The 72,089-nt window shown below is 36.6% G+C and overlaps 3 protein-coding genes across 5 annotated transcripts; 1 reads left to right on the forward strand and 2 right to left on the reverse strand.

The window, feature by feature from the left end:
• Positions 1-1,828: 1,828 nt before the first annotated feature.
• On the reverse strand, positions 1,829-6,003 carry LOC133877532 (alpha,alpha-trehalose-phosphate synthase [UDP-forming] 6-like). Of its 2 annotated transcripts, XM_062315874.1 has the most exons (4): positions 5,730-6,003; positions 3,238-5,251; positions 2,874-3,147; positions 1,829-2,357 (listed from the first exon to the last, which is right to left on the reverse strand). In XM_062315874.1, the coding sequence occupies exons 2-4, from the start codon at positions 5,238-5,240 to the stop codon at positions 2,064-2,066; spliced, it is 2,571 nt and encodes an 856-aa protein (XP_062171858.1). In that variant the 5' UTR covers positions 5,241-5,251; positions 5,730-6,003; the 3' UTR covers positions 1,829-2,063. The 2 variants fall into 2 exon arrangements, with proteins under 2 accessions (XP_062171858.1, XP_062171866.1); XM_062315882.1 differs by lacking the exon at positions 5,730-6,003 and having other exon boundaries at positions 3,238-5,448.
• A 22,350-nt stretch (positions 6,004-28,353) lies between these two features.
• Positions 28,354-39,313, forward strand: LOC133877546 (heat stress transcription factor A-8). The gene is made up of 2 exons (XM_062315893.1): positions 28,354-28,810; positions 38,157-39,313. The coding sequence occupies exons 1-2, from the start codon at positions 28,586-28,588 to the stop codon at positions 39,009-39,011; spliced, it is 1,080 nt and encodes a 359-aa protein (XP_062171877.1). The 5' UTR covers positions 28,354-28,585; the 3' UTR covers positions 39,012-39,313.
• Positions 39,314-64,725: 25,412 nt separating this feature from the next.
• LOC133858711 (vacuolar iron transporter 1) lies at positions 64,726-67,683 on the reverse strand. 2 transcript variants are annotated; one of them, XM_062294180.1, is made up of 5 exons: positions 67,606-67,683; positions 67,226-67,511; positions 66,673-66,758; positions 66,426-66,540; positions 64,726-65,180 (listed from the first exon to the last, which is right to left on the reverse strand). In XM_062294180.1, the coding sequence occupies exons 2-5, from the start codon at positions 67,468-67,470 to the stop codon at positions 64,883-64,885; spliced, it is 744 nt and encodes a 247-aa protein (XP_062150164.1). In that variant the 5' UTR covers positions 67,471-67,511; positions 67,606-67,683; the 3' UTR covers positions 64,726-64,882. The 2 variants fall into 2 exon arrangements, with proteins under 2 accessions (XP_062150164.1, XP_062150163.1); XM_062294179.1 differs by lacking the exon at positions 67,606-67,683 and having other exon boundaries at positions 67,226-67,596.
• Between the last annotated feature and the right edge of the window lie 4,406 nt (positions 67,684-72,089).

Genomic DNA, 72,089 nt, shown 5'->3' on the forward strand with positions numbered 1-72,089 from the left:
GCCGAATTCTTCAATTAAGTTTTTTGGCTTTGCAATTTATTTTAAAATAACATCGTTTTTCACCTGTTCTTCATAAACTTTAATCTTGGCTTGGGAATTTTATTTTTCGCTGTGCAAACATGGTTTTGGAAACCAATTCCCAACAACGCCTCCTGCTCTCACGAAGGTAACGCCTTCACGACCGCTTGTGGAGGCGCGACCTCCACAAAGGGTCGCAAAGTTCCATGATCCTTTTTGTGAGGGATGGGTCATAGAGCTCTGCAACCCCTTGCGAATATTGCACCTCCACGACCAACCCCTCACATAGGGGGTCATGGCCCCGCAAGAGGGGTTGCAAAGGCCCCATGACCCACCCCTTGCAGAGGTTGTAGAGCCTCCACAACATGAGGAGTGGATCTTGATGCTGACGATGTCCCCTTGGTTGGCCGTGGTAGGAGGGATCGCTTGATTTTTTTTACATTTTTTTTTTTAAACGTAAGGATATAATTTTAATTTATTATATTTCATTGATATGTTAAATACTAATTTGACAAGTAATGTTAACATGTCATGAGATGGTGTGGTGTACACGTGGTGTGACTTTGCACGCGGTGACATGGCCATGTGTAGATCTTACAAAATAGCCGTTACTATTTTTTTAAGAATATTAACGGAAGTAGTAAACACAAAAAAAATGTAAAACCAAATAGTATAATTGACACTTTTGAAAACTCCAATAACCATTTCATAAACTTGCAAAACACAACTACCAAAATAGTTTTTAGCCCTAATATCAAAATTCACACAAATGCATTTTTACCTTCAAAATTTCAGGAGTACCTCCTCATTTGGGCTTCTTTTAAACAGAAATTTAAATACCCTTACTTGAAAATCCAAACAAAATTCTGCTGCTTAGAAGTCATCCCCAACTCATACCTTAACCTCACAAACACAAGTTTGATATGTAATTCAAAAGGATTCACAAATTTGGGGATCATAGATTTGTATTCTCTCACTTTGACAGACTTGTCTTTCTGTATGACAGCCATGCCTCTCTTAAATCTATCTGAACATGCATGTTCCTATGACACGGAATTATGTGCATGCCTGGCATTATGATGTGGATGGCTGGCATTGGTGAACACGGCTTATCTACTATGACCTTGGCAGTTGGCACACATGAAAGTCCATTATTGGACACATGATATAACTCTCAAAAAGATGACGAAAATCTAGACAAAATGACCTATTTCTCTTGCAAACAAAACTGAAAAATTAGAAACTCAAAAACCATGAGACTCTACGTAAACTATTCATCATTTTTCAATATAAAACTAGAGTGTTACAAACTCTCTTAAACCCTTGACGTCTTCGTCAAAACCACATCATGCGATACTACAGTACCACATGACTTGACGTTACTAAGTAGTTTTGATACTATTTGTAATGAACAAGAGAAAAACGCTAATTACATTTGCACTATCACCTTAAAAGAACTAATCAATTTGAAGCTTTTCTATAATTCCTTATAAAGTTCAGTTTCACATAATAATTAGGCAATGTAAAACTTAAACACCGTTGAGTTTCTTTATAAACTACTCACTCTATGTAAATTATTCAACTCTTCCTAATATGAGACCAAAATGTATCATCATTTGGGAAACTGACAAAACTCAAAAAGTAAATAACTAGATATTTTCTAATGATTCAATTTACTGTTTCTAATTTATCATGTGCTCGATTTTAGCTGTATTACTCTTATGTCTTAAAAAAACAAATAATAAAAAATAAAAAATAAAAATACCATGTTCTACATTATGCTTCCTAGTGTACAGGGCATATTACCAAGTGCACGCTAAAAAGTGAGCTCATATTTCATGGCAGAAACATATTTACAGCTGACTACGTGGAGAAGAAACAGAGTATCTGGTGGCACAGCTGCTCTGTGTAATGCTTAAGATAATATACAAAGATTGAGAAAGAAAAGCAACACAAAAAATAAAGAGAAGATAATGTGGAGTACCCCACTCAGCCCACATTGTTACAAATTACAAACAAAAACGCAGATATTTCCATCATCTTTGCTAAGCGTACCCAGAAACAGTTTGTGCAGAGACAGAAGCCAAACCCTGCATCAACCTAACAATTTCCACCGTGTCATCAAGATAATACTTGGCCTTACTGGGTTTTCTTCCAACCGTACATGCAAACACTTCAGCCCTGGGAGCAATGGATGGGCCTGCCATGGAACTAGTGATTACCTCAAACATGTCTTCATCAGATCGGTCATCTCCTATACACACAACAAAATCTGGTGACATTCCCTTCTCTTGCATCGTGGAAAGTAGACGCTTCGCCACGAGTCCCTTGCTTACACCCTGCATATGCATATGCATATATTTGAACCCAGTCAAGTTTTGAAGTTCTAAACAAAGCTCATCTCCTTTTAAGCAAAACATAGGAATAGATTCACAAGAAAGATGTGTGAATTTCACAATTCTCAACATAAAAAACGCCTGGTAGTTTTTTCAAGATTACAGTTTATGCATTAGTTTCAAAATTAATCCTCCACTGATACAGCTGTTTCAAGATTACATCCATTAAAAATCTCGTTCTCTAATATAGATGATACTGTGAAAAATATATTGGCCAAGGCAAAAAGTTCGCAGGGTACAACAAAAAAATAAGCCTCCCCCCCCCCCCCCCCCCCCCCCCACCCTTTCTCCTCAAAATCAATACCAAACTAACGCAAACCAGCTGGAACTCCATGAATGATATCTAAATTTAGATTTGGCTGACACAAAATGCAAATTTCAATGAGAGCTCTCATATTCCAACTTGGATTGAAGCATGACTATAAAACTATGACTTGATAAGGTAAATATGATTCAGACCTGTGGCTTAACCTCCACAGTATTCTGCCCACTCTTGACTGTAACTGGTTCATTGGCAAGCACACTTTCAAGATGATCAAGAAGTTCCTTAGCTTGGCACGACCCAAAATCTGGATCTGCATCCTCATAACACCAAACAAGAGAAGTTTCCTTGTCTTCAATGGTGGACCCATCAGTTGTTTCAGTGTACAGTTTCATCACTGGCTCAGCAATCTGCTTCCAACTACAGTCTGCAACGGGTACGCATGTTTCCCATTCTGCATCTCGCTTCAGCCTGAAACCATAAAATTATAAATTACTGATTAATCCCATACAATTTCAATGTACTCAAAACATGAATCATGTTCAAATTTAATTAGCTTACCTTAGGAAGTAGCCATGCTCAGCTGCAATTCCCAGCTTTTCACAGGGAGAAAACCATTCACCAAGAGTCTTTCGGCTTCTAGCACTTACAATGAAAACCATGTTGTTCGTATCTCTACACAGACTATTTAGAATATCAATTGACTTCAAGGTTGGGCTCTTATCAATGGAAGCCTGAGGCATTAGTGTACCGTCATAGTCTAGAAGAATTGCCCTTGTTGTAGTCCTTTTGTAAGCAGAAACTATGTGTTCCATCGAGAGTTTCCTGAAGTTTGGATCAAGTGCCACAACTCTAAAACTCAATCCAAATCCTATACCCCAGCACCTCCGCCTCAAGTGGTCCCGGCATGTCCTCTCCAAATCTTGAAGGAAACTACGAGCCCAATACCCAACATCATGGGTACTGACATATCTATAATGTTTCTCATGCCGGAGCTGTTTTTCTGCCTCAGCCATTTCAATGGCAGAGTCCATTGCATCTGCAACAGCATCAATATTCCAGGGGTTCACTCGAATTGCTCCGCTCAAAGATGGTGAGCACCCAATGAACTCAGAGACAACTAACATACTCTTCTTGGGAGTGGATAGCTCCAAACCCAGTAACTTATCTAATTTCACATTCCCTTGGCGACTGATTATGTATTCGTACGGTATGAGATTCATCCCATCCCTCACTGCTGTGACCAAACAACAGTCAGCAACCACATAGTATGCAATTCTCTCATAAAACGTAAGCGGCTCATCGATCAAGACAACAGGGTCATATCCAGGTCTTCCAAAGGTTTCATTAATCCGCTTAACAGTCGATGAAGTCTCAGCCTGAACTTCTTTCACATCTTTTCCTCTGCCCCTAGCTGGAAGGGCTATCTGTACAAGCACAACTTTCCCCTGCCACTCTGGGTGCTGCATAAGAAGCTGCTCCATTGCCAAAAGCTTCAAACTTATACCTTTAAATATATCCATGTCATCCACCCCAAGTAACATTATCCTACCCTGATCACAATACTGCTTGAGAAGCTCAGCAACCTTCACTTCAGTCTCTGGGAGGCTCAAAACAGACTGCAGCTGGCCCATATGTATACCAACGGGAAGAATTTTGATGCTAACTGTCCGACCATAATACTCAAGGCCTATATATCCACGCTTGGACTCGTATGTAAGACCAAGCATCCGACTACAACAGGATAGGAAATGCCGGGCATAATCAAAAGTATGGAACCCAATCAAATCCGAATTCAGAAGGGCCCGAAGAAGCTCTTCCCTAATAGGCAGTGTCTTATAAATTTCTGACGAAGGGAATGGACTGTGGAGGAAAAACCCAAGTTTTACTCTATTGAACCTTTTCCTCAAGAAAGTTGGTAACACCATCAGGTGATAATCGTGTACCCACACAAAATCATCTTCGGGATTGATCACTTCCATAATCCTATCTGCGAAAATCTTATTAACCGACACATATGCTTGCCACAACGACCGGTTAAACCTACCACCAAGGTCCGGCGAGAGTGGCAACATGTAATGAAACAATGGCCACAATTGCTGCTTGCAAAACCCATGATAGTACCGGCTAAAAAGTTCCGGTGGGAGAAAGGTTGCGACACATTTAAAGGTCTCAAGGAGTATCTGGGAAACCTCATCTTGATCGTTTGGGTGAATTTCTTCCTTTAGACAGCCCACATAAATAACCTCAATATCTTCATCCCCTATACCATCTTTCAATTGGAGGAGAAGGGAATTATCATCCCAACTGAAAATCCAACCCTTACTGCCATCTGTTTTCCTCTGAGCTCTTATAGGGAGCTGATTAGCCACTATTATGATACGTTCTCGCTGGACCGAAGACGAAGAAGGATCAGAGCAGACACTCTCCGCCGGGTCATCATCTAAATCGGAGATCAAGCCGGCGACCGTCATAATACGCGGAATTCGCCGATTCATGCGGCCAAACGATGGAGACTCGCCAGAGGCAAGCTCCAAAAGATTTGAATACGATCTGGACACCATGTTTTCTAGTCCTGCAACAACCGTCGCTAATCAAAGCTCTGTATCTTTCACTATACCCACATAAAAGAAAAACCCATTAAAGTGAAATCCTCTCTTTGATAAAACAACCCAATAAAAATTGAATCAAAACAACAGGTTTGAGCTTTGGGTCGGGTACCACGTTCACACGGTGTGTAGTGGGTAAGAGAGATTCCACAGAAACAAATAGGGAAAAGCACAACTTACTTGGCGAGAAGTAAAGGGATACAAGATTTCTTCAAAGATAAGCTTGAAGAAGTGAATCGAAACAAAGAAAGAGATAAACCTTCAAGTTTCTTGCTATCCAGATAAAAAGGAATGAATGGAATAGATTCAGATCATATTCAGCTAAGAAATACTTTTATTTGCTACCAAACTTCCCACTAGAGATTGTCACACTTGCACTGCTCAGAAATAGCAAATTGAAAAAGAAAGCAAACAAATAATTCGACAACAGTTGAAGAAAATTACCAGCTGTTGAAAATGCAAATCCATTTCTGTGGGTGTTGGTTGGAAAATTGGAAAATTGGAAAATTCTTTCCTCCTTGGATCTAGATACTTAGCAAAGAGAAAGAGCCAAAAATCTCGTCCAAGTTGGCGGGGGCAAAGGAAACCATAAATATGGAAAGCTTTATTTATGAAGCTTCGCTCAGCGTTCACAATTCACAATCTTCCGCTCAAACACTCTTTCAGTCCCAGCCTTCCAAACACATTTATGACAAGAAAACAGATTTTCAAGAACTCTTTTTTCTTTTTTTTCTTTTTTCAACAAGACCAAACAGGTCCTACAAGTGCAAAAGTAGAAAAAGATTGAAAATCGCAAAAAAAAAAATAAACCACAACTGTCCGCTTGGTTTCTAAGAGAATGGCGATTGATCGGACGGCGAGGAGTTAAGGAAAACTTACACTTGAAGAGCAGAGAATAAAACCCTACGGCCTTATCCCTTGTCCTTTGGCGAGTTCGCCACAAGGCATCATGCTTTGTTTGGGACCCACTAACGGGCTTGTCTGAAATTAGCTGTCCTACTCTTTGCCCCCGGGACACGTGGCCTATATATATTCGCTTTTGAAGGTTTTAATAGGCTACGTGGCGCAGTGGCCCCGCTTCCTTGACAGAACGGAACCACGCCTCGGGTGACGTGTTTCGGTTTGACCGATTAGAGGATATTTGCAACAACCCCACAGATTATTAAATATCAAGGGCTTGTTTGATAAATTGTTGTTATTATAAGATATTTATTTAAATAATAATAAATAGTGGTTGATACGATATAAAATATAAAAAAGTTTAAAATTATTTTATAGAGGAGTATAAAAATTTTGTTTTATAATGAATTTTTTTATTTGAATAATAATAAAAAATTATTGATGTAATATAAAAAATTAAAAAAAAAAATTATTTAATTTTTTTTAAAAAAAAAAGGCGAAAAAAAATAGATGATGAATAATAACAAACAAATCTTGTCCACCTCACAAAAAAACTGTCGTTTAATGCCTCCCAAGTTGTGCCAATAATTTACTTCATGCTTCTGTTATTTCTTAAATAAATAAATCAAAATATTATGTCGTCATAAATTTGGTATGTACCGTAAAAATGTCACTACTCACTGCATAGATTTTATCTTTAGATTTTTGTGAAAAATAATACATAAGGATAATGATGCACGAAAGGCGGGCCCCTAAGTGCATTTTGTAATTTTTATTTTTATTTTTATTTTTTAATAAGTGTATTTTCTAATGTTTAATTGATGGTTAGGTTTTGATTAAAGCATATTATTTATTAATTAAAAATAAGTTCAGTCATCAACATCAAAAATCTCAAGGTATCATCAATTATCTGATCTATGTCATCTTTACCATCACAGCACGTTCTTAACTTGCCTCAAACAACTTCGGGTTCAAACAACTTCGGGTGTGCATTTTTTTAAGCCCTGTATTCTTCCACAGCATCATCCTCATCATCTTCATAGATATTAAACTGACCCAAAAATAGATCATTCTTCTTTGAAACATTTTGGCAACGCTGTTAAGATTATCTTTAGTGTATCCCTTTGTTGATGTAGTATTTTTGCGCGGCCAAATTGGACAATTTAGCTCTTGCAAAACAAGAAAAATTGTTACCAAAAAATTGTCGTGGAGGCACTCTGATGCTTAAATCAAGAAAAAAAAAAATTTGAATGGTGAGATTTCGGGAGAAAGTGATAATGATGATACCTGATGTTGGGGTGGTCTCCCCGTTTAAAGTGAATAGCTCCTTAGAAATTGTCCTCGATAGAGTGCTAGATGATTGCCACATGGAAGGCTGCAATTGTCTAATATTGTTCATGTGGTAGGGTGTGTTACACAAATATCAACCTAAATAATAAACTTCTAAATGTATGTTTTAACTTGCAAGTGCACAAGATCAAACAAATAGTATAGCCAGCAAATACGAGATCTTTCCCACAAGCATTGGATTAATTGTATTTAAAGATAATTTCCTAAAACTTCTATCTAAATGAAACAAAACAAATAACAGATTTAAATAAACACTCAAGATTGCATTAGTGAAAGAAAATCATAAAACATATTTGAAACTAGACTTGAAATAATGAGAAAATAAGTTAAGGCTTCGATATTCACCACTAATCATCTTCTTTCAAGCAAATAACTTGCACAATGCTACAAATTAGGTTTAGATGCTTAATGCTTGACAACTTAAAGGGCATGGTATCTACTCCTTAAGGTATTGATTTCCCTAAACTACAAGTTAGACATGGGAGTCTACTCTAACTATTTTCATTCTCAAAGTATTTAGCATGGTATATGTAACACTCCTGTCCATATTGGGAAGAGATGAATAGCTCATATAAAGTAAGTAGTTTATAAAGATACTTATGGGTGCTAAGTCCCACATTGTCTAGTTACTAGGTGAAACTGAGCTTTATAAGGGATTTTAATAAAGCTCCAAATTGACTAGTCATTTTGGGGTGATAGCGCAGATGTGGCTAAAGTTTTTTCCTAAGTCAGTACAAATGGTATCAGAGTCACCTAATAACGCCAGTTCATGTGGTACTAAAGCACCGCATGACGTGGCCCTAACTGGGACGTCATAGGTTTAAGGGGGGAATTTGTAATACCCTAGTCCTATATTAGAAAGAGATGAATAGCTTTCATAGAATAAGTGGTTTATAAAGATACTTATGGGTGTTAAGTCCCACATTGCCTAGTTATTAGGTGAAACGACCAAGGGAAAAGTGCTAACCACATCTGTACTATCATCCCAAAAGGACTGGTCAATTTGAAGCTTTCATAGAATCTCTTATAAAGTTTAGTTTTACCTAGTATCTAGGCAATGTGAGATTTAGCACCCATGAGTATCTTTATAAACTATTCACTCTATGTACACTATTCATCTCTTCTTAATATGGGATCGGGGTGTTACAAACTTCTGACATCCTCATCAAGATAGCGTCATGCAGTGCTCCAGTACCACATGACATGGCGTTACTAGGTGGCTTTTATACCATTTGTAACGATCCAGGGAAAAGCGCTAGCCACGTCTGTGCTATCACCCCGAAAGGATTAGTCAATTTGAAGCTTCCCCTAGAATCTCTTATAAAGTCCAGTTTCACCTAATAATTAGGCAATGTGGGACTTAGCACTCATGACTATCTCTTATAAACCACTCATTGTATGTGAGCTATTCATCTCTTCTCAATATGGGACCGGGTGTTACAAACTCCCAGCTTTAAACCCTTGACGTCCTCGTCAATGTTACGCCATGTGGTGCTGGAGCACCACATGTTACTAAGTGGCTTTAAAACCATTTGTAACAACCCAGTGAAAAACACTAGCCACATCTGCGCTATCACCTCAAAATGACTAGTCAATTTGAAACCTTCTTTGAATCCCTTATAAAGTCTAGTTTCACCTAGTAACTAGGCAATGTGTGACTTAGCACTGATGAGTATCTTTATAAACCACTCACTCTATGTGAGCTATTCATTTCTTCTCAATATGGGACCAGAGTGTTACAGTATATACTAAGTTGCACTTCAAGAAATCATAAAACAATGGAAACAAGCACACGAAACCTTGAACATGGTATTTATTCTAGTTTTTCATGTTGATTAATCCCAAAAACTCATAATTGGTCCCTTCGTCACTTAATGTAGGCACAAGACCCGGTCATCTAAATTTACTTAGATGACAATCTCCATGTAACACATGTATATGATGATCAAGCATAACACATAAGTCATATGAAGAATGAAATAAAACTTGGAAGTAATCAATTAAGTATCACAAAAATAATTTGTAACAAAGCAAATCGAAATCCTTAAGAAAACATGACTAGGGCTTCAATCGAGCCCTAAATAAGTTACGCATGATTTTAATGAAAAATATCATCGTCACAAAACAATAGATAAAAAAAGAAAAGACAAATCCTCTATAATGATAATCCTCAAAGAACAAGAGCTCCCATGAGTGAAGACAGCCACCTCAGAATAAAATCTAGTAGAAAAAACATGTGCCTCCTTTAGGTCTCTTAAACATGTATTTATAGAGCCCTCAACAAAACTCTAGCAATTGAGCATGTGCCTCTTTTTTTTTTTCTTTTTTCTTTTTTTAATTTTTTTTATTTTGCCCTAGACCTATTTAGGCACTCAACTTCTTTTTCCAGATGTGTAAATCCCAAAAACAAATTGGAATTTAATGAAAAATAAAGATGACTTCTAATTTAACCGTGTACGTGTGCAACATGCAACAAAATAATGTAAAAGCGGAATTTAAATAACACAATTATTTTGTTAACGAAGTGGAAACTCAGTTAAAAGAAAAATTACTTTGGGGCAACCAAACCCAAGAAATCCACTATCAGAAGACAAAGCTAATACATGGACAGTAACACTCACATATTTGATGCAGCGATCGTATCTAGCACTCTAACACGTAACCCAACATGAACACCTCTCAATCAAGTCTCCTACTTGAAGGGGTCTTCTATAGATTCCTTTACCTTAGGGCTTCTCCCTAAGATAAACTTCAATTGTAGCACAGTAATAGCACACAACGGCAACGTCTCAAGAGCAAGTGGATCAGCACAATAACTCCTAAAATAAACTCTCTAAGCTCTAAAGAATTCAATACCGAATTCCATATATAATATACGCCTAGAGGCCTCTATATATAGGCTACAGAAGACTTAAATCGACTCTAATTTGGTTTGCTCTAGGCAGCGTTCAGACGCAAACCGAGGCCGTTCAGACGGACAACTGTGCAACCGGCTTTCCAAAAATCGCTGATTTTCTTTCCTGAATAAGGCCGCGTCTGGACGGTGTTGCCTTAGCGTCGGAACGGTTGCACTTCTGTTGCACGCAATTTTCATAATAAGGACTGGCGTCCGGACGGTGTTGCCCTAACGTCTGGACGGTTGCAATTATTCTCCATGTCTTGCCTTATCAAGGATAGTGTTCGGACAGTTGTAGTTGTCTTCCCATATCTATGTCTGCGAAGAAAATCATTTTACTTGTTGAACACTGTCTGGCATCAGGATGGTATTGCCACGTCGTTTGGATGGATGCACTTGAACATAGGATTTTTCTCGAACTCTGAAGAGCATCCAGACTTGTTGCTGAGACGTCCAGACGGAAGCAAGCTTGAACATTAGACACTGATGGGCATCTGGACGCATGTATGGGCCGTCCGAACGAAAGCTTGGAATCCGATTTCTCTGACTTGGAATCTGCACAGAATCTTTTTTGAACTTCTTGAAACATATTTCTGAAAGGGAGAATCTGAAATAATCGGCATCCCTGATAAAATAGCAACATTACATAAAATTGATTTTGTCAAACAGAATGTAGCCAATCACAAACTAAACATTTAATACTTCATTCAATTCTGCCACGTTGACATCACGCACAATCTGACATTTTTCTACTAAAACTACCATAAATTTCTCTAGAAAAATTATTTTTACAAGCTGTAAACTTCACCAGAAAATAGACATGTGGATATTTCCAAGCATATATGACTCATTTCTTGGTTATTTCTGAATCCATACAGTTTAATCCGCAAAGATGACTAATTTGTACGGGCAATTCTGATAATTTAGGGAGGCTTATTTTCATCATTTGCTAGTGACAACATGACTTAGCAAAATGTTCAATTTATCTTTAACGGTCCAAAAATGATGGGTTTTGTTACACTTCTCCTGGGAAACTTGAAAGCATGTAAAACACTACAAAAGATCAAATTGTAACAAGGCTAAAGAATTAACATATGCAAATTAAAGGGCTTGAATGTGTAAAATTCAGCACTTATCAATGTGCTCGAGTGGGCCTTAGTCATATTTATTCTACCAATAGTTACCCCACATTCCCATGGACAACCTATCTAGTTGGTTGGGTGTTAGGAATCTTGTGTTTACTCGTAATCGGAGATGCCTTTAACCTTTAATATTGAGGGAAAAGTGTCGATCGTCAAGTGCCTAGTCCAGACAACAGGTATAGGGATACTCAATGTGTGGCATAGGTCTTAAGCTCCCAAACTCGTGGCTCAGTACTTGTTGAATCATTATTCCTTAATACCCTAATGTTATGTGAAAAGTTATGTGAAAGTTATGATAAAAGTTATGTGAAAGTATATGAAAGCCCGGCAGTTAAATGAGGTTATACACTTAATAACCCAATGTTAGAAAGGAAAATAAAGTTGCCTAATAATCTGGCGATTAAGTAGGGCTATACACTTTTTCTTTTCAACTCATTTTCCTTTGAAAATCCATTTCTTTTTAAATCTAATTTTCATTTAAAACTCCTTCCTGTTTAAAACCATTTAAAACATAGTTGTAACATACATTGCATATATGAACATACTTCAAATAACATGGCTCATTATCACAATTAAACGTGGTCATAATATAATGCAAGATATAAAACATTTAAGTGCTAGGTTAGTATGTTTGTACTTACCAATTTGTCTTGATCTCATAAAATTAGTCTTTCCCGTTTGAGTTCAGTTCGTCTCTGCATTTATAATGTCCCTTAGCCATTAATCTTACTTTACAAGAATAAATGCATTTTTAGTCTACGTGGTTTGAGGTTTTGACAAATAACTCCCTAAGTTTTAAAAAGTGCGTATTCACTTCCTAGAGTAAGCAAAAACAAAAAATAGGTCCCTACCGTTAAAAAAGTTGACAGAAATCCGTTAATATGCCACACAAACCCCATTCATAATGTGACACGAGTCACTTATAATAAATAAAAAAAAAAAAATTAAAATTTTTAAAATCAAATATAAAAAAAATTATTGCACAGTTCCAATTAATTCTTTAAAAAAAGAAAGAGAAAATAAAAATCAAATTTGCTATTCCAAAATGGACAATTGTTGCACAGTTCCAATTATCGAAGAAAGCTTTGAAAAATAAAAAGAAAAAGAAAAAAGAAAAAAAGAAAAAGAAAAAGAAGGCAAATAAAATTGAAAAACTTTATGATCAACAACCAATCAATTCGATGGAGGAGAACACATTAGACAAAATAAGATACCAGAAACTCAACCTGCACCTCACATTAGTTCCTAGATCAAAGAACCAAACCGAAAATGAAAAATGCAGGCCCTGCAACGTCCAATAATGGAGGTTTTGTTTGGTCCGTCAAAGAGAGTATTTGATGTGAAATTAGATGAATTTCTTTTGTTTATATATATATATATATATATATATATATATATATATACACACACACACATATATATTTTATATTTGATTTTTACTTTTATAATATTTTTATTATTATTATTATAAATGATACGTGTCACACAATGATTGATGATAATGTGGAACATTAACAAATTTTATCAATTTTTCTAATGGTAGGGACCATTTTGTTTTTCTTGCTTACCCTAAGAATTGATTAATTACTTTTTAAAATTCAAGGAGCTAGATTTTTTAAGACCCAAACCATTGGGAGCAAAAATACATTTATCCCTTCTTTTTAATTCTAGGGCTTATTAAATTGACTCTAAAATAGTTTGTTACAATCCTGTTACTAAGCAGCTAGTTTGGATAGACCACCGAACGAGGCATTCTGCCTTCTTCATCAAACATCTCGGCCAGACGGTCCAGAAAAATTTCTGGACATCCTAGAATTTTTATACTTCAAGAGAAAAACCTAGTTTCGCGCAAAAACTCCATTCTCTTATACTTTTTACTTTAGTTAGACTTAGGTAGTATAATGATGTGTTTACTTGTGTAGCCAAAACGCATTCGTGTTCCCTTTGCATAGTTTTATAAAAATAACATCTAAAATATATTCTATCACAACTCTTAATAATAGTACTACCACCTTCATCACAATATTACTATCATATATATATAATCCTACCCGAGCATTATACCAACAATGTATTTTCTAACAGAAGTTTTCTATCTTGGATCTTTTGGTTAGCAGGAACCAATCTACATTCATTCCTAGTAGAAGCATTTTTGAAAATGTGTTGCTGGTTCAGGAATTAGTTAGAAACTAGTACCGAAAGGATGGACAGCCCAGGTGCACCATAAAGTTTGACTTGATGAAGGCCTATGACTCGGTTAATTGGAATTTTATCATCCATTGCTTGTCTTGCTTTAGTTTCCCTATGAGGTTCATCAACTGGGTTAAAGAGTGTGTCTCCTCTCCTTGTTTCTCTATTTCCATAAATGAAACTTTGGTTGGATATTTTAAGGGGGCTAAAGGGTAGAGGCAAGAGGACCCTCTCTCCCCTTATTTGTTTGTCATTGCTATGGAGGTTTTTTCTAAACTCAAGTTTCATCCTAGATGCTCTAAACTGAAACTCACACATTTGTGTTTTGTAGACGATTTGCTTCTGTTTTCTGATGCTAGTATACCATCTATTAATATTGTGAAGGCTGTTTTGTTAGAGTTTGAAAAGCTTTTTGGTTTGAGAGCTAACCCCTCAAAAAGTTTTTTTTGTTTTTTTTTTTTGTGGTTCTGGTTTATCTTCCGGGATGAAGTCTCTTCAGCTGGATGACCTACAGATGAATGAAGGGAAACTTAATGTCTGATACCTTGGGGTTCCCTTAATTTCTTCCAAACTCTTTGCTGCGGATTGCAGAATGCTGGTTGAGAGGATTACTAGTCGTGTTGATTCTTGGACTTCAAAGAAGCTGTCATTTGCAAGGAGATTGTAATTGCTTACCTCTGTTCTCTACGGCCTGCAAATCTATTGGACTGGTATATTCATTCTACTTAAGAGAATTATAAAGGAAATTTCCTAAAAATTTAACTGTTTTTTGTGGAATGGTAAGGATGGTGAGTTTGCAAAGGCCAAAGTTGCTTGGGGAGATATTTGCTTTCCAAAGACAGAAGATGGTTTGGAGTTGAAATGTTTGGAAACTTGGAATATTTCTTACATGATGAGGCACATCTGGCCCTTATTTGCTCGATTTGGATCTATTCAGGTTACATGGGTACAAGACTATCTATTGAAAGGGAGAAGCTTTTGGAATGTAAGTATCCTCAAAACTGCTTTTGGAGTTGGAGGAAACTCTTGAGATTACGTGGTCTTCCCCGAAGTTTTCTCAAATTTGAAGTGGGTGATGGGACTAACATTCACATGTGGTTGGATAATTGGCACCCTTGTGGCCCTTTACTTGAGAAATACGGTTTCAGAATCATTTATGATTCTCAAACCAGAATTGATGCTAAACTAGCTTCTGTTCTCAGGAATAGGGATTGGCATTGGAAACCTGCTCGGTCTGAAGCTTTAGTGGACATTCAAAGTAGACTCTCGGAAGTTCATTTAGGTGCCTTTGATAAATCGATTTGGACTATTGTTCGCAAGGGCATTTATGTGAGTGCAAATACATGGAATTTCCTGTGGAAGAAGAGGCCGGTGGTAGAGTGGTGGTCTCTCATTTGGTTTCCTTATGCTATTCCAAAAACAAGCTTTCTTATAATTTTTATAATGAAAGTCAATCAAGCTTGAGTGCTCAAGCAATTGGAAATTCAGCTTGGGATCTTAACCGCTAATCCGGTAATACTGGACTGGACACAATTCCATACTCAATACAAACTGCACTCCTCATTAATTAACAAATGCAGAGTGAGATGTCAAAAACGAAACATGTGAAAAACATAGGAGGGGTCAGCCAGCACAGCAAAATATATAAAGCTACAAAAATGGCAACTCAAACAAAAACAAAAAGAAACAATAAGATTAAGATAAATAATGCCAAATGGCTGTTGGGGTTGGAGCCCAAATTACAGCTAGACGTCACATTTATTGGCCACATAATAATAATATTAAAATAGGAAAACAAAAATCAATAAACAAACACTTGTTGTTGAAGCCTTGAAGTGGATAAGTTCATGGGTAAATGTGGAAGTTTCCAATTTATTATTTTAGCTTATCCTTTCTTTGCCACCCAAGGACTGAGATAAAGGACAAACACAAAGCAGTGAAGCGCAGCCGCCTAGTGCTGCTTGGTTGTAGTGGCACTCCATGAGATGCCTTGGTTTGCGCCTCTAGAGAAGCAATTTCATCTGTGGATCATACTCACTTTTTCCTATTTTAGATCCTACGGATCGGAATATAACTTGCCCACTCCATGAAATGCAGCCCCTTTTCTTTTTATTTTATTTTATTTTCAATTAATGAAGCGTTTGGTACAAATTACAATGCCGCACTATAAACTTCATTTGGGTGGAGGAATACCCCATCAAACAGCCATTTATTCCTTCTAAGGGAATTCATTTTTTTTTTTTTTTAAGTATATGTCTTCGGCTCGTTTATTAATTTATTTAATACATTAATTGATTCCGAGCTTAGCTAATCTAAATAAAGTTAAAGCAAAACATACGAACTTATTTAGATGTTAGATTTTTTTTCTTTGATAGACGACTAAACAAGTAACAATGCTCTACTTCCCCCCCCCCCCCCCCCCTCCCCTCTTGTTTTTTTTTAGAAATTTCATTTCTTCTTTTGAAACTTTCATCACTTTTGCAATCTCATTTCTTAAATTTCAAAAACTCTCAATTTTGTTTATTTAACTTTCAATTTTTTTGCAATCTCATCCCTCCGGATTAATATTTTGGACTGTCAAAGGATAAAATGACTTTTATACCCTTGTAAACTTTATAAAATTACAAAAGTACCCTTATTACAATTATTATTTAAAAAAAATTAAGGTATTTTGGAAATTTCTCACCCATTCATTAGGATTTAACGAAAATCCCAACAGAGGGTAAGATTACAATTTTTTTTAAAAGTTTAATATACTAAATTGAGAATTTTTTAACTTTGAGGAAATGATAGAGATTACAAAAATGATGACATTTTAGGATATTAAGTGAAGTCTCACATTTTCTTTTTCCAAAAAAAAAAAAAAACAAGTAACCAAATAAAAAAGGAAAAATAACAAAAGCATTATGTCAACAGTCGACATAATGTGCTTAGAAAAAGAAACAATCAACATCATATATTCCACCATAAAAATAACATCATGAACTAGACTTGACATTTGATTTTACTTAATAACATGCCTAAACTAAAATAATAAAGCACCAAGGCACCCCCCCCCCCCCCCCCCCCCCCCAAGCAATTTAGCAAGTTATATGTTGTATGTCAAAATAACACAAATACAATAAAATTAGCTAAGAGGAGAGGGAGGGGGAGGAGGAGAATTAAAACTAGAAAATGAATTAAAAGATATTTTTCTTTCTTTCTTTCTTTCTTCAGGCGGGGGAGTGGATTTTAGCTTTAAAAATCTATTTTTTTAAAGGCTGGAGTTGTCGAGTTTGTACTCGAGCAAAGGTTTTTAGGGTATCTTGGCGGATTAGGACGTTTGGCATCACGACCAGAAATGTTGATGGAAATCCTAACGAGTCAGGACATTGTGGTATCCCGACGGACAAATTGTCTTGGTAGCTAAGGAGGGCTTCATGTTTTAGAACACTTATTCAAACAAGAAACAAAAAATACCGCAGAAACACATTAACAAATATAGCTTAAGATATTGCCAATACACACAATTGTACATGATGTACATAGAACAATAATGGTGATACTTTGCTCGTTTTAACTTATGCTTGATTACCTTATCCCTATCTTATAATGAAATATTTATATTAGGAAAAAAATTCATTTTATAGAACAAAGTGGAATGCTATTATTTTTCACAAGTGGGGGCCTCCTTTTGATTGGGTTAACATTTTCCAACTATACTTCAATTACTTTATTGTAGTTTTTGTATGTCATGGAAGTAATTTTTCACCTGTGACTGCAATTTCCTAACTAAATATTATTTAACAAAGTAATTTATTCTTATAATTAAAAGGCCAAATAGAGATTGGCGAAAGGTAAAAAAATTGGAATTTGGTCAAAGTAGGCGCTAGAGAACGGTTAAGTTCTCTTTTTCTTTTTCTTTTTCTTTTTGCAATATATATATATATATATATATATATAAAATGCCGTATAAATATTAAATTATAATTTATTGGTCATTCTAAAGGAACGTCAATATATGTTTTAGTTAGGGAAAATAATTAGCGTGACATGTGAAGGGGAGGCGGAGCAAAAGCTATGCAACATAATTGGATGATAACCTTTAGTAGGAACCCAAATGCTCTGTTATCTCTCTTGTTTTCTCTTGCTTCAGCGGGCTCGAAGGAGGAGAAAATGACCACACCTATTCCCTCCTTTCATTATCTTCTTTCATTTATGTCTTTTACTGCTTTTGTTGTTGTTTGGTTAGAGGTTTCTCTAATCCTTCTTACCTTTGATTAGGTTTTATCCGTCGTCTTGTACTACGTATCCTACCCAAAATTGCAACCTCAGTATTTGCCGATCTCTTCCTCCTTCATGTTCGCTGTTGTTTTCCGCGCGTTGGTGGATAGTTCTGTCAAAGTTCTTAGACCTGATTTTTTAAAAGCTAGATTTATGTTCCTCTGATGGTCCCTGCCTCTCACACGCCTTTCTTTCACAATCACCGGCGTTCCAGCTACCCGATACCACCGGCTGTGTCTTCTTTCGCCTTCCACGCACCGAAGCATGGCTCCCACGTGCTGGACTGCGATTCTCACGCACTAGCATATGGATCTCACGCATCGGCCCCGAGTCTCTGGTTTTCCATCGCTTTGCAAGTCGCCGGAGTTGTTACTTTTTGGGCTTTTTTGCTGTTTATTTGCTTTTGCTTTTAATGTTACTTGGGTTATTGTCTCTCTTTAAGGAGAGACTCTTGTATTTAGATTTGTGTTGGTACATCTCTTTTATGCAGTTCTGGTTTCGAACTCTAACAATGCTTTTACTGTTTAAGCCACATTCTGGTGGTTGTTGCTGTTTTCAAATACTGGTACATATAGACTTGCCTTAATATGGTCCCCTTTAACTTATGTAACTGCCTTATTCAACCCCTTGAGAGAAATCGGGTCAATTGTTTGACCTATTTCATACCCTTTGTAATTATTTTAGCACTGTTTTAGTTTGATTTGAGTCTATTGTTGGGGAGCTCACCCATTTTCATTTATAAGATCGTCCACTTCTCTTTCCTTTTGGATCAGGACTGGGAAACATTATCCCTTATAACCCTTTCCTTAATAATTAGGAAAAAAAAAAAAGAAAAAAGAAGAAGAAGAAGTGACAGATGGAATTATGTTTTGAAAACACATGTAAAAATCATTATCATTTATTGCCTTAGGTTGAGAGTCATGAAATAAGTGACTATTAAAGTTACAGGTGATAATTCTTACCAATGAACTTGATTAGTATATTTGAGGGAAGAATTCCAAATTGCTAGCTAAATATCAAAAAGTAGGATTTTAAATTGTAACTACACTACTACCTTAATTATTTTTATTGCTTACATTTCAGATGTTGTTCTTGTCAAAAAGGTTTTTCTTTTTTTCTTTATTTTTATTTTTTCACCGATAGGTCTTTCCTTATACCGGAATCCTTACCCTTGCAAACATGATTAAAGCATGGTTCTCCATTATTTTAATCCATTTTGATTGTTCACCAATGTCACAATGCTTTGAATGCGTTTGTTATTGTAATTTCGTAGATCAAAAGATGATTTTAAACTAAATCATAAAAAATGTATTGTTTGGATCCCAAGGGGTAGCTCAATTGGCTGGGGACCACGCCTCATGAAGCGGAGGTCACTAGTTCGAATCTCTCATCCACCCTCTTGTGTGGACATGTCAAAAAAAAAAAGAAGGTATTGTTTGAGGGTACACTTTTAAAAATTGCGATTTGAAAACGTAGAAAAATTGCATTTTCAAATCGCAGCCAATGAAGTGCATTTTTAAAAACACATGATTTTACCCAACGCTTAACTGGTTATATTTTTAATTTTTAATATTATATATATATATATATACCCGATTTCCTGGTTTCCCGGTTATAACCGGATATATTAAAATGTCAAAACCAATAACCGGCTTTGGGTATCCAGTTATCGGTTGGTACCCGGTTACGAGTTCCCAGCGGTTATATTTACACCCCTACCTAGTGCACATGGCGTAATAGTGTAAATGGGCCATAAAATGAGTAATTTTATCTATAAGCAAATATTTCTATGATTTAAGTGTCTGAGAAATCAATGGTTTTATAGTTGAGGATTTCCTTACTGAGCATTTTTTGCTCACCTTTATTTTGTTTTTGTTTTTAGGATATGAGAAGAGGGACTTAGGCGGCCGGAATGAGAATCTAAGATAGCAATAGGATTATTGTATGGAATTCACCATAATAAGTGCACTAGCACATAACTTATGTTTTCATTGGGCTTTTCATTTATGCTATCGAACATAACTGTTATTTAAGATAATCGTTTCCAAAATTCTTGAGGTGTTGAATTACAACTATTTTTTTTTACTTTAATAATTTAACATGTTAGTTAAATTCTTTGACAAACCTTATGATTTTTTGCGTCTCTCAATAAGTAAATGGACGAACCTAACCCTACTAGTCTGAGGGCGTTACACAAAAGACATGGCCAAGCTTTGCGCACCTTAAGGTGTGGCCAAGCTCCGCGCACCTTAAGATGTGGCCTCGCCCTGCACGCCTACATGAAAACCTTGCCTTGGGCATGAGCCGATAAAGAATAAAGATTTAACAAGTTCGCGAACAACAATTTGACAAGTATCGAGCCAAGAGCTCGGGGCATAAGGCCTACGCCATGTGCTAGGCACCCTAGCAACCGTGGTCCGGACAAGCACCTAGCAATTAACACTTTACCCTCAGTATTAAAGGACAAAGGTAACTACGATCATGAACGCACAAGAGATTCCCGATGCCCTGCTAGTTGAGCAAGTCAGCCATGGGAATTGGGGGGTAAACTGTTAAGTCTAATCCCTGTTGGGTCCAACTCAATTTGCCCCTACATGAAAGATAATTCAGCTGTCAAAGGAAAATAAATTAGAATCCTCTTCTCATGGAAACACTGCATTAATGCAATACATATGTGGAGAATCCCACTCAAATACAAATACTATATGGATAATAACTTCAAAATTCCTTTTAACGAGGAATACAAATCCCAAGAGATCAAGGACTCCAATATTCTAGTGAGAGGTCTCGGGCTTGATGGAACGTAGAATTCTACAGGGAATCAAAGACAAAAAACCTCATAAAAGGGAAACAAGCCATCAGGTAAAGATGATTCTGGGTCTCTCAAAAACCATAGCTTATTTTCTTATTTCACTCAAAATGCCATGCTAACTTAAGTATTGGAGTGTTCCTAGTCCTTCCAAAAACCGACTGATCCGGCCATACAAAATACTGTATCAACAGACCTAATTGTTGAGATTGAAAATCTAGGGATTAAATTGAAATGAAGAGAAAACGTGGAAACTAAATTTGATTTTTTTTTTTCCTTGAATAAAATGTGTTATATATGTTTAGTGGCGATGACAAAGGGGTTGTATTCACTATTATACAAATGCTATATTGATGTGGATTGTTCCTAACTAAAACCCATCTATGCATTCACCATAGAAATTCTTATCGTCAATTCAGATGGTCATTACCAAAAGGCATCTCAAAAGTAGCCATTGATTCCCTTGGAAAATCTTTTTGACTCCATCCATGTATTTGGTGGTTCACAGCGAGCTTCAGCGGACCTATAATTGAAGTTAGATAAATTCAAAATGATAAAGATAAGGAATTAAAAGATACGACTAATACCTAAGACCAAAAAAAAAACCTACGTTATCCAAATCAACTGCTTCTACAAAGACAAGCAAATCTCCATGGGACTCTCTCATTTTATCGTATGAGAAAATTACAATTTAACTTCTCAAACTGTTAGTCATTTCGGTTGTAGTTTTCGAACTATCAACGTTTGAACTATAGTTCCCAAGCTACCAAAAAGTTTTAAAAAAGGCAATTTTGTCGAAATATGTCTATAATACCCATGCCATGTGTCATTTTTCAATTAATTTTTTTTAAATAAATTACAAAAATAAAAAAAACTAAATTTTATTATTATTATTATTATTATTTTAAATAAGAAAATGGGTGTTTGAGGGTGGCTCGCAGAGGTGGCCGCAAGCCAGAGGTGGTCGGCGCCACCTTTGGGGTGGCTCGCGGCCACCTCGAAATGGATATAGGGGTGGCATTTTCTTCTCTTTTTTTTTTTTGATTAAAAAAAAAGAAGAGAAAATTTTAGTATTTTTTAGTTTTTATTTTTAAATTTTATTTTTATTATTTTTTAATTGAAAAATGACATGTATCAGCAGTATTATGGGCATATTTTGAGAAAATTGGCATTTTTTAAACTTTTTGGTAGTTTAAGAGATTAAAGTCTAAGTATTGGTAGTTTAGGAAGCTACTTCCAAAACCGCTGACAGTTTAAAATGCTAAACTGTAATTTTTTCGTATCATAACATGTTATAAATCTGAGTCTGTTTGTATTAAATCATAAATAGAAATGAGTCACCACCCACTCAATTGTTTTTCATTAAACTAATCACCCACGTGGACCATTATCAATGAAAGCAAGGAATTCATCGCCGGCCCATTAATCCATTTATGCGCATGTACCGTACCACTAGGGGTGGGCAAAACCATGCAAAACCTCACCAACCCGCATGAATCACACTACCATGCCCCCGCCCCGCCACTATCGGTTTTCACGTCGATATTTGCGGGCACAATTTGAATTTTTTCCAAACCGTTCGGGGCGGGGCATGAGTTTAGAGATTTTTTCAACACCAGATCCCTGTCCCGCCCAGCACCGCACCGCATAAACCTAAAACACCTAAAAATAAAAAACCCTAACCTCCCTGTTCGACGACTCTGGCTGTCCGTCACAAGTCACACGCCTCACTTCAAATGAAATGAGTCATCTTTTCTTCATCTTTGTTACTACTCAAGCTTTGGATTTTCTTTGGGCAGAACTGGAGGAAGACGGCGGTTGAGATGTATTGACTGTTGAGAAGGCGGCTGAGATAATGAGATTTGTGAAAAGAAAAGGAAAAGAATAGTTTTGGTGATTATTGAAGGCCTGAAGGGTATAATTGTAAAAGATGAGAGGTTGGAAGACTCTAGAAGCCACATGGCATATGAGCATTGAAGTTTTTTTCCAAGTGAGTTACAACTGTTAGTCACTACTAACTCCAAACGGTGCGTTTTGCATTTGGTTTGAAGTTTGATAAATCACTCTGCAGCTTGGATGCCTATGGTGCATTTTGCTGTTTTTTTTTTTTTACTAGAAGCTTCAAGCTATTCATTTAACCTTAATTTCCTAAACAAAAAAAACGTAAAAAGTAAAACGTTACGCAACCTCTATTCTGAGTATTCTCTAATCTAGAATATTCTTAATTTTCCTCATCTTCTTCTTCCATCTCAGACCATCTTCGTCTTTCTCGCTCCTCCACTTCTTCTTCTTCTGGTTCTTCTAGGGTTTGTGGAATGGTGACCATGGAGAGCAAAAGCTTGATAGGCCTCATGAATCGGATATAGAGGGCGACAAGCATGGTGGATTCATTGACGCTCGCTTCAAGACCTTCGGTTGTGGCTCCGGGATTGCATCATCGTCCATAGGTTGGTGTTTGTCTGTTGCTATAATTTCTCTATAATTTGTTTGTGATTTTATTGGTTTTGGTTTGAATCTGCCCCGCCCCACACAACCACTACAAAAAACTTTGTTTTTAACCACTTGTAATTAGCCACGTGTATGGGGTCATACACATGGCTAATTGCTAGCCACGTGCATTTAGCAACGGCCAATTACACTCAGTGAATCCAGTTGTGACTAAATGCAATTTTAGCCACGTGTTCCTTTATATATGCGGCTATTTAGCCATGTAGCATTTAGCCATGTGCCACTCCAAGTGGCTAATTGAAATTTCATTTTTCTGGCAATTCTAGCAGCGTGTAATGAAAGACACGTGACTAACATTTTTGTTCTTTTTTTTTTTTTTTTTTTTTTTTTTTTTTTTATAATAATAAAAAAGAGAAAAGAAAAAAGAAAAAACAGAACATAAATTTCTGTTATGTTTTTTCTTTTTTCTTCTCCCAATCCGGCGTACATTCGGCCAAGCCGGTCTTTTTTCTTCTCCCAATCCGGCGTAAATCCAGGCCGGGACCGGCAATCACCCAATCGCAGGATTCAAACCCATCAAACCAAAAATACAAAAACCCAAAATGGGAAAAAATCCAATACACCAAAACAACAACAAGTCACCGGAAATAAAACCAGAAAAAAAAACCAATTCGCCGGCCATTAAACCTAGTCGCCCACTCAACCACTCGCCGGAAATCATCAAACCAAAACAAGAGAATCGGTCGATCTGGATCTGGATCTCTACCTCTCCGGCCGTGATCCTCCGGACTCCAGCTCCGTCGTCGACAGATCTATCTCCGATCGGTCTCCCTCTTCCATCTCCCTCTGTGTGAAGAAAAGAACAAAAAAAAAAAAAGGAGAAGAAGGAACGACGAGCGTGGGAAAAAGGGAAAGAAGGAAAAGAAAAACCGAACGGAAATCAAACCAAAAACCGGCCGACGAGGTTGAGTCGGCCGGATCTCCTCCGTCTCTGAGAGTTGGTCGACCACAAGCTCAACCTCTCGGGCCGTGACCCTCCGGACTCCAGCTCCGTCGTCATTCGCCGGATCTATTTCAGAATCTCTCTCTCCAGCTCTCTCGGTCTCCCTCTTCCATTTCCCTCTCAGTGACTATGTGAAGAAAGGGGAAGAAATAAGGGAAAGAAGGAAGAAAAAAGAAATGAAATGAAAAGAAAAGTTAAAGGGGCGTGGGGAAATGAAAAAGAGAGAGAAATGCGAAAATGAAAAGATGCTGGGCGGGGAAATGCAAAAGGAAAAAAAGAGGGGGAAATTAGAATCAGTAGTTGGCCACGTTTATTTGATGCACGCTGCCAATTGGATGTGTGTAAAAAATACACGTGGCCAATTGACCGCGTGGATTTATTACACGTGGCTACTTGTTTTTCATATGCAACCTGCCACGTTGTCATCAAGACACGTGGCTAGTTGGCCGTGTAGCTACAGTAACCGCTACTGTAGACATGCGACTAATTGCTTGATTTTTTGTAGTGAACCCGCACCCCCCGCCCCCAATGTACTTGCCCTGCACAGTTCCACTATGTAACACGCGGTTCACTGGTTGAGAATTCTCAACCCGAATGGGTGTGGGGCGGGGGCAAAAAGGGCGGAAATCCTTCCCGCCCCACCCCGTGCACACCCCTATGTACTGCAATTGTCCCAATTACTTATTTTTTTTTTAAATTTATTTTTTAAAATCTAATTTATTTCATTTAGCTAGCCACTTTGTAAAATAATTAAACATTAAACTCTCTAAATATTTTTCTAGTTTAACTAAATATTCTATTTTATTGATGAAACCAGCCTTTTGAACTCTTTACATTAAAAATTTACTTTAGTTAGGAGAAAAGAAAAATGAAAGAGAAAGAACATTAATACTCTGTTTGTTTCGACGTAAAATGATTTCCGTTATAAAATTAATATTTTTGACAAAATCATTTTTCAGGAAAAATGATTTTTTTTTTCTCTGAAAATGTTTTTCGGCATTTGGCTTGCACAAAAAAATTCCTAATAGCGAAAAATAAAATTCTGCAATTGCTAGCGGAATCCGACAACGTCTGGTCACCGTCGCTGGATTCTGGTCGATTTGGCAAGGTTTTGACCAAATTTCGGCCAAATCCGACTGTACTTGTCGGAATCTTGCTACAGCAGCAGACCATCGCCGGAATCTGGTGAGTGTCATTGGATTCCGGGAACCGGATACCAAAATTTGGGAGTTTCAGCAGTAGATTCGAGCTACCAACAAACTCAAATGTCCGACGGTGGTGGATTCCCACAAATATGCGTGCAAAAACGAAGAGTTTAAATTCGAAAAACGATTTACGGTTTTCAAAATTGTAAATCGTTTTTAAAAAATTAAATAGGCTTTTACGGTCAAACTAAAAATGATTTATGTCGACCATTATTTTTGTCCTTACCAAACACTGAAAAATGCCAAAAACATTTTACATCGAAACAAACGGAGCATAAATAAATTTTAACTTTCACTTTTAAACTATATATTTACATTTAGAGAGAATTAATGACAAAAGTTAAATTTAATATTGAGTAGAGAGTTTGTTCAATAGTGTATTTTATGAGTTTTATTAAAATTTTAGAGAAAAACTAGAAGCATAAAGTTCATTGTAAATGCTCGTAGTGTACTCTAACCCTTTATGGAAAAGTTTAAGGAAAGAAATTTGCACAAGTTTTGTATAGATGGGGAAGCTAGCTAGGTTGAGGTAGTGATTCTATTTGGCGTGTTACTGTCATTTGTTTTGACACAGATTTGTTGATGGGTAGATCGGATGTGTGATTAGGTCTTATGGTTGTTCTATTGTAATTGGTTTATATAGTTTGTTCTAGCTGCTTGATGGAGTGTGGTGCATTTCAAGATTTGTACTAAATACAATATTCATTCATAATTTCTTTTTCTTTCAATTAAGTTCGGTTCGGCCAAGTTTGTTAAATATCTATATAACTTACAAAATAAACAAATAAATAAATAAATGATGTAATGATTATTAAATATCTAATGATAATACTTATAACATATAATAAAGTGATTACATGTCAAATGTCACAATATCATATTATTATATGATCATAGAGTCCTATAATCATATTATATTACATGAATAACATGATTAAGTATCTGAATTGTCATTATCATATGACAAACAATTAAGTTTTGATATTATTCATTTTTATTATTTTATATACCTATAACCAATTAATATATATTGACCAATGACCATTATTATTTGTTACTTAATTTATGCTATTATATAGTATATTGTTTATTAATATACTATATTATAAAAATAAGTTTTATATATATATATATATATATATATATATATATATATATAAGAGTTGAGCCTTAATAAATGAGTCGATCCTTATGCGAGCGGGTTTATGAGTTTTAATCGAGTCGAGCCGAGTTTATACGAGTTTGGATAATTTAATAATCGAGCTTAATTCTGTGTTCATGAATAGCTCATTTAATAATTGATTTGAGCACGAGTCAAGTTTATTCAAGCTGATCTCAAATAAGTTTACGAGTAGCTCAATTCGTTTACACCCTTGCGTGAGAGAATTACATATATTTTTAGTAGTATGTATTTTTTAATAAGATTAATTAAAAAAAAATGTGTTTTCAATTCTTCAAAAGACATTATTTTAAAGATTGAATTGAAAAACTTGAGTTCAATAGAAATTTCTGCCCATTGGGGCTTAAAACTCGAATGCTTTTTGCTTGGCTCTTGGTAATGGGTAACGAAGTTGAACTTGGCAAACTTGGCAAGGCAGCTCTTTCAAGTGGCTCGACTCATCATTGGGTCTTTATATAGGCGGGAACAAACAGCCCATTAAAGAGCATTGACCACCCTACAAGTCAACCCAGGCTGGGCCCAGCTTACTTGTGGTTAATTGGACTAATCGTGGATTCAATTTGTTCAATGCTATATATTCAACTTTCATTTCATTTTCATTATATGGAATTTATGTGTCAATATCTACTAATCTTTAAATTAGACTTTATTAAATAATAAAAAATTTAAGCCATATTAGCGATCTCAAATGGGTAGCTCAATCAGCTAGAGGCCACGTCTCATGAAGTGAAAATCACTAGTTTGAATTCGCTATTTCTTTTCTTGTGTGGATATGTAAAAAAAAAAACACACACACTGCCATATTAGCTCAACAAATAAGAAGGAAATAAGAGTTTATAAGTAAATAGAATTACTCTTTTCATGAAGAGAAATAAGTATTACTTATAAATAACACTATTTATCGATTATAGGTTAGAAGTCAAAAGAACGCATTAAAATAACAATGCAACAAATATCTCATTTAACGCGTCCCGATAAGAATGATCTAATAAAATATTCACATATGAAAAATATCTTAAGATTTAAAAATAATAATAAAAAAAAAAGGATAAAAAAGAAGATTTTCTTGTTGAAGGACAGTGGGTTGACTGTAATTTTACTTAAATTTTAACATGAATTGACTGTACTATATATATAAAAATAATGACATAAATTTCTTATAAATTGGTTTATATAAAATTTAATACAACTCATATGTAAGAATGAGATGTATTTTTTAAACATGTAAAAATTACATTTTTTTTATTAATGCTACTAAAAAAAAATTAAGAAGTACATGCTATTAAAATAATGTGTGCTTCTCATATGTTAATAGATATATGTCAATCTTATATGTATTGTATGAAATTTCTTACAAATTGATTTGTACGAAATTTTTGTCCAGTAAAAGTAATATTATAAATTATATTTTTATCTTATAATTATTTTTTAATATCGATGAGACAATTTTTACAAATTTTTGGATGGATTTTTTTTTTAAAAAAAATTAAAAATTAGTTGGAGCTGCTGATCTGTTAATTATCAAATATAATTAAGAAATGATACTCCTAAATCTTTTATACATATTTCCTATATATATATATATATATATATATTCTACATCTTTCTTGAAAAGGGCAAAAAAAATAAAAAAAATATCAAGCATTTCTATCTCATTCATTCTATGTCGACCCCAACTGGCCAAAAGCCCGAAACAATCGTACCGTACGGATCGCAGCAGACTGACCACTGGGAGAGGGAGAGAGAGAGAGAGAGAGAGAGAGAGGCCCAGACCAATAGTCGGAGTCGGAGCACATTATTATTCCAAACGTGTTCACACAATCCAACTACGAAAGTATAAACCCACCCTCACTTGCTCTGTTTCCAACATCTACTACGAATTCCGATTCGAATTCCGAGTTTTCGGTTTTGTGGATGATGGTGAAGAAATCAACCGAGAATGGGTCGGATTCGGTGGCGCCGTTTCTGAAGAAATGCTACGAGATGGTAGACGACGAGACCACGGGCTCGATCATATCATGGAGTCAGACGGGTGAGAGCTTTGTCATCTGGGACGCGACAGAGTTCTCGGTCCGATTGCTTCCCAAGTACTTCAAGCACAGCAATTTCTCAAGTTTCATGAGGCAACTCAACATCTATGTACGTGTGCTTCTTGTGCTTTTCTTTTACCCCCTCTATTGCTTTATGTGTTACGTTTGCTTTGGCTTTGGCTTTGGCGTTGTTGGTTTTTGTTTTGGAGTTTGATTGTGTAATTGGGTTTTTGAATTGCTATGCGGTGTTTGTGCTATAATTTGTACTGGATTGTTTGGCAATTCCTTATTGGTATTGGGTCTGCATCATAATTGTCTAGAAGAAAAGGAGATGTTACATTTGCTCTTTTAAATTGGATTTGTGGATTCGATTTTTGTGAATTTATGCGAGCTTGAGTTGAAAGAAAATACATTGTAGTCAATGATTGTATCTACTTGCAAATGGAGAATTCAATTTAGAACTGCTTTTTCTAAGATGGATGCGGGAATTTGAATCTGTTAGATTTAGAATAGCATTGGACTGAAAGGAATAATGCCTGGTTAATGATAATATTTTTAATAATATGGAGTTTTCTACCTATTCGTTCATTGGGGGGGGGGGGGGGGGGGGGGGGGGGGAGGGTGGATTTTGTCACAAGTTCTTCAACGGCAGCTTCTGTAAAAGGAAAGTAAGCTGAACTGAGTTGAAAGTGAAGTTAGCTGTGTGAAGATAAGATATGTGGCACTAGGAGAATGAAGCCTATCAAGTAATGCGAAACAGCTGGAGGCAATTTCGGCTGATCATGGGTACAGCTTTTATCAACTTAAGAGGTAGAAACATGCGTATTGAAGGAAGGCGACGAGAATAAGGAAGAAAGGTTGTAGTGTCGTTTTAAGTTTAGTAGGTTGCGTTTTGTTTACTTTGGGTTCAAGTCTTGTGCATGGCTGATTGTTTGGGCAACTATATAATGCCTCAGCTTGTAGAATAAGATAGCTTTTGAATTTTATTGTTCTGTAGAACTTGGAGGGAAGGCATCCTCGAATTTGCCAAACAATTTCCAATTCCATTTCGTTCTTCAATTCATTTGATTTCTCTTGTTCGTTCCATTTTCCATTCCATAATATTCCTAAATCCAAACACAGTTTATTAAACTGTTACAAGTGGTATCAAAGCCCACGATCCAGTGCTTATGAAAATTAGGTCAACAACAATGGTAGATGAATCACAGCAATGGAGAGAGCTGAACTAAAGCGTGATGCACATGCAAGTGGAGATGGTGACCAGAGCAGACCTGTAGGCCGCTGTGCACGTAGCCATGAAGCAGAGTCAATCTGAAATGCAAATCGCCTTAAAGCAGAATAAATCTGAATTACATACAGCCATGAAACAGAATCAATAGAAAATGATGAAACAGTTTTAGGAAATTTTGGCTGGAAATACTAGGCCAAACAATGGACATCAGGAGCACGCAACTAATCTTGGTAACAATGCCCATAGTTTCTGTGGGGGTGGTTGTTCTTATCAAGGAGGAAATAGTTTGGGTGATGGATTTCAGACTAGGACAATCTGTTTGGAATTTCCTAGGTTCGATGGAGAGGATCCAGAGACTTGGTGCTACCAGGCAGCCCAGTTCTTTAACTTTTATGGAACTTCGGATGCACAAAGACTTTCAATCTCTTCCTTTCATATGGAAGGTAAGGCCTTGATGTGGTTTAAAGAATTGAAAGGTAACAAATGTTTGTCAAATTGGGAAGAATTTGTGAGGGCTATGCATATTAGGTTTGGGAAAGGATCCTATGGAAACCCTAACTAAATTGAAACAAGTAGGATTGCTTGAGGATTATAAAACTCAATTTGATAATTTGGCAATTAAAGTTCAACGGCTGCCAAAATCTCACAAACTGAGTTGTTTTTTGGGAGGGCTTAAGGATGAGATAAGATTACCAGTTAGAATGTTTAACCCTAAAAGCTTGACTGATGTTTATTCCTTAGCTAGAATTCAAGAAGAATGTGTGTTGAATTCTAAGAGGATTATTAGACCTGCCTGGAATTCTAACCAATTCCATCATCCTAATCATGGAATGAGTGCTGAAATACCAGTTGGATTCTCCAAGGGGAATGGCTTTACTGCAAAACCGAGGAAGTATGCAGAGTCAGTTAAGGCAGAATCTACTGTCTCAATTTGGGGCTGGATAGACCGGGAAGGGCAATAACAACCCTAACCAGGCCCTTGTTCCAGTTCAGAAAATCTCTCAAGCTCAAATGTGAGAGAGAAGAAGAAAAAGATTATACTACTCGTGTGATTCTAAATGGAATAGGGGACATGTATGCAGTGTGGCAAAATTATTTCTCATTGAAACTTTGGGAGAAGGTGAGGAAGATAAAATGAGAGACATACCTCCTGAAGAAGAGGATCCTGGTGAGTTTTTCTTAGAAGAATTTTCTAAAATTTCTTTAAATGCTATCACTGGCACTTTGAGCCCTAAGACCATGAGAATTGTGGGAATTGTAAGGTGTCACCAAGTGATAATCTTTATAGATTCTGGTAGTACACATAATTTTTTAGACACCAAAATGGCAGCCACACTTGGCATTCAGCCAACGGTTCAGGATGGAATTACAGTAAGAATAGCTAATGGACAGGAGATTGCTAGTCTAGGCCGAAACAGAAAAGTGAAGATTAAGATGCAAGGTTATGTTTATAGAACTGACCTCTTCATCTTGCCATTGGCTGGTTGTGACGTAGTGTTGGGAATTCAATGGCTTCAAATCTTAGGACCCATTTTATAGGATTTTATGAAGTTAAAAATGGAATTTCATCAGGGAGGAGTGGGTTGAATAATGCAGGGTCTCAAAAAAGGCCCTAATGTGAGTTTGGAAGAAGGGGAATCCTTTAAACTTTCAAAACAGGAAAGGAAGGGAGTGCTACTCCAATTGCTTGGAGATTCAGAGAATTCCTCAGTAATTCAGAAGCAGGGAAGTTCCAAAAAGGATCTTCAAGTGCTGCCAGGTCCTTTGGCAGAGATTCTAAAGGTCTATGAAGATGTTTTCAAAGAACCTAAAGGGCTACCTCCAATTAGGGCTCATGACCACTCCATTCCTCTCCAAGATGGGGTGAAACCAGTTTCAGTTAGGCCTTATAGATATCCTTTTTATCAAAATGAAGAGATCGATAAGATAGTTCGAGAGTTGCTGGAATCTGGAGTAATTCGGCATAGCCATAGCCCTTTTTCCTTCCTAGTGTTGCTGGTCAGGAAGGCAGATGGTACATGGAGGTTGTGCATGGATTATAGAGCCCTTAACAAGGTAATTATCAAAGATAAATTCCCTATACCTATTGTTGATGAACTTTTAGATGAGCTTTGAGGGGCCAAATTTTTTTCTAAACTGGATTTAAGATCTGGTTATCATCAAATTCGAGTAGTTGATGCCGATATTCCCAAAACCGCTTTTTGAACTCATGAAGGCTACTATGAGTTTCTAGTTATGCCCTTCGGGCTAACTAATACCCCCTCCACCTTTCAAAGGCTCATGAATCACATCTTTAACCCCGATTTGCGAAAGTTCATCATAGTGTTTTTTGATGATATATTGGTATATAGTAGGGATATGGAGACACACATACACCATTTGCAATTGACACTTGACCTTTTAAGGCAAAATATGTGAAACTATACAATAGGCGTGGCACACAAAGGAGGTAAGATTGAGTGCGCTACCATTCCTTAGCACAAGCGCTAAGGGATAATAATTCCTTTCAAATGGAGGAATGAAGTAGCAAAGAATACCAATAGTTGTTATAATACCATACCAAGAAAAATCAATTATTTGCTAAGATGTCGAAGTGTAGATTTGGTTGTGCTGAAATGGATTATTTGGGTCACATTGTCTCTGGACAAGGGGTTTGTGCTGACCCAGGAAAGATTCAAGCCATAGTGGAGTGGCCTTTTCCTAAGAACATAAATTCTTTGAGAGGCTTTTTGGGTTTGACAGGCTACTACTGCATATTTATAAAGGGGTATGGCTCTATTGCTGTTCCCTTGACAGCTATGTTAGAGAAAAATTCTTTTTGCTGGACTGAGTTAGCTCAGGAGGCTTTTCAGGCCCTTAAGATTGCTGTAACTCAGACCTTGGTTTTGGCCTTACCCAATTTTTCCCAACCCTTCATTATTGAGTGTGATGCTAGTGGCTTGGGCATAGAGGCAGCCCTCATGCAAGATAAATGACCTATTGCTTATCTCAATAAGACTCTAAAAGGGAAAGCTTTTCACATGTCGACCTATAAGAAGGAGCTGTTTGCCCTAATCACGGCTATCCAAAAATGGTGACCTTATCTTTTGGGACAATCCTTCATAGTTAGGACTGACCAACAGAGTCTCAAGTTCTTGTTGGAGTAGAAGGTGGGCACACCCTTCCAACAGAAGTAGATCACTAATGGTTCGTTTGGGAACATAATAGAATCAATATTTTGTTCGGGTTTTTTTTTTTTTCGAAACTCGGAAACCTGGGTTGAACCCGGTATTTTACCCGAAATTCAACTCTTTTTCGAAAAAATTCTTACTTTAAGTGTGGGTCCCACTTGACATCACCAAAAAACACTTACTAAACATAAATAATAATTAAATAATAGTTTTTAATATTTTTTTATAATAAATAAATATTATTTCAATCATTATTTAACACAACTTTTCATAACACCAATCATTATATACAACTTTTCATACCTCCAATCATTTCTTACCATTAAAAAAATACTAATTTTCAATTTAAAAAATCCAACACTCAAACACAGTTTCAAAAAGAATTTTAATTCTACTCATTACCTAAATACATTTTCTTTGCATCGCGATTTACAAACATAATAAGAATTCAATTCTGATTTCAAAAATTCAACACCCAAACGGACTATAAGCTTCTTGGTTATGACTTCACTATGGAATATAAGAAGGGGCTGGACAATCAGGTAGCAGATACCCTGTCTAGAAGAGAAGCTTGGGACCAAGGTGTGACATTGTCCTTATTATCCATCCCTACTTCTAGTTGGGTGACAGATTTGAAGCAACAATATGAGGAGGATGAGGACTTACAACAGGTGCTTGCTAAGTGGCATAAGCATGAATTAGACACCTAGAAGTACTCCCTCCGAGATGGTCTTCTCCTCTATAAGAACAAGATCCTTATAGGGAAGTCTCCACAGCTTAAGGCCTAAATATTGCTCTTAGTGCACAGATGGCAGGTCATTTAGGATATGAACGAACCTTACATAAGGCCAAGAGGGATTTTTACTGGAAGGGTATGCGGAAGGACCTTAAGAAGTTCATCAAGGAATGTGAGGTTTGTCAACCGAATAAGCATGGGAACATTTCTCCTGCGGGTTTACTTCAACCCTTCCAATTCCTACACATGTTTGGGCAGACATCTCTATGGATTTTGTGGAAGGCTTACCCTTGTCTCAAGGTCACTCAGTAATTTTAGTGGTGGTTGATCGTTTATCGAAGTACAAACATTTTACTTCCCTCTCACATCCTTATACTGCAGCTAAAGTGGCTTAGTTGCTCATCTCCTACATCTTCAAACTCCATGGAATGCCTACATCGATTATATCTGATAGAGACCTTACTTTCACTAGTGCATTCTAGAGAGAACTTTTCAGTTTACTGGGCACCTCTCTTAAGATGAGCACCAGCTACCACCCTCAGGCTGACGGGCAAACTGAAATTGTCAAAAAGTGCATCGAGAATTATTTGAGGTGTTTCACTCAGGATAGACCTAAACACTGGACTTACTGGCAACCTTGGACTGAGTACTGGTACAATACCACTTGGCATGCCTCTATTCAGATGACTCCTTTTGAGGTAGTCTACGGTTTACCCCCGCCTCGATCGCTTACTTACGTCCCAGGGACTACTTGCGTTGAGGCAGTGGATGAGGTGCTTCGCAATTGCGAGCAAATCCTCACTCTTCTTCAACAAATATGCAGCATACCCAACAACGCATGAAGAAATATGTGGATTTAAAGCACAGTGAGAGAAAATTTGAGTTGGGTCAGCAAGTTTACCTTCGTTTGCAGCCTTATCGGCAGACCTCTGTGGCATCTTGCCACACCCTCAAGCTTTCGTCCCGCTTTTATGGGCCTTTTTCCGTCATCTGCAAGGTGGGTGAGGTTGCTTATCAGTTGGATTTGCCACCAGAGGCTCGAATCCACCCAATCTTTCACGTCTCACAGCTTTAGCCCAAGTTTGGATCTGCTTCTTCTGCCCTGCCAAAGCTTCCTCTGGTGGATTCCAACAGAGTTCTTCGGCCACAACCCGTGGAGGTGCTGGACCTCCATTCTCGCCCAAAGAACAATTGCCCTTTCATCGAATTGCTTATTCATTGGGAGGGATAGTTGGCAAATAACGCTACTCGGGAAGAATTTTATAGTCTGAAACACGCCTACCCACACCTTGTTGGCAAGGTGTTTTAAAAGAGGAGAGGGGGGGGGGGGGGGGGGGGGTAATGTCACAAGTTCTTCAACGACAGCTTCTGTAAAAGGAAAGTAAGCTCAACTGAGTTGAAAGTGAAGTTAGCTGCGTGAAGATAAGATACGTGGCACTAGGAGAATGAAGCCTATCAAGTAATGTGAAAGAGCTGGAGGCAATTTCATCTTATCGTGTGTACAGTTGGTATCAACTTAAGAGGCAGAAACATGCGTATTGAAGGAAGGCTATGAGAATAAGGAAGAAAGGCTGTAGTGTCGTTTTAAGTTTAGGAGGTTGCGTTTTGTGTACTTTGGGTTCAAGTCTTGTGCATGGCTGATTGTTTGGGCAACTATATAATGCCTAAGCATGTAGCATAAGATAGCTTTTGAATTGTATTGTTCTGTAGAACTTGGAGGGAAGGCATCCTCGAATTTTGCCAAACAATTTCCAATTCCATTTCGTTCTTCAATTCATTCGATTTCACTTGTTCATTCCATTTTCCATTCCATAATCATTCCTAAATCCAAACACAGTTTATTAAACTGTTACATTTTTGTTTCTAAGTTGCTATTTTCTATCCTGCAATGGAAAAATTTTTGATACAAGGTTTGGTGTGGGATACAGAGAACGATGAGATAGATGTCGGCAGGTAGTGTGATCAACTTATGTGAAGAGTGACTAGTCCCATCTTAAGGAAAAAAAGGGTAGCTTCTGTGCAATGTTGTTATTTATCCCTTTGACTTCCAACAATTGCTTCTAAGATAGAAAATGGTTTTGTTGATCGCCCTATAGAGAACACAATTGAATTTGGATGGAAGATGATTTTTTTCACCCCAGAATGGTTAATTTCTCTTGGCGGTTGTGGAGCCTTTTGTTTTTCTTTATTTGGGGTCTAATTGGGCTCACCATGGTTGGTAATTCAGATGCTTGGTTATTGGCTATTGAAATATGTGTTGGGGAAAGGTAACTAGGTACTTTTAAGGCAGCAATGTGTCTTTGGTTGTAATGGAATAAAAATATTTTTGTCACTGAAGAATTTAGTTGAATTCATTATTTTGACATGAATGATGCACCATTTCAAATGACAACATCATATCTGTATACCTGGGTGTGGCTCTCCACTATTGCTGTTTGGGCAATGAGTAAGGCTTAGTAGCTCAGCCTAAATGCAACTGCGCTTCTTGAAGAATTTCTACTGTAAAACAATTATAAAAACTTCATTGCATGGACACAGCTGATTCTTTTATTGGTAGATGATGAAGCATAAGTCTAGCTTAAGCTTTCAAAGTTCCCTTTTTTCCTATATTATGTGTGATTATCTTTGTTAACATTTTAAAGAAACTAGTGTTGTATCACTGATGATTTTGAAGAACTCATTCCATTATGTCATTAGTCTAGTTTGCCTAGGACTTTGTCTTGTTTGCTTGTCTTATTCCTAATTTAGGGGTTACAGAGTTTATTACAGTTTTGTGTCACAGCGCTTGAGTTCTTTCAAATTTTAGCTGATAATTTTGGCTCAAAAAAGCTGTTGCATAAAATGTTGTGCCTACCGGTATCTAATGGTACCATCAATCAACACCAAGGGTTTTCTAACATTCCTATCTAATGAATGCCAAGTGCTTAGACATGCCTATCAGTCCTAGAGTTGCATAATCTAGGCTAAGTTTTGAATACATGAATTTCAGACTTCATGTCTGAGGTTGCTCTTAACAAACTATTACATACCATATCTGCCCTTCATCTTTTTTGTCCATGACTTACTGGTCAATTTAGTATTATTCTCTGTAAATACTCCATACCAGCCTTCATCTGGTCATGATATTCCTTGAAAGCAACTTTAATACTCCCATGTAATGGATACATGTCTGGAATCTAATTAGATTTTTGTAAGGGTAGGGTGATAGCAGAGCTTACCTATATGTGAAAGTAAGCAAAAGAAAAAATCCATTTTCATACCCTTAAATGGAGGGAACGGAGTGCACGCAGCTTTGAAGATTGTGAAACTGGTTTGATTAACTTGAAAAAGCTGGTGATACAAACTTTGTTTGTGTGGAGGGTGAAATTACAGTTTATGTCTGAGTGTTCTTATTCTGATTTTCTAGATAGGTGCTCACTTTTCTCTTTGAATTAGGAATATCATGTATATCTTGTGTACTATGGGTTGCGCCCTTCTGCGCCTTTCATATTATACTTTTACTTATTAAAAAAAAAGAAAAAAGCTGTTACTTTTAATATCATTGCAGGTGTGTTGAATCAATTTAAAATAAAATAAAAAATTGCTCTTGCATATCTGTCCTCTTGTTTTAATTGTAAAATCTGGGAAAATTTTAAACAATGCGGCCCCCCCTGCATAAGTCTGAGATAGAGAATAATACTCTGTAAGTCTTCCTCTAGGAAATTTTCTGTGGTGCATAATGTGCTAGAATACAATATTATCACAAGGTCAGGTAGTATTTTGGGCTTCTATCATACAACTGGTAAGAACAAACATTGGTCAAAACAATATAACTATTTTAAATAGTTTTCTTGCACTTACAATAATAGGAACCTCGTGCAATATATGCCAAATTCTAATGCTTTTTGTATTTTTGAAGAGTATGGTAAAGTTGTTCTGGTGATCCATGAGATTATCTTAAGGCACAGTTGTTTTTCATGTAAAATCTGGGTTTCATAAAATAAAACAAATAATTAAAGCAGGGAAAGCAAAGGAAGATGGTCCAATTATCTTTGGCTAGCTTGGACATACAAAAGTTCAACTCATAGCTAATGGATGAAAAGACACTCCTTTTAAACAGTATTTTGTTGGAATTCAGATAGGTTGAATCATTTTAAATAGATATGCTTGTATTAATGACATAGACACTAAAATATGAGTTATATGAAGAGTTGAAGTGGCATACAAAACCAAACAACACTCCCATATTACAAGTTCTCTGTGTTTGTCTTTAAATATTGTTGTATTATGCAAAGCATCAGCCAGTACTCATTTAATTAGTAACTTTGGTTTCTTCTAGGGTTTTAGAAAAATTGATACAGACCGCTGGGAATTTGGAAATGATGGATTTGTACGAGGGCAAGAACATTTGTTGAAGAATATCTGTAGAAGGAAAAAGTTGCAGCAGCCTGAAAACTCTGATGGACCAGGCGAAAAAAGTGAAAACTTAGATCTGTGGAAGGAAATTGAGAACTTAAAGACAGATAAAAATGCTCTTACGCAGGAGTTGGTCAAACTTAGGCAGCACCAGGAAATTTCAGAAAATAAGTTGCTCCTCTTGAGAGACCGCCTGCAAGGAATGGAAAAGAATCAGCAACAGATGCTGTCATTCTTAGTGATGGCCATGCAAAACCCTGGGTTTTTAGTTCAGCTGCTTCAGCCAAAAGAAAATAATTGGCGCATGGCCGAAGAGGCCAACATGCTAGAAGTGGGTACAGAGGATGATGGGCCATTATCTTCTGATGGGATGATAATTAGGTACCAGCCACCAGTGGATGAAACACCAGAGCCTGTACAGATACGGACCCCAGGATCAGAAAAAAAACAAGAAGTTAATCATTCTCCTGATGGGATGAAAGATTTTTTTCTGAATGCTGATTTTTTGAAAATGCTTATGGATGAAAAAATGTGTTCTTTAGATAATCATGCTCCATTTATCCTACCAGATTTACCGGATGATGGTTCATGGGAACAGCTTCTTTTAGCCAGCCCTTTTGAAAAAAATACTGAAGATAGAAAGATGGATAGTGAAGAGCCTGTTGATTCGATGGAGATGGAGATAGAATCAACAGAGTCTGGAAGCCAGTGCGAAATATCTCAAAATTTTGAACTTTTGATCAAAAAAATGGAGAAATCACGTAAGTTTGGAATGTAATAGTCAGTTTATAAGGCTTAGTTGGAGAAATGGCAGCAGTTTAATGTAATAATCAGTTTATAAGGCTTAGTTGGTGAAATGGTAGCACTTTGAACTTCTAATGAGCAAATGGGACCTGTTTTCGCGAGCTCTTCTGACACCCTTTCTATGTTATTCATCATAAGTGAAACACGTTCCACATTCCAATGTTTCTTACAGTACTCATTATCTGAACAAGTGTAAGTTGGCTCTTGCCATTTATTTCTTTCACAAAGTAAAATTTAATGAAAAATTCCTAATCTCGACCAATGAGAATTATCTTATTTTTTTGAGACTAGTTGAATTTTTAAGTAATTCATGTTAGTATTGCGTTAATCGAAACTCATGTGCTGATTACTCTAACATGGCTTATTGACAGATATCGTTATGTTAACACATCTTCTATTGATGTAGCACAGCCCCACGGTGAGGCAGGAAAACTCAGTTGCACCCTGTCCGAATGGGAGTGTGATCTGAACCATCGGGAAGAGGGGCCAACTAGCTCGTTTGCACCCTGTTCGAACGGGGTTGCAAACAAGCCTCTCGGGAGTCTAGCCTAAGACGATTGGTTACACTCCCATTCGAATGGGAAAGCGACCAAGATGCCCTTGGGCTCTTTCTGAATTGACCGGTTGCACTCCCGTCCGTCCGAACGGGAGTGCAACGACGTCAAAGGAAACAAAATATCGCGAAAATCACCACACGACACTGAAATATCTCCCCTAATATGTATTTCTTTGAATTTTTACTTTCCATACCTAGTTTATCTTTTACCTTACATAGCAAACTTCTTGTTTAGGTAATTAATTTCCTTTTTAGATATTTACGATTGTAATTTTTATTCTACTGCATGTGTAATGGTTCTTCACGTTTTAATCAAGAAGCAAACTCCCTTTTTCAAAGTCTTGTGTTCTTTGCGTTTTTCTATTTGAAGACGTAGCTTCTGTTCGTGTCATTTCTTTTGTTGTCCGCTACGTCAAGTAATATCAGAGCAGACTTTTTCGATCTGAAGACGTAGCTTCTGTTCATGTCCTTTCTTTCGTTGTCCACTGCGTCAAGTAGTATAAGAGCAGGGGGGGAGATAGCAACTCCTCTAACGACGTCGATCATGGGAGGGAGGGGCAGGGGGGGTTCTCTCTAGAGTGGAATTCGTGCTAGAGCAACAAGAGCTACGTTAAGAGCTGCAATAGTCGATACACGAACTACATGAGTCGTTTGCTCGAATGCATGCATTACTTGTTCAGAAGGGAATCGAGATGAAGATGGGATTCAAGTATGGCACGTCCATCACCGTTATCCTGCGCTTATAAATCAACATCTAGTTTATGAGGAGAATTTTATTGATGATGAGGACTTAGTTGAAGGGGTGTTTGGAAGGAATGGTAGATTAGGCTAAGCAGTGCAAGACGTGGAGGCCCTGGACAAGGAGGCGTAGGTTATGGAGGTTTCAAGTGCAGCAGTGCTGGATTTGGATGGGATGCTTATGGGTGTGTTGGTTATAGAGGCGCCACCCACGTAGAAGCACCCCATCCATCGATCACAACCCACCCAAGCAGATCCAACCGTCCAAAGAAGGTGCAGCTCCCTTATCTCCATCTCTTCTTGCTGCCCACGCCTGGACAGCACAACACTTGTACGAATCAACCCCATCCATCGATTCAAGAACGCCTGTGATGCATCCAAACCATCCAATTCACTATATAAGGAGAGGCAGCCCTTCGTGTCATCGCACACCTTCTTCCTCTTCCCAAAGGCTCTCTGTTTCTCTCGGCCAAACAAGCAGGAACTTTGTTCCTCTATTTTCTCTTTAGTTCTTCCAAGTCCTCTCATCCTTAAACAGCAACCCAGAACAAAGGAAAACTCTCTCTAATATTTTCTAAGAACAGCCACTCTCTCCATATATCTTTATTTCGGCCAACAGCAGCGTCCAACGTCCTTCTCCTCTGCTCTGTTTTTCTATCAGAAAACAGAGGAGGAAGATCATCCCATTCTCTCGGTTTTTCCTTCTCTCTCTGTTTCCACTGGTTCCTTAGCAGCTCTCTCCCTCCTTCTCTGATTCGGGTGCTGCAGAAACAGGATCTCTCTTCCCCTTTTTGGTAAGCTATCTTCCTCTCAACTCTCCAACTCTCTGTCCTTGTTCTTTCTCGGGTGCAACTTGGTTAGAACAGAAAAGAACAAATAGGAACAAAAGTGGGGGAAATTATCATCCCCTAGGCAAATGGGCCTATACCCGAACCAAGGCCATGTTGATCTTGTTGGCCCAATTTGACCCGCTCAGTCATTAGGGCTTAACAGAGTCCTATAATACTTTGAAGGCTATATTTGAAACATATGGGATAAACATGGGATAAATACATTATCCCATGAGGAGTAAGTGTCCCACTTTCCTACTCAACTTCTATCTCATTCCATTATGGGTCCCACTCAGCCATGACATGAAGGTGAAACAATGTGGTTGAGAACTATGCGCCTATAAATAGGCTGCTACCCTAGGTAGAAAACACACGCCGATTATATGCTGAAAATATATTAAACTTTCGACTTTCAATACTCTTCAAAATGACCCACTGACTTAGGCATCAGAGACGGGACGTCGGGAGACCCCCCTTTGACGCATTGTTTGTTATTCCTTGTAGATTACGAAGAACACCGCGAATCAAAGATCTACACGTCACTAGACAGAAAACTGTTCTAACAGTTTGGCGCCGTCTGTGGGAAACGACAAATCGTTTCTTACGAAAAATAAATCTAGAATGTATCGAGACTACGTTTACGACTCCAACGCGTGTTTCTTGGGAAGTATAGTAGCATATCCGCATCCATCCGGAACAAATTTGTAGATCTATGCTCACGCTTCATTGATCCCGTTCAACTGACAAATTTGTGCCCAATTAGCACTAAATCAATGCTCAGCTCCATTAAATATGAGATAAGTATTCTGCATGCTCATATTATGAGATATCTTATTCAGATAATTTTTGGTAATCCTGATAGAAGAAAACAATTTATTAACAGTCAATCTCGAAAAAAAAAAGAAAAAAGAAAAAAGTTTATCTGAGTAATTGCTAATTTGCTACATGAATATTGGAGCAGCTGTCATTTAGCACAACTTGTAAGAGTCTACAGTTAATGTCTAATTTGCTTATCGAGAGAGTTATGTTTGAATGATTCATTACTGTTTGCAAGTTTAGTCTTTAAGGAAGAGGTTGAGAGGCGACCAAGTCTCAATGGAAAAGTTGTGAGAAACACAAATATTGCTTTATTGAATTTTGTGCAATTTTTCTATGCATGTGTCAAAATGATGCTTTCCTGGCAGCACCATTATTCATACAAAATCATCTCTTTAACAATGGACAAATTTGAATGTTATCTTACTTTTACGTGTGATACCTATAATTAAAAGGTATTAATAAAAGTAATTTACGAACACCCTTTGGAGTTTGGTCTCTATATGATAATTTGACCTTGTGATCTGTTTAGAAGATTATAGCATGTTAATTGGCCTTATATAAATATAGTTATCTAGGCCATTTTTTGAGAATTTTGTACATTGAATTCGTACAAAACCCACCAACTCTCTTGCTTTTAAGCCCCAGCTTGTCAGAAGTATATATATATATAAAAGAGTGGTATTTGTGCTCCTTTATGTTCAATGCTCCTGACTCAGGATATTAATGGGGAGGATGTTAATGATCTTTCCATGCCAATACAAAATGGATCTTCGACAGCATATAGAAACAAGCTGTGGGAGAAATTCCAAAGAGGGGCCAAGTGTCAAGCTCCACACACTGCACAATGCGGGGAAAAAGGAAGAGCATGACACTTTGTTTCAAGCCACTATATGGTGCTAACCTCCTGGTAAACATCACGAGTATCGTGTACAGTATCCGAACAGCGGAAAGCAGCCCCAACTCAACCAAATGGCAAGCAAAGAAGCTTAGATTCTCACTACCAAAGAACCTTCATTATCGAGGAGCTCCTTTAAGCTCCCTATGCAGATTGGGCATCTTACAATTATATACTCCTTCCCGCACAAAAATAAAAAGGCTACTAGCCAAGACATGCAGAGAACACTCTGGAAAAAAAAAAATGTGAGGTGATATCACATATCAAAAGCAAAAAGCAATGCTGACCAAAAATGAGTGGTATTGTTTCTTTATGCAGTAATTTAATTAGTTGTTGTATTTTCTACCTGCTGTGTTGCGAAAATCAACGTACTTAATTAGTTGCTAGATGGCTAGCTAAGCTAACTAGGATGACAGTCCATTATAATGATGATTTATTGATACATCGTTTATAATGCTAGAAAATACATATAATCCGCAAAATATTCTTGTTTTGGCCTGATCGATCCCGTATATATATTGGGACCATGGAGGATGCTTGCCAAGAGAAATCACGTTCCCTGACATCTGTACATGTCGGTGATGACGTGGCTTACCATCCACAACCATCTTGATGTTCATATGATGTCTTTGCAGGTGCCACAAAGTAAAGAGAGGAGAAAGCCACGTTGACTAAAAACCGGAACCAGCAAATACTTTCTGCAAAATTGAATGACACAGTAGCTGGACCCAGAAGACCCGTGTGTTAGAAATAATTAACATATTATTTAATCTAACATGCGCAGCGGAAAACGAATAAACAGGATTCAGGCTTACCTCTAGCCATATTTGCTCAAGCTTTTCCACGATCCATCTGAAGAACAAGAAAAGATTATTTGAGGGATCTTCTAACCTATGCCTATTGCTTGATGGCTGTACTGATGGTGTACACAGACACTCTATTTATAGGCTAGGTTAGGGACCCTCAAAATGGTAAACACCGTATTTGTTTCCTTCCATCAAGGAAACAATATCGTTAATTGATTTTAAAATCAATTAACCGATTCCATATTTACGGTAATCTAAATTAATAAAAATAACCATAAGACCGATTCCATATTTACGGTAATATAAATTAATGGAAATATCCATAATGCCGTATATGTTTATTGAAAAAATAATAAACATAGTAAATACCGTAAATGTGATATAAAGGCCACAACCAAAAAGGAATAATATATTACATTCTCCCACTTGGACTTTATAACACATGACCATATGGTATTAGGTTCTTTAGTTTTGGCCAATCTTTTATGGAATCCTCCAACTCAGTTAAGAAATGTTTCACACGAATCATGGCGGTAAAACCATTATAAAATTAGGTCGTCCCTTCCATGTATCATGATGTAAAACACTCCTTACATGAGTACCTTATGGATAATCAAGCTTTATGAATGAACTTCCTATAAGTCATTCGGGTCCAACTTTATTTATCCTCATGGATAAAATAACAAATGTGCACAAAAAATCTTTATTACAATAACTTTATGTCTATAGACCAAAAAGAGACAAACCAAGCGAAAATGAATTAATGAGTCTCATATATTCCGCATGACTTTATTCTTTCTTTACCGGTAAACTTTAAGTCATGGGATCCGCAATCATTAATTCAGTACTTATATGCTCAATAGACCCTTTATGTCTCTTAATGTTATTTCTCGTACTGAGATACTTAATATCGATTTACTTCTGCTTCTACTCTTTATTCTTATAAAAGAAGATTATAGTAGAATTACCGCAGAGTATCTTTATGGTCTAACTGTAAAATCGACAATATTGAGACTTTCAATAAAATGTCTCATCCATCATGCCTGTGTACTAAATTCATAGCACGCTAGACTTTTAGCTTTCTTGGTAGACGTAGCTACTATAGTCTGCAAACTGCATCTCTAGGATATATCCTTCAATAAAAAGATATATACCTTAGAGTAGACTTTCTACTATCTACACAATCAGCAAACTCAAATCTGAACAACTAACCACCTTCAAATGGAAAGTGTATTCTTAGGTTAAGTTGTTCTTCTTGGTTCCTTGCATATACCGCAAGGCTTTATTTGCAGCACTTTATTGACTCAATATACTTATTGTCAGTCATATGGTTATGTATAATGCAGACGCTTAAAACTTTTCATCTGCCCTTATTCCAATACATTTTGGGACATTAATCTGTATTTAATTAGTCCCTCTTAATTGCTACTGAAGATGCAAATCCTTCATTCTAAATTTTTTCCAAAACTTTTTTCAATGTAGGCCTTCCGAGACAATGTTAATATTCTTTATGTCTCTGTGAATCTCTATGTCAAAAGACATAAGAGGTTTCACCCAAATCTTTCATTTCAAAGTTTTGTGAACTTTATGTAGCAAACCTAAATCACCACTTGCAAATATAGGACTAGAAAGATTACTGTACTCCCACTGACCTTAAGGTATATATACTAATCAACAAGGTTTTCTATAAACAATAACCTTGTAAAAAGTATCTTACCATTGAGAGATCTATCACAGCCCATAAATAGAATTCTTTAATTTGCAAGCTTTTCTGACTGTTACTTATAAAACCTTTTGATTGTTTCATGTAAACCTCGTCTTTAAGATCCCTATTCAAAAAGGTTGTTTTCGCATCGATTTGATGCAGCTCTAGATCAAAATGAGCTACTAATACTATGATTATCTTGATGAACCATTCTTAGACACTGGAGAGAAAGTTTCACGATAATCAATGCCTTCCTTATGAGTAAAACCATTGGCTACGAGTCTAGCTTGACTTTTGAGCAATGGATTTATCTCTTACTTCATGGCACTGAATAACAATGTGGAGTTTTCTCCACTCATAGCATGTGAAAACAATTTTGGATCATCTTTATGTCCAATGTTAACATCAGACTCTGAGAGATATACAACATGATCACTAAGAATTGTTGATCTCCTTATTCTATAGGATTTTTTAAATTATTCTTCCTCTGCATTTTTGCAATGGGAGAATAGACTTTTGAACCTGTTCTGTATGAGTTGGTTGTTCTAGAAGTGATTGTGGCTCAGGATAATCAATCTGATTTTCTCTGAATACAATCAATCATCCTCTATGAGGAGGAGATTTGGCCAACTCTAGTGCTTCCTCAAATTCCAATTTATATGAATGAGCACTCCCACTAGGTTCCGTATCCTCTAGAAATTTTACAATCAACAACTCTAGGCTTATATGAAGGACAATAAAACATTAAAACCTTTTGAAGTTTACTAGATAGCTTATAAAAGATCCACTGGTTGTCCTTGAATCTAATTTCCTAAGGCGAAGATTATAAATCCTCTCTTTAGCAAGGCAACCCCATATGTGTAAATAATTTAAACTAAGCTTCCATCTATTTCATACTTTAAAAGGTGTCTTATGGACAACCTTAGATGGAATACTGTTTAACATATACACAACGGTCTTCAAAGCTTTACTCTATAAGGGTAATAGCAGATTAGTATTACTAATCATTTCCCTTTGTGTGTACCTACCTTAATATTCTATGCCTATATTAGATCTTATGATCTTCAAATTGTTTCTCATCATCTTCCTTATAGGTATTAAAAACATTCAATACCCCAGCTTTAATATTTAGAAGATAGAGATACATAAACTTTATATGGTCATCACTAAAAGAGATAAAAATATCTCTGACCATTTAGGCAATGAGTATGGAAAGGTTAACACCTTTCAATGAACATGATCTTAAGAATTTTAAAAGACTCTCTTTGGCACCTCTAGTGGTTTTGTTGGTATGCTTTTCCTTATGCAATCCACACAAGAACCAAAGTCAGTAAATTACCGACTTTTATTTACTGTATGGAGATATATTTCAATCTCCAAAGCCATAACCAGAGCATTTTTAAATTCTCAAAGACTCTACTTTACGTCAACATCAGTACGCAGAGACAAACAAATAATTTTGTTTCAAAAGTTGGGATGTAGGTCAATTTTAAATATACTTTAAATAAACCCCAACTAATATTCCACCCAAAATAAAAAAAATTTTAAGTTTAAAATAAAATTGAAAATTTTTAACAAGCCAAACTAGAAATAAATTTCTAAAAGATTATGGAATATAAATCATTTTTGAGGTAAAAAATATAACTGAATCTCAAAATTAACCTATAGATCCCAACAACCTCTAATTATAAACACGTGTTATTCACTTTAAAAAAAAGACTCTGCATTTGTGTTGACAACGTGGATTGTTAAACCATAATCAATCCACAACATATTTGAATGAGTCACTAAAAGAGATTCACGACATACTAGATATATGAGATTATCTTTATTTTAAGTCATTTCTTATACTTCATGCAATCTTTCTTTATATGCCCTTAATTTTCCTTATTGTATGAGAAACATGTATCTTGATTGCCATAATACTTTATTGGCATCTTATTCTCATGCTTTAATTGTTGGGCATGATTGCACTTATCGGTCTTTCCCTTAACATGAGTAATCATGTGAACACTTTATGGATTCTCTCATATTCTTGAACACACATGGTTAGAAGTTTGTTTACTAACCATTTATCCTTACGTGTGTTACAAGATGAAAATACTACACTTAGAAGAGAGAATTCAAAAAAGAAATAGACCAATAATGATTCAAAAAATCTCAATCTTTAGGGACTTAAGCTAAGCTATAATATCCTTCATTCCCATAATGAGATTATAAACACTTTATAAACTGTAAAAGGTTTGTCTTTAAAGCTTTTTCTATTAGGGTGCTGGCCAAGTTTTATTTGAACTTACTAAATGTTCATAAACAACCTTTATAAAACTTTGGCTCTAAAACATTCAGGAATAAATCCCTGATGACTTTAGTGACATGAGATTTCATGAACATCTAACTTAAGTGATTAAATCACTCCCACCGTTCATGCTTAATAATCTCACGTGGCGTACTTAATTCCGCAGGAGTAGGTGGTTTGTCCACACGGAGCACCAAATTTTTAACACCCCAAATGAAAAAGCATATCAATCATTTTTCCAGTCAGAAAAATATTATCATAATGTATTGGAATATAAAACCACCAAAAGTTAGAGTAACAGGAATAGCTGCAATAACCCAAAATTAAAATAAATACTTCAATGCTATGAATTAACTTTATTTTAAATTAGCCAATGCTAATTTAAATAGTAAATTTCAACCTACCTGTGGGCAAAGGTTGCATCACGCATGAAATTTACTCTTTATTAATAAGACTAAAGCAAATTTAAATATTAATAAATAAAATTCTTCGTACCTTTGGGCAACCGAAAGAAATTTTACTTTTAATACTAAATTTGTTATCTTATTATAATTAAGTCATAAAAATAAAAACTTCCCTGTGGGGATAAGTAATTAAATTTATGAATTAATTACAAGACGATGTTAATTTTTCTATATGAAGTTCATGTGTACGATCCTTATGCAATTATTATAAAATCGAGATGCTGTGGCTCTCTCAAAATCATAATAATCACTCTGTAATTTATGAACATCTAACAGAATTCTTTATGATGTTCTTATGTATAATCCTGATGTGATTATCTTTAAAAACGGGATGCTGTGACTCCCTAAAAATTATAATGATAATTACGTGTGTGTAATCTTGATGCAATTATCATCCAAATTTGGGATGCTGTGGCTCCCCAAAATCATTATGATAATTGCGACTTCATTAACATCTAACAACTTTATAGATGCCCCCTTAATAGCCCCAGGAATATAACAAACCAATACCTAAATGGGGTAAACAGCATTTTCCAAGGTGCAAGCAGATGAACTCCCAGGAAAGTGAGGGGGGTCACACCGGACACACTTAAATCCCAAGACTTTCCTTGCCAGAACTTTCCCCGACATTGCATTCTTAGATATTACTGTAAACACACCAGTAGATATGGTATTGTTAATTATTCTTAGGTCTAGGCATCAAGCAATTTATATTTAAACAATATAAATTCAACAATTAAAAATATATTCCTCATTTCATGTATTAAATAAACAATAATTTTAATACACAGTACTGTAAATAATAAAGGGAATAAAACCTTAATGTGAAAGCATAAAACCAGGCTTAGCTCAATGGTTTGAAGCTTGTCACTTTATGGACATGAAGGTCCCAAGTTCGAACCCCATATGAGCCAAATCTTTTATTTTATTTAAATGCTACTGTAATGGGCTAGTATATTGGGTTGGGCTTCTGTGTCACAAGGCTCCAAATGGGCTACTGTATTTGGGCAATTGAGTCAACCCACTTAATCGGGTCAGGCCTCTGGGTCTATGTATAGTGCTGGCCCAAACTAGGTCAGCCCACTTAAATGGCCCAAAACTGCATGGGTTTTAAAAAACCCTACCCGAAAAATATATCCAACCCATAAACTTTAATGGGTCGAAACCCTACCCAGTCACCAACCAACCCGACCCCTAATGTTCTAGATGGGTTGAAAACCCTAAAAATAGAACCCTAGCCGCCACCCCTTTATGAAAATACCCATATCAAGATTACAACAACTCAAAATTAGGCAGTATATCACAATACACAGAATAGTGATAAAACAAAAAATAGTTTTATCAAATTTATGGGTTTTCACAAACAGTACGTGAACAACAAATATTCACAAAATAATCGCTAATGCGTTTCTATCATGTCACAAAAGACGAAATATTGCTCAAACAATATTGACAAACAGAAGTGAACAATACCAAATAGAATATACTTGATTCAATATTGATAACAAATAAAAATACTTGATTCAATATTGATAAAGCATAGTAAAATTATACGCTAAGCAAAATAGCACAGAGGATGGCTCTGATACCACATGTTAGAAATAATCAACATATTATTTAATCTAACATGCGCAGCGGAAAACGAATAAACAGGATTCAGGCTTACCTCTAGCCATATTTGCTCAAGCTTTTCCACGATCCATCTGAAGAACAAGAAAAGATTATTTGAGGGATCTTCTAACCTATGCCTATTGCTTGATGGCTGTACTGATGGTGTACACAGACACTCTATTTATAGGCTAGGTTAGGGACCCTCAAAATGGTAAACACCGTATTTGTTTCCTTCCATCAAGGAAACAATATCGTTAATTGATTTTAAAATCAATTAACCGATTCCATATTTACGGTAATCTAAATTAATAAAAATAACCATAATACCGATTTCATATTTACGGTAATCTAAATTAATGGAAATATCCATAATGCCGTATATGTTTATTGAAAAAATAATAAACATAGTAAATACCATAAATGTGATATAAAGGCCACAACCAAAAAGGAATAATATATTACACCGTGACTTGATTGCAGCCCATTTGGAGCCCGTTTGTTATGGTGGCAATGTTAGGCCACGTGAATCACCTGCCGAGGAGAACTGACATGTAGTCCTTATTTGGCCACATTGCTCAACCTGTAGAAACCAAGGGCAATGGCTAGAGCCACTGAATGCTCCAAAACAAGAACAAAAAGTGTTACTGGGAAGCTCCGAACTACGACATTATGCGGTCTTCATCCACGAGCTTTGCAAGCCGTGGGAAAAGGCTGAGAGATCCACACGTGAGTCAACGAGATCAGTGAATCACCGATCAAAAGGTGTCAATGGTGTTTTCGGATGGGTTTTGACGTGGGTCGGCGAGATCGTCCCAACAAGGACACGCTCGTCTTAACCAGAATTCCTTCCTGCTCAATTTTCTGAAGCTCAGAGAACGCGTGCTGACGTCGGTGTTCCTGTCCAGACAATCTGCGTGACTCCTAGCACTATCGGCGAGGAAGTGAAGATCAGGGCCGAGCAATGGAGTCCATGGCCAAGCTCAAAGTGCAGCAACGCAGCCGCCTAGTGTTGTCAATGCTGAGACAACACCTCCTCAGCCGGCCTCCGGGTAGGTCATTTTCGAAACGCCAAAAATGTGGAGCGGCTATAGCATCTCGGTTTTCACAGAGGATCATTGTCCGACAATCACGTCCTTCAGACATGGCAATGTGGTTGAAGCAACAACTGAAAAATGGATAATTATCTGGTTCTCTAGCATAAGAATAATTATTTATAAGGCACGTGCTCACCCAAAATACCAGAAAGGTGTTTTGTTAATATTTTTGCAGAAATAACAAAAAGGGAAAATCCGAGCCGAGGATGAAAAATCGGAAGCTGTGAAAATCCGAGCGGAAGGTATAAAATCTGAAGTCGTGTAAATCCGAGCCGAGGATAAATCCGACCAAGGGTCCAATTTTCCCGAGAGTGAAATCCGAGCCGAGGATCCAATTTGAGTCGAGGATCATTCTGAGCCAAGGATAAATCCCGACCCAATGGTAAAATTCCAGCTAAAGATACATTCCGAGCAAAAGGTCCAATTTGACCGAGGCCCCAATCCGACCAAGGATAAAATCCGAGCCGAGGATAAACTCCGAGGTTAGCATGAAAATCCAACGAAGGATCCAATTTTCCGAGGGTCCAATCCAAGGGCACATTTCAAAGGTCTCTTCCGAGGAGCCCCAACGCACAACTTTATCAGAATATTGAGATAAGTTCACTCTTTGCATTTTCGTTTATACTAGTCTGCTCATAAATTTTTAGACAATCAAATATATCTTATGCATTGATTGGTGAAATTTAAAATTAGCTTCTCACCACAACACATTAAAATGATTACACATCAAGTCTAAAAATTGGGGTTGATGAAGTAAAAGATCGTTTTCCCTCTGTGTGTCAAACAAATATTGACTCATAAAGTTTGGGGGGTACCCACCAACTTTTCCTCCAGTAGTACAAAACAAATATCCTAAACTTTTATACTTAGCTAAAAATTAGCTAGGTATAAAAGTTGGGGGGTACCAACTCGGTGAATAGAGAAAGCTGAAATAGAAGACTATATCAAGCCTCAGACCACTAAAGTCTCGACACCAGTATGGGCATCCAAAGCCTCAGCAAAGGCTCCAAACATCATCAAACGGCAACAATCACAGTTGCTTGGCAATCTGCTTATCGACTCAGGTATGCAAACTAATCATTATTCGATACATATATACATATGTTCTAACAGATTTCAGGGATCCTGCTTCGGCAAAAGTCATGACAACAAACCAAACGGGGAGACAACCCCTACAAAAAAAAAAAAAATCATACGAGAAGAAATTTTGCTCCAGAAATAAACCAAGCCATACATGAGGAAGTGGAGAAGCTACTGCAAGTCGGTTTCATTCGAGAGGTTGACTATCTCGAATGACTAGCCAATATTGTGTTGGTAAAGAAGTCGAGTGGAGACAACTCCTACAAAAGAAACACATAGCAGTACCCAATATGATCTACATGCCAGAAATTTAAGGTCTGATCCCAAGATCCGAGGCCATGAAAATCCGAGTTAAAGGCGAAAAATTCGAGCTGAGGGTGAAAAATTCAAGGCCGAGGCAGAAAGATTCTGAGGCTGAAAGATCCTGAGTCTGGAAAAGTCTCCGAGATGAAAATTTTTCCAAGTCTGAAAAATGTCTCCGAGACAAAATTTTCCGAGACTAAAAAAAGTCTCCGAGACAAAAAATTTTCCGAAACTAAAAAAAGTCTCCGAGATGAAAATTTTTCAAGTTTGAAAATGTCTCAGAGACAATTTTCCAAGTCTGAAAATGTCTTCGAGACAAAAATTTCTGAGATGAAAATTTTCTGAGACTAAAAAAAAAAAGTCTAGTCTCCAAGATGAAAAAATTTTCAAGTCTAAAAAAGTCTCTGAGACAATTTTCCAAGTCTGAAAATGTCTCCGAGACAAAAAATTTTCCGAGACAAAAAGAAAAAAGTCACCAAGATGAAAATATTTTCAAGTCTGAAAAAGTCTCTGAGACAAAAAATTTTCGAAGTCTGAAAATGTCTCCGAGACAAAAAATTTTCCAAGACTAAAAAAAGTATTCGAGATGAAAAATTTTCAAGTCTGAAAATGTCTTAGAGACAAAACTTTTCCGAGACTAAAAAAAGTCTCCTAGATGAAAAATTTTCCGAGACTAAAAAAAAAAAAAAAAAAAGTCTCCAAGATGAAAAATTTTTCAAGTATGAAAAAGTCTCTAAGACAAAAAATTTTCAAAGTCAGAAAATGTCTCTGAGACAAAATTTTCCGACACTAAAAAAAGTCTCCAAGATGAAAAAATTTCAGTCTGAAAATGTCTCAGAGACAAAAAAATTTTCGAGACTAAAACAAGTTTCTGAGATGAAAAATTTTCCGAGACTAAAAAAAAAAGTCTCCAAGATGAAAAAAATTTCGAGTCTGAAAAAGTCTTTGAGACAAAAAATTTTCCGAGACTAAAAATAAGTCTCCGAGATGAAAAAATTTTCAAGTCTGAAAAAGTCTTTGAGACAAAAAATTTTCCAAGTCTGAAAATGTCTCCAAGACAAAAAAAATTTCCGAGACTAAAAAAAGTCTCCAAGATGAAAAAATTTTCAAGTCTGAAAAAGTCTCCGAGACAAAAAAATTTTCAAGCCTGAAAATGTCTCCGAGACAAAAAATTTTCCGAGATGAAATTTTTTTCTGAGACTAAAAAAAGTCTTCTACATGAAAATTTTTTCAAGTCTGAAAAAGGCTCTGAGACAAAAAAATTTCCAAGTCTGAAAATGTCTCTGAGACAAAAAAATTTCCGAGACTGAAAAAAGTCTCCGAGATGAAAAATTTTCTGAGACTTAAAAAAAGTTTTCGATATGAAAAAAGTTTCCAAGTCTAAAAATTTCTCCGAGACTAAAAAAAAAAAAAAAGGTCTCCAAGATGAAAAAAAATTTCAGGTCTGAAAATGTCTCCGAGATGAAAAATTTTCAAGTCTGAAAAAGTTTCTGAGACAAAAAATTTTCCAAGTCTGAAAAAGTCTCCGAGACAAAAAAATTTCCAAGTCTGAAAATGTCTCCGAGACTAAAAAAAGTCTCCGAGATGAAAATTTTTTTTCTGGAAATGTCTCCGAGACAAAAAAATTTCCGAGACGAAAAAATTTCTGAGAATAATAAAAAAAAAGTCTCCGAGATGAAAAATTTTCCAAGACTAAAAAAATCTCCGAGACAAAAATTCTTCCAAAACTAAAAGAGTTTTCGAGAAGAAAAATTTTCCGAGCCTAAGAAATTTTCCAAATCTGAGCAAAATTTTGAGGCAAAAACAGGAAATTTCCCGAGATGGAAATAAAATTCCGAGACAGAAATATATCGAGGCTAAGATAGCCCGTGAATCCCGAGTAGAACATTGCCAAATGAAAAAAGATTATCGTATTGACGCAACTAGGAGATCTTCCGCTTTATCAACAACCAGTGAAAGGCTTCAATTGCAAATAGCTTCGTGCATTCAAAATTACTACCACATGCAAAAGGTCACAAGCACAAGGGGGTAAAAGCTATGCCGCTTGCTAGACATACCGACAATCATGGTCTCCACAAGCGTCTGACCATCAACATTGAATCCTCATTATCAATGGACAAAAATAGTCTCATCCACAAGTACAAAAGAAGATTCTCAATGCTCGACTAGCTGAACAAATCAGCCAATGGGAATTGTGGGGTATCTGTTGGAGAAATTATCATCCCCTAGGCAAATGGGCCTATACCCGAACCAAGGCCCAGTTGATCTTGTTGGCCCAACTTGACCCGCTCAGTCATTAGGGCTTAACAGAGTCCTATAACACCTTGAAGGCTATATTTGGAACACATGGGATAAATACATTATCCCATGAGGAGTAAGTGTCCCACTCTCCCACTCAACCTCTATCTCATCCCACTATGGGTCCCAGTCAGCCATGACATGAAGGTGGAACAATGCAGTTGAGAACTATGTGCCTATAAATAGGCTGCTACTCCAGGTACAAAATACACGCTGATTATATGCTGAAAATATATTAAACTCTCGACTCTCAATACTCTCTAAAATGGCCCACTGACTTAGGCATCAGAGAAGGGACGTCGAGAGACCCCCCCTTTGACGCATTATTTGTTCTTCCTTGTAAATTACGAAGAACACGGCGAATCAAAGATCTACATGTCACTAGACATAAAACTGTTCTAACAAAAAGAAAAGAGAAAAGAAAAGGGGAACCGTGCTTCCTTTGTTGTGTCTATATATATATATAAATTATATATGTAAGAATGTACTGAACTAATATATATATATAAGAAACGAAAAAGAGGAAGAAGTAAGCGTACAGGAAGAAGAAAAAGAAAAAGGGTAATAAAGGAAACAAAGGATGACAAAAGAAGTCTTTAGACTTTCTCTTTCAATCAAACTAATAAAAAGGATTCTCTCTCTCTCTCTCAAGTCCTCTCTCTAGGAAGTTCCACCTTTTTCTTTCTTTGTCTTATATAGTTATATGCTTTCTCTGAAGTGAAGACCTGATATGTATATATGTATATATATACTCGGTCAAACAATAAAAGAAGCAAAGGGAAAAACATAAAAAGGAAGAATAAAGAGAAAAGAAATAAAAAGAAAATGATCCTCTCTCATCTCTCAACCAGTTGAGATATTGAGTGGGTATTTTTATATCTTTGAGGTATTTTTATTAAAAGCCTTGATTTTATACATTTTATAGTTTTTATTGTTTAATATTTTAAGTTGTGTTTTAAAACAGGATTTTCAAGTGGCGCAAAAGATTTATAAACATGCCGTTATAATGCCCGAGTAAAAAGTCAGTATTTTACACAAGCACCCTTACGCCACTCAAATATTTTAAAGTATTTTAGGCGTTATTAATACTAATGCCTTTATTCCCCCAAATTTTATAAGATTAAAATAAGAATTATTATACTGTGTCGCTTGTGTACTTTTAAAATATAAAACCCATTAATTATATTAATGGAGTTATTATGTCGATTTGGTACAAAAATAGATAAGCTTTTATAATACCCTTTTACTTAAAGGGTATTGTGGATATTAATTAATAAATACCGTAATAATGTCCGCATAAAATATGTGGTAATATAATTAACCCATTTTATGTCGTTATAATATCTAAGCGACATTAGAAATTGGGATAAGTAATCTAGAAGTCGAAAGTGTAAAACGTGGCAAAATAGGTTTATTAGCAAATTCTTACTAACACACTATCACATGTACAAAATTGTATTGCAGTGAGCACTTGTGTGAATATTTTCCAAAGCAGGATAGAACAGTAAGTATTTATTACTTACTGAGGGTGATGCTAAATTTTCATAATGTTATGATTTCTGTTTTATTTAATTGTTTGCGCATGTGAAATTTGCATAATTTGTTATTTTAATTAATGAATTTAATTATAAAAGAGTTTGGAGTGACATCTTCCAACGGACTAGGAAGTGACGTCTGCCTGAGCCGAATATTAATAAATAACAAAGTTGGGAGTGACGTTTGCCAACGGACCAAGGAGTGACGTCTGCCTGTGCCAAAAAGATAATAAATTATTAGAGGAGTGACGTTTCCTTAGAACTCGTTAAATGGGAGTTACGTCTCCTATAACTCGCTAAACGGGAGTTACGTCTCCTATAACACATTAGACAAGAGTTACGTCTCCTAGATTTTATATAATGGAGTTACGTCTCCATTTGATGAATGCAAGAAGAAAATGGTTATTTAAATAAATAAGACTATACATATAAAACTGTTATTTTATTATGTCCTTATATTGTGTTCTTTATTTCTAATAAATCAGCAATCATAATATTATTGAAAACAATGGACTCACTAGGTATTTTTGTATTATTGTTTCTCTCTGTATTATATATATAAATACAGGTTATGAAGACGGGGAGTATCAGGATTGTCCAGACCTTTCTGTGATCTTGATAGTAGTGTCTGAAGCTAGAATGCCTCCCATTTTTGTGGATTACTATGTCTAGTTCATTATTATTATTATATTCGGAAAACAATATTTATATTCCTGTTGGTATGTAATAATAATATTATGAGTGTTTTGGTTGTAAATTATCCGTGCCATATGTGACACAAATACTATTTTATAGTGTAATCATTCAATTACACTCTTTTATCTATTTTGAAGTATTTATGTAAGAAGCTCTGATGTGCTATCATTAAAAATATATATTTTGCTGTCAATTTATAACTCTAATGATGTCGTAATGTCACGTAAAAATTGAAATTTTCACTTACGCATTTTTGTAAAAGGCGGGGCGTTACACGCTGCGTGAGAACAAGTCTGTTAGTATTTTATTGGCTACATTCTGGATAAAACAAAAACACTTTATGTAATGGTTGCAGTTTAATAGGATGGTCAGTTTTAGATTCAGAGTCTTTATGTATTCAGACAATGATCAAATCAAAGACAATAACTTATCACAAGCTGCTTGAAGATGTCCATGAAGAGTCCTTGCAAAATCCAAGGCAAAAATAACCGATTCCTGTGCAACCGTTCGAACAGGCCTTTGAAGGCGTCTGGACGCCCCGCACTGTCTCAAAGATAAACATTGTAGACGTCCGAACGTCAGAGCAACACCGTCCGGACGCTAGGTCAATCAGTATTCAACAAGGAGTCTGTTTTCAGAAGTCGACACTGTTTGGAAAGTTTCTGCAAGCTGTCCGAATGACGTGGCAACACATTTGGACGATGTCCAGTAGTTCAGAATATTCCAGAGTTTCGTTCGAACGCGGAAATGATTTTAGCGAAGACCGTCCGGACGCTCGGTCAAGCCGTCCGGACGTGAACCTGATAAAGATAGAATTACGTTATTTCTAAAAGGATATTGTAGAAAACCGTCCGGACGTGGCTAAGTTCCATCTGGAAGCTCGCCAGCCAGAGTCCGAATCTCAGTAGTTTTTGAGGTTTCTTGAAGCCTATAAATAGGGAACTCTAGGCTAGTGTTTTGTACAGAATTCGGTGGTGAATTCCATAGTGCTTTGAGAGGGTGTTTAGGGAGAATCGAAGATCTGCTAGCTCTCAAGCCGGTGCCAGTGTGTGCTCAAGTGTTTGTGTGAAGTTTATCTTAGGGGTCGGCCCTAGGGTAAAGGAATCCATAAAAAACCCCTTCAGGTGGAAGATCTGGTTGTGAAGCGTTCTTGTTGAGTTACACGTCAAAGTTAAATGTATGACTACTGCATAGGGTTATGTGAGTACGAGTATCTTGTAACTAGCTTTGTTTTTGGATAGTGGATTTCCTGGGTTTGGCTGCCCCGGAGTGGTTTTTTCTCTTCATAGAGTTTCCACTTCGTAACAAATATATTGTCTTATTTAAATTTCGCATTTAAGATATTTGTTTGCACACAAACACACACACTTGGTTTAAATTAGAAGTCAATAAATATTTCCAAAGTCATACATCAATCTAAAGAAGTGCAGTTTCCCGAGATAGGCCGCTCTTCTTTTGATTTGTGGTAGGCGCCAATGGAATTTGGATGGATGAAGAGAAGGTGAGGGGAATCAAGGAGTGGCCGGCTCCGAAGACGATTAGTGAAGTGAGGAGTTTTCATGGATTGGCAACATTCTATCGGAGGTTTGTCCGAAATTTCAGCAACATAGTTGCTCCCATCACAAAATGTCTGGAGAAGGGAAGTTCCATTGGGGTGAGGAAGCTGAGCGGAGTTTTGAGATGATCAAAGGAAACAATGTGTATTGTACTAGTCTTAGCCCTACCTGACTTTGATAAATTATTTGAGATCGAATGTGACACTAATAGGAGATATATTTGGCAAGTAATGACTACGATCAATTAGGGCTTCAAATTATCAATTAGGGTTTTACTAAGAGCATCTCCAGCAGATGCTTTAAATCTTTCAAAATAGTCAAATTTGACTATTTTGAGCATTTTTTCCCCTTCAACAGATTAGCCACTCTGACTTTTTCTCTTCAACATTGAACAGTGAATAGCCAACACTGGCTATTCACTGTTCATCTGTTTATGATTTTTTTTATTAATATTTTCTCTCTCTCCCTCTCTGTCACTCCACCTCCACCCGCATCCCTCTCCTTCTTCGTTCACCCGCTTCCCTCTCCCTCACTTCTCATCTCTGTTGGTCTCCCCCTGAATTCCCCACTTCGACGCCATCATAGGCCGCCAGAGAATCCGTTCCGGCCTTGGCGAGAATCCAATGCAATCGGTGCTCTCCCTCTCTGTCACTCCACAGCGACACCCCTCTGTCCCCGACCAAGCCCCACACCAAGATCTCCGTCATTGGGGCTGGCAATGTGGGCACAGCCATTGCCCAAACCGAAATCAACTGAAACGCATATTCTAGAACAACCAAAATTAACCGAAAACAACCAAAATCATCACCGCAACCAACCGATGTTTTCTCTCCCTCATCACACGTTTCCATGGCCACCAGAATCCCGCCTTCAGCTTCGCTGGCGTCCACCTAGTTCCATCCACCGGCGATCGGACCTCCGATCATCCTCTGGGTCTCGTGGGTTGCTCGGGTATTCTCCCAATATCTCTCAATCTCCCACTGTCACTCTCTCTCTCTCTCTCTCGATCTCCATCTTCTCTAGATCGCACGGTGAGGATGGTGTTTTGGTCTGAGCCTTCTAGAAGGGGCTCCGCCTCCTGGGCGAGGATGACGTCTATCTCTCGACGGGTTGGGGTTGGGGAGACCAGAGAGTGAGATGGAGATGGAGACAGGAGAGTGAGAGAGAAATAAAAAAAAATTAAAGAAAATGATTAAAAAACAATATTTGAAGGAAATGAAGAGTAGAATAAAGAGTGTTGTTGGAGTGTTTTTAACTGTTGGAGTAGCTAAAGTAAATATTTGTAGTTTTTGAGTAACTACTTTAACTTTAACTGTTGGAGATAGCCTAAGGCAGACGGCTATCCAATAAGGCAAGTAGCAGCTGGCGCCAATCTTGTCCAGCCTCCAACGGCTACTTTCCCCTTTAACCGATTTTCAATATGGCAAGACAATAAGTTTATTTTATTTCCTATTCATGTTATTTCCTTTCCTTGTTTTACCCAATAAGTTAGCCTATAAATGTAACCCTAATCTATGAGTCCGGCATGAAGAGAATTATCAATAACAAGTCCTTTTGAGTTCCCAATTTCGGGTTCTTATCAGACGCATTCATCATCGGCGTAGGGCTTGCTCTGTCACAAGAAGGAAGACTGGTAGAATTTTATAGCAAAAAGCTTAGTGAAGAGTGGTAGAAGTGGTCAACCTATGAACCAGAACTCTACGTTGTATTGAGAACGTTGAAGGTGTGGGAACGTTATTTGATCCAATAGGAGCTCATTCTATACATGGGTCACCAAGCCTTGAAGTTCGTTAATAGCCAAAGAAATGTAAACCGGATGCATTCTAGATGGATTGCCTACTTCCAACGCTTCACATTCTTATTGAAGCATAAGTCAGGCAAGCAAAACAAGGTGGTTGATGCCTTGAGTCGATGAGCATCCTTGCTCATCACTATGCAGTCAGAAATTACGGGGTTTGAGTGCCTCAGGAAATTGTATGAAGAGTACGTATGACGATTTCAAAGAAATTTGGGAACGGTGCAACTTGGGGAAATCAGTTTCACATATGCATATTCAAGAGGATTATCTCTTCTTGGGTGATCAATTGTGTATTTCGAGGTGCTCCTTAAGGGAGAAAATCATTCATGAATTACATGGTGGATTTAGGAGGACACCTCGGGTGGGATAATGCCATTTCTTCAATTGAAAGGCGCTCCTTTTGCCTGCAGCTAAAGAGGGATGTGGGCAGGCCCCCCCAAGCCAAAGGTCTCCCCCCCAAAAAAAAAAAAATCTAAAAAAAATAAAATAAAATTAATTTTTACCCTTATTTTTTTAAAAAATAATAGTTTTGGCCCTTCCAAATTATTTTTTTTTTCCAATTTGGCCCCCCCAAAACTTAATAGCTGGTTCCGCCCCTGGATGTGGGTCATCATGTTCAGCGATGCTCAATATGTCAAGCCGCAAATGGTCGAGCTCCCAAAATACGGGCCTATACTGGTTTCAGAGGCTCCATGAGAGGATTTGTTCATGGATTTTCTGTTGGGTCTTCTCCGAACCTAGTGGAGATAATGGTAATTGTTGATCGTTTTTCAAAAATGGCTCACTTTGTTGCTTGTAAGAAAACGGCGGATGTTTTCCATATAGCAAATTTATTCTTCGAGGGATGGTTTGGCTACACGGAGTGCCCAAATCCATCACTTCATATTGGGACACCAAATTCATGTCCACTTGTAGCAGACATTATGGCGAGGTTTGACACAATGCTAAATTTCAGCAGCACAAGTCGCCCGCAGACGAACGGGCAAACAGAGGTGCCGAACCGAATCTGGGCAATCTTCTTTGCTACATTGTTGAGGAGAAGTCGAAGAAATGGTACATTGCTCTAGCTCATGCCGAATTCATCTACAATAGTTTGGTGAGTCGATCAACTGGGAAGACTCCATTTGAAGTAGTTGATGGGTGGACATCGAGGCATGCAGTGGACCTGGTGTCTTTGTCCAAACTACCAAGTGCTAGTGTGGCGGCGGAACATTTGGTTGATCGAGTGAAAGCTACTCAAGAGGAGGTGCGACCACGGCTTGAAGAGTCTTATGCCAAGTATAAAGAAGCGGTGGACAAAGGGTGGCGAGCATGACCTTTCCAAGAAGGGGACCTAGTGATGGTGTCCCAACGCAAGGGGCGGATTCCAATGGGCACCTATAGTAAGCTAAAGAATAAGAAGTACGGCCTGAATCGGGTGCTTAAGAAGATCAACGACAATGCTTACATCATCGACCTTTTGGAGGATATGGCAATTTCCCCTACGTTCAATGTTGCGAATATTTTCTAGTACCATTCGCCAACCGTTCACAACTTGAGGACAAGTTCATTCCAAGTCAGGGAAACTGACGTACCACAGCTCTGGGATGAGGCAAGAAGGCTCGGTCGCACCCCCATCCGAACGGGAGAGCAACCAGAAGCATCAGGAAGAGGGGCTGACTAGCTCGTTTGCACCCCTTTCAAACGTTGTTGCGAATGAGCCTCACAGGAGCCTAGTCTGAGATGATCGGTTGCACTCCCATTTGAATGGGGTGCATAGCAAACATATCTGGAGTCTTGTCGAGACGATCTGTTATACTTTCGTTCAAATGGGAGTGCGATCGAGATACCCCTGTGCTCTTGCCAAATCAACTGGTTGCACTCATGTTCGAACGAGGTGCATAGCAAACATGTTTGGAGCCTTGCCGAGATGACCGGTTGGCTTCCATTGGAATGAGAGTGCAACCGAGACGCCCCTAATATGTATTTCTTTGAATTTCTAATTTCCATACGTAGTTTATCTTTTACCTTACATAGCAAACTTCTTGTTTAGGTTATTAATTTTCTTTTTAGATATAGGGAGGAATGGCTCGGTGGTGCTGTGTCTCTTTCTTAATCGATCCCTTCAATTTTGTTATTTGCTCTGCTTTGGACTTTTGGCGATCGTTACCTTTCATTTTTTTTTTTCCACTTAATATATATAGTTCTTAAACATACTTTTGTTTTGTATATTTATGGGGACACGGATACAATCCCTCTATGCTCCTTTGATTTACAATTATATATATATATATGTTATTTACTGAGTGAATTACATTTTCAGTCCCCAATAAATAAAAGAAAATAAATTATATGGAGGAGTCTTTTACCAGCTGCAGCGGCTTTGTTTCCTAATTTCATTGGGGTTGGGGTGACGTTTTGGCCGCTTCCATTTTCTATCGCCTTGCTGTTTTTAGATCGTTGCAGTTTATTTTCTTATTTTGAGAATTTTAATAGGATTTAACAGAAATTTTAAAGGGGTATTAAGATTGAAAAAAAAATTAAAAAATTGATACCTTAAATTGACACTTTTTAAAATTTGAATATCATTTTTTAAAAGTGATAAAAAATTAAAAATTATAAGTGAAGTTGTTCCTAAATATAGTAAATCACTTATATTTATCCTTGTTTAGTTAATGGTTTAACAGTTATATGGACTTGTCCTGTATGAAAAATGAATGCTTTTTCTGTGTCAATTTTTATTTTTATTTTTGGAAAACAGATGTAAAGATTTGTACTCATTATTTAAAGATATTTTTCTTTCAACAGTTTTAATTGTATAATCATTTTAAAAAAGGTGATTTAGAAGAAAAAGTAGATAGTTTGTCAACTTGGGTTGTAAGTACTTGTGGGATATTTCACTCCTATAAAATTTCTTTTTAAATTTATGACATTAAATCCTTTATGGTTAATTATCTCATATGCTTAAAGGACACATGACACTTTTAGAAATTAAGATAAATGAATTTTTATAATACACTTTGTAGGGGTATACATGCGGGCAAATATTAACTGTCTGTATTCGTAACTATCCGCACATGTGATTAGCAAAAACCACTACTCTTATATGTGGATGCGGACAGCGATCTTAAATATCCGCATCCGCATACTTTTTATATATACATATACTCTTTATATATATATATATAAAATTCACCAAAATAAAGTTGTTTTGGATTATATATAAGTTATGCTTAACATTGGTTTGGTTGATTGTGTTGTTTTCTCGTGTAACACTTAGGCAAAAAAACAAAAGTAATGGAAATCAATAATAGGCTCAAAAGATCCATAACCTAATATGCGGACAATAACTGTGCGGATCCGGTTACTAAAAATATGATGCAGATAAACGTGACATCCGTGTTTTATGGATGCGGTTGCGAATTTTACAAATAACCACATCCGCATATAAACCCTTAACAATTTGTAAGAAATTTTTATATCTCAAACAATTTTCTACGTGCCTTAACCCATAGAATAGGGGCACATATATAGCCGTACTTCCATGGAGAGGGTGGAGGAAGAAATGGAGTTACGCAAAAGTGTTACTCATCAAGAGTTAGGCATAAATGACATGCACCAAAACCAGGCATGTAATGCTTGGCTTTGTAATGTGCCTTTAGAAAAACATGGATTACCATTTTACTCCTCTCCTACATGATTGGCGGCTAATATGGGAAGGGAAAAACTGGACCAAACATTGTTGGATTGGAATCATCAGGCCGGTCAGTTTGGGCCGACTGAAGGACCACCCCTAGCCATAATAACAAAAAAATATAAATAAATAAATAAATAAAAGATTGGTTGTCTTTTATGATTGTGCAAGTTTAATATGGTTCTTCCTCTTATCTCTGCCCGTTTCTCTTTGGGCAGTGTAAGTGAGAGGTACTCCTCTGTCCAGATAGGAGATCCTTGCCCGAGCTGAGACTCAACCTATGGGACCCTTTGCGCGGGCAAGGGCTCTCTTGCTTGAGCAAAGAGTCCTTATCACAATTCTTATTTTTATCCCTGCCTTCTCTTCTTTGGGCACAGAATAATGGGGAATCCGAATCCACTATTTTGTCCACTTAAGTGGCTCTATCTTGGTGGAAGAAAAACCATGGTCGTTCTATCTCTGAGCCAAACTCTCACATTATAACGATTCATATAGCAAAGTGAAGATTGAAGTCCGTTTAGAGCTTGTTTGGAATTGCATCGGAAAATAGAGCTTTTAAAGTAAAAAAAAAAAAGAAGAAAAAAAAAATACTTATGGAGATTTTTATTAAACAAACAAACTTTTAGTTTGGCACAACTTTTTAAGCACTAAAAGTCTAAAAGTGTTTTTTAAGCACTAAAAGTGCGTTTTAAGCTTCCTAATACAATCACAAACAAACTCTTAGACGTAAACAACATCATTTTGAGAGATGTTAGAGTCCATGCTTAAATCCTTTAGCTCCCATCAGCTACTCCGAGAGGTGAAAAGAAAGGGAGTGGGGAAAGAGGAAGGAATGAGAGCTGAACATTCCAACTTTATCTCCCATTTACGAGCCTTGGTAAGTAAGCAAAACCAATATTCTAAAATTTAAGAACGTGTCAGGGCTGTCGAAGTGATTGCAGCAACTAAGATCAAATTATTAGAAGGATAGAAACAAATTAAGAAAAGTCCAAGTTTTGAAACAGTAGAAGGGAATCAAAGGGATGCATATATACAAGCCAAACACTCTCAAAAAGAAGAAGAAACTTCATTATGTAATGGAAGAATTGAAGGTTATGGATGGACAGCTTTAGCCATGCCAAAAGCGGCTGCAGAGGCAATGGCTCCAATGAGAGCAGTTTGCAAGGCACTGGTGATGGGCTTATTATCTGTGAAGTAACCCTTGGCATAGCCGAAGATTAGCAATGCCAATAAGGTCAGCACAGCAGAAGCAACCATAGCATCTCTAGCTCTTGGAATGAACATATAAGGAATCAGGGGTACCAACCCACCCAAGATGTAAGCAATGGCGATTGTTAATGCACTCTGCAGTGCTCTTTTTGGATCAGGCTTCTCTAATCCAAGTTCAAACCTGCATCAGTCAAACGGTTTTCCTTGTTATTTATTTTGTTGTCATTATGTTTAAGAGAAGACATATTTACTGGATAATCAGAAAAAAGTCTTAACGAAAAACTCAATGCAGAGAAAGGGATCTATGTAGAAAAGTGTGACAATTGTGAGAGAGTAAGTCAAAAGAGTAATTCTATTTAGTAGGCTGTTATATGACTACCATATAACTTGATAATCTGACAGTAAAAATTAGCTATTAGATCCGTACAACACTTGTTTGTTTTCTTTGTTTGGTTCAAATCATATCAGATTGTCTTCACCATCCACTTATACTTTACTTATAAGGTAACCTTTAGTAACTGATTACTAAAATAAGACCAAATATGAAAGGTAAATGGATAAATATATGCATCAACTTTGTTTAATGCCCTAAGAGCATTAGCAGCAGACAACCAACAATTTTTCTTAAATTTAGAGAACAAAACTACTTGCTTTCCTATCTAAAAATACTCCACAATAACTTTTCTTAATTTTTTCCTAAACCATTAAAATATTATTTCTTTTACTTCTACTTTATTTTTTCATTTCATTTCATTATTATAAGGAGAAGAGATGTGAGAGGGGAGAGAATTAAGTTTATGATTATAATAATCATCGAGAATGTTACGGTGCTTTCTAATGCTCTAGCATTCTCAATATCTAAAAAACTAGTAGATAATTTACTGTAGATAATTTATTTTTTGACATTTTTCTTGTATTCAGAGAAAAGAACTACCTATAAAATATCTCCTACTACTACTGCAACAAAGGAAGGGAAAGGAAAAGAAGATGTCATAATCAAAGAATTTGGATCCTCTCTACTCCAAATGAAGAAAGGGCTCAACTCAACTTCACATCATTATTTCCCCACTTGCTTTTAGGCATGACCTGGCCTGGGAGCCCGGACCACATGGCCTTGTCCACATTTCAAAAAGTAAAACCAACCTTTTTAGCAAATATTACAGAAGCAAAAGTTGCTTTTCTTTCATTCGGTCATCACGGTGTGAACTGTTCTTTTCGATCCAGCTTCATAGTTCATACCAACTAATATAGTATATAAACATGAAACAATTTTAGATATACGATATAACAAGTATAGCAAATAAAATGTTGGGATATTCTTGAATCTACATTTCAATTTTCTTCAGAATTCAGTAATTGAACCACCCCCCCCCCCCCCCCCCCCCCCCCCCTCCAAAAAAAAAGAAAAAAAAAAGAAGGAACTTACTTCATCATGAAATCAACCCATGCCTGGGGCTTCTTCCTGAGAGCGTTCACAACGGGGCCATATTCATGGGGCTCTATCCCATACTGTGCCAGTATCTCCGCCACCTCCGCCGCCTCTACAATTTATAATTAATACTCCCATCACGCATCAATTAAGCAATTTTGCTTTCACGTTTACATTAATATATACGGGGGATACCGGAATTATAATAGACGAAAATTTGTAAAAGAAATGAAAAAGTTGGGACCTGTATCAGGAACCGCAACGATTTCTTCTTCCTCTCTCCTCAGTTCCCTCACGTAGTGATCAGCTTCGCTTTTTGCCGCAAGATATCTGCCCAAATCCCCATAACCAGTAGAAATTAATGTTATATAATCACATATGAAATTTTTAATTTAAATGAATCGTATACTTTTTTTTTCAGATTCGAACCTTTTTTTTTCTTTTTTTTTCAAAGATAAAGATTCGAACTCTTAAATGAATATACACGAATTTTATGTTGGAAAAAAAAGGAAGGAGTAATTTTCAATTAATCTGACAATTAAATTACGCGTGAATCGAATTTCGTTTGATCAAGATCCGATTATTAGAACTTTATGGTATAGATTTGATCTTATTTTCTTATTTCGTCTTTCTTGTTTATTCAAGTTGTAAAGCGTCAAGACTGAAAAGCATTTGGCTCTTAAATTACAATTTCTTTCGTTTTCCTACATTTTTCTCAGTAACCAAGCAGGGAGAAATGAAAACAATCATATAAAATACTGACTCGAAGATTATATATATATATATATATATCTCACCCTCCAAGTCCCATGGAGATAGCGCCGGCGGCGACTTCGGCGATGCCGGCAGTGAGGACGATGGAGGACGTGGCATTGGCGCCGGACAAGCCAGCGGCAAGAGCGAAGGGCACGGTGAGTCCGTCGGAAACGCCGATGATGATGTCACGAACGATCTCCCCGGCAGTGAAGTGCTTCTCTTTGTGTTGGTTGAGCAGCCTTTGCTTCTCGGGCTCCAGGGTTCTTCTTTCTTCGCTGGCGGCCATTGAAGAATTAGCAGTGATTTGAGCTTCAGAGAGGGTAACAACTAAAACAACAACAGACGAGAATATTGGGAGCGTTATATTAATGATATCGTCTGTATGTGTATAAATTCAACAAACACGTTAAAGATTCCTTACACCGGAAAGCTGTTCGTCTTTATTTGTCCTATTTGATGTGGTAACAGACTAAAACAGTTCAGTACTGTTGAATATTTCTTTCTTCCTTTTAAGAAGGAAAAAGACAAAACAATATATTAATTTTAAATTGGAGTTGGGCTCTTCTGTTGTGTTGGGGGTGGTATGGTAATTGTGACTTGTCGTTTGTTACAAATTGCTCATCAAATTTTTTAACCTTTTTTTTTTTTTTTTTTAACCTTTTTTTTTTTTTTTTGGGTGAAATAGTTCAATATTTTTGGATTTTATCGAAAACATTTGGATACATTTTTTCAGATAGAAACTCTTCACTCTTTCCTATATTAAGTTGTTTGTTGGTATGTATCACATGCTGGATTCTAGCAATTGTTGTTGGAATCTGGCAACGGTAGCCAAATTTCGTTGAAATTGATTAGAATTTAGCAAGAATAGCTAGATTCCAGCCAATTTCGGCGAAATTGGCCGAAATTCGGCCGGCCAATGACGGAATTTGACTTGTGCTGTCGGATTTTAGCCACCATCGCCAAAATCTCGTCACCAGTGATTTTTCGCAATTGGTAATTTTTTCGTACGAGCCAAACACCAAAAATTATTATTTCTTTTTTTGAAAAATAATTTATTTCAAAATATTTTACGACGAAAAATATTTTACGTCCAAATAAAAGAAGCACAAGACTAAAATAAATACATTAACTAACAATTGTTTTCACCTCACATTTGAAACACTTCTTTTAAATAAAAAATGAGAAAATAACATTAAAAACACAATAACAAACAAAGCCAATAATTTTGGCTTTGTGTCATTTTCTCTTTTTATTAGTAAAATATTATTTTATTTGTCATTTAGCCCCTTAATTTGCACCGATAATGAAACGCCGGAATAATAATGTCTAATTTAAACTAACATCTGTCACACTACTTTTACACTCTAAACTTTAAATATATTACGGAAAAAATATAAAAAAGTCTCATGAAATAATAGCCAATTTTAAAACAGGCCTTCGAAATTTTAAATGTATTAAAGTGATCCATCAAATTATCAAAGTGTGTCAAATAGACTATTTTTTTATTAGACTCCTATAATACTCTTATTCTCTTAAAAACTAAAGAAAAAAAATGAAGTAAAAAAACTAAACAACTTTTAAAAAAAAAATCAATCCATTTGGTTGGCAGAAATTACAAATCGCTCACTATGGAATAAAAAATAATTCAAAGGTCTTTAGGATAGGCCAAAAATAATAATTTAGTCATTGTAGTCAATTCCGTAAAAAAAAAAAAAAAAATTTCCTTTTTTTAATTAATTTTTGTTACTTTTTAGTTTTATATTAAAATATATTTTTTAATTTAGTTCTATTTTGTTTAAAAAATAGTTTTTTTATTTTATTTTAGTTTTTAAGAGAATAAGAGTATTATAGGAATATAATTAAAAAGTGACATTTTTGACACACTTTGGTAGTTTGATGAGTCATATTAGCACACTTAAAAATTGAGGAAGCTATTTTAAAATCGGCTGCAGGAAATTTTTTTTTTTTTTTATATATATTATTCTATCATTTGCGGTTGAAATATATAAAACATAAGCACATGCAGGAGGAGACGAATTTAAAACTTTGAGAAAAATACACTTTATCCTCCAAAGCATTACCACTTTAACATTTTTACCTTCAAAATTTACACTTAAACTCCACGAGCTATCAAACCGTGACCCTTTGCATCATTTGTTAAGTTTTTTTTTTTCCAACCAAAAAAAAAAAAAAGAAAAAAAGAAAAAAAGAAAAAAGACTAAAAATAACACGAAAATACCCCAATAAAATCGAAAAAAAAAAAAAAAAAAAAAACCGGAATTGAGCCACTACTGGTTTTTTGGCCTTTTTTTTTTTTTTTTTTTGGAATTTTAGTTTTTATTTTATTAAGGGTATTTTTAGTAGTTTGGGATACATTGTCCATGTGTGGTGGTTTGAGAGGGGTATATGAAGTCTTTTCAAAATTAAAATTTAAGATAAGTTCTTTAGTAATAATATCAAAGCCTATAAACTAAATTACAACCACCAAAATTTAATTCTATAAATATTTACATATTTGTTTTAAAAATACTGCCAAAATTATTACTTTTGTCCATAAAATATGGTAATCTGGTCTTAATGTAAAAATTAAAACTTATTTAATCAAAGATTAAAATTTGGGGTGTTGCAAAACTTACACCGTCCGTCTAACCCGTGGGCCTATGGCTATCAAAGTTGGGTTCCAATCTTTTTATTTTTACTATTATTATTATTATTATTATTATTATTATTATATGAGCTTGTCAATTTGGCCTATGGTTGTCTGGTTTGGAGGTCTTGTTAAGCCCGTTTAGTTCACTCAATTCAGGCCATTGTTCTTAGACCGGTTTAAAATTTTGGGTTAAATACACATTTAGTCTCTGAGTTTTGAAAACTTTATTTTTTAGTCTTTAAGTTTCAATTTGTATTACAGATGATACCTCAGTTTTTGGAAATGATCTAATTAATATCTTGGTTTACTTCTCCGACAAAAAGCTAATGGCCTGCCACGTCACTGCTACTTAGCACTACTAGGAACGCGACACCTGTCCAGTTAGACACGTCAGCATTCACTTAATTTTCAAATCACCCAAACACCTTCATATCACACACCCACGTCATTTGTTTATTTTAGGGGGAAAATATTTTCTGCAATTTAAGAAACTGAAAAACTGAAACTCAAATATTTTAAACTAAAAATTGAAATCATCGTTCATTTCAAAAAGAAATTGTCGAAGAGAAAAGGACGGAAGAACCCTAATCCCTAAACTTCCTCCCAAACTCTCTCCCATCGAATCCACAAAATCGGCCGACTCCCTCTCGACTCTCTCTCGATTTCTCTCCCGGACTCTCTCCCAAACATGATCAGACGAAGCCGGCCAGTGTTTTTGGAATTGCAGACGTGCCGATTTCCTCCATTAAGTCTCTCGGAAGTGAACAGAAGTTGGATGACTTGTCTAGCTCAAACATAACCATCTCTGGAGATGGCTTCTTGTCGCACACGAGATTCCAAAGGATAGGAAGTTTCCTGTGGTGTAGAGAAGGTTAATTCTTAGGCCCAAAAAATTTCTAAAATTTGTAATTTTTTTAATTTTTTCTTAACTTTTTTTGGTTTTAAAAAAAATGCTTCGTTTGAAGATGTAGACAATTTTTTGTTTGTTATGTGTTTTGTGTTCTTCATTCCTTGAAGTCATCATCCGGATCGTCCTCGGTGAGCCGTGTTGACATATCCTATTTATGTTTCTGTGATTTACCTGCACTATTGAAGACCTTGTAGACTACGGAAAATCCTAGAAGAAGATTTTTGGGGTTGCTCCACTTATAACTCAAGAGTAAGCATTTTGTTATAATTATAGATAGTTTGAGTGAGTTTCAACTGACTGAATGCTATACTTCAACATACAGAAAAAAACTGCATGCAAATTTTTCAAATGGCTAGACAAGCCAACTTGTGCAAGGGGTGTAGAAGTCTTAAATGAGATTATCAAGAAACTTAACGAAGTGGAGGATGCAAATGGTACTTTGGTAGCAAGGATTAAAGATTTGGAGAATGAAAATGTCAGTTGCATGGAAAGGGTTAGGCAATCACAGAAGGGTGATGATAAACAAATGGAAATCATCAAGTGTCTAGAGAAGGAAAATGACTACTATAGGGTTAGAGAGAAATTTTTTATGTATGCTTTGTTCTTGTCATGGCTAACTATTTTGTTGATTGTTTGTGTTGCACTAATGAAAATTGTTAGTATTTTTATTGGCTACATTCTGGTTAAAACAAAAACACTTTTTGTAATGGTTGCTTTTTAACAGAATAGTTAGTTTTCAAATTAGAATCTTCATATATTCAGACATCTACTGTTCACAAGCTTCTAAAAGGTATCCATGAAGAGTCATGTGCAAAAATCAAGTCAATTGAACCGATTCCTGTGCAATCGTTTGGACGGGCCTTTGAAGGCGTACGAACACCCCGCAGTGTCCTACAGATAAACATTGACGACGTCCGAACGTCAGAGCCACACCGTCCGAACACTCGATCAATCAGTATTCTACAAGAAGTCTGCTCTCAGAAATCGACACTGATTGGGAAGTTTCAGTATTCTGTCCGGATGACTCGGCATCACGTTCGGACGATGTTCATTATCTGCAAGCCGTCCGGACGACTCAGCAACACGTCCGGACGATATACAGTAATTCAGATAACTCCAGAATTTCGTTCGAACGCGGAAAGGATTTCAGTGAAGACAGTTCGGACGCTCGGTCAAGCCGTCTGGACGCACACCTGATAAGGATAAGATATGCGCTGTTTCTGAAGGATATCGCAGAAACCCGTCCGGACGGGGCAAACTTCCATCCAGACAGTCGATAGAAAGAGTCCGATTTTTAGCAGTTTTCAAGGTCTCTTGAAGCCTATAAATAGGGGACTTTAGGTCT

Source organism: Alnus glutinosa, chromosome 1 (genome assembly GCF_958979055.1).
Source record: "Alnus glutinosa chromosome 1, dhAlnGlut1.1, whole genome shotgun sequence".
Lineage (NCBI taxonomy): Eukaryota > Viridiplantae > Streptophyta > Magnoliopsida > Fagales > Betulaceae > Alnus > Alnus glutinosa.

Excerpts from the sequence above, each read along its gene's own strand:
- LOC133877532 (XM_062315874.1), bottom strand. The coding sequence starts at position 5,240 with ATGGTGTCCAGATCGTATTCAAATCTTTTGGAGCTTGCCTCTGGCGAG. Across the intron at positions 3,148-3,237 it reads GAGCATGGCTACTTCCTAAG|GCTGAAGCGAGATGCAGAAT; the intron begins GTAAGCTAATTA and ends TTATGGTTTCAG. Across the intron at positions 2,358-2,873 it reads CTGTGGAGGTTAAGCCACAG|GGTGTAAGCAAGGGACTCGT; the intron begins GTCTGAATCATA and ends ATGCATATGCAG.
- LOC133877546 (XM_062315893.1), top strand. The coding sequence starts at position 28,586 with ATGATGGTGAAGAAATCAACCGAGAATGGGTCGGATTCGGTGGCGCCG. Across the intron at positions 28,811-38,156 it reads TGAGGCAACTCAACATCTAT|GGTTTTAGAAAAATTGATAC; the intron begins GTACGTGTGCTT and ends GGTTTCTTCTAG.
- LOC133858711 (XM_062294180.1), bottom strand. The coding sequence starts at position 67,470 with ATGGCCGCCAGCGAAGAAAGAAGAACCCTGGAGCCCGAGAAGCAAAGG. Across the intron at positions 66,541-66,672 it reads CGTTGCGGTTCCTGATACAG|AGGCGGCGGAGGTGGCGGAG; the intron begins GTCCCAACTTTT and ends TATAAATTGTAG. Across the intron at positions 65,181-66,425 it reads TGGGTTGATTTCATGATGAA|GTTTGAACTTGGATTAGAGA; the intron begins GTAAGTTCCTTC and ends TGACTGATGCAG.